General features: G+C 36.0%; 1 pseudogene across 1 annotated transcript; it reads right to left on the reverse strand.

Annotated features, from left to right (window-relative positions):
• Positions 1–16,343: 16,343 nt before the first annotated feature.
• On the reverse strand, positions 16,344–52,297 carry LOC148940447 (uncharacterized; annotated as a pseudogene). The gene is made up of 5 exons (XR_016143345.1): positions 51,931–52,297; positions 49,291–49,406; positions 47,453–47,626; positions 38,833–39,000; positions 16,344–20,554 (listed from the first exon to the last, which is right to left on the reverse strand). The product of XR_016143345.1 is annotated as an uncharacterized LOC148940447 (transcript).
• Positions 52,298–67,422: the final 15,125 nt, after the last annotated feature.

Here is a 67,422-nt window from a genome sequence, read left to right on the forward strand (position 1 = left end):
AAAAAGGTATTACTAAGCTTCCATTTTAACCCTTTTCTGATTTCCAAGTCTAGAAATTTGCCTACTTGGCAGGTTATACCTATTGAAATTTTGACAGAACAACATATTACCTTAATTTTCAGTCATCGGTTTCTTTTTCTCTGGTTTTAATTCTAAAAATGGAATTCCTATTATTTGAGTAGAATATTAAGCCTTATCAATGTTTTTTTTCTAAATTTAGGAAATATATTTGCTGATCTTTGAAACCTCATTAATTTGGATTGAGTAAAGTTGTGAAGCTGAAAATAGTTTTCTTGTACTTAAATAAATCAGAAGATCTGTTTTGCAAGGTTTCATTGTCAGATCACAAAGATTTTGAAAGGTCATCAAAGGTCACTGCTCTCTAGAGGGGAAGGAGTGGAGGCAGGTACTTCAAAATACCTTCCTATGACATACTTTAGTCTACCTGTCCCTGAGGTAAAATGTTGTTTTGTTGAAATTTCAAATGGTATAGACCATAGACCTGTCAAGCAGACAAATTTCTAAGACTTAGAAATCATAAGATCGTTAATGTGGAAGCTTGGTAATACCTTTCTAAAGTATGGTTTTGGCCTTGGATTCATAACTGAAAGTTTTATTTTCCTAACCTAACCCCTTTTCAAGATAGCAAAAGGTGTAAACAATTTACTTACATTTCTGTCAGTTAGCAGTGTAAAACCTCTTAAGAAAACTGAAAGATAAATTCTCCCCTTGAATATTCCTGAAGAGAAATAGAAGCTTTAGCCTTAAGGAACAAAGGTAGATTAGCCTCCTCCCTATAATGCCAATACTAATTTCATGTTCTGTATCATAAAGAAAATAATTTTTACATTTCACATAAATTATCAACTCCTTTTTTTTTGTTGGGGTGGGGGGACACGCGGTGTCTATATCCAGAGAGTCATGGGGCATGGGATATATAATATTTGTTTCTCCACATTATTGGGGGGTGGCTGCCCCCCCCCCCCACAAAACCCCTGATTCTGAATTTCCTGTTTTTTTTTCAGAATGGCATGATTCAGTGCTACTTGTTTGCTTCAAAGTTCTATTTAACTTTGATAGTAACTTCACTTTGAAGCTTTATCCTTTTTATCATTTCACTCTGTGCAATTTACTGGTGTTTCAATACATGCTCTTCTACTAAACAACTGTGTATCTTAGCTAGATATATTTGAAATCTACCTTCCTTTCATAGTAAGTAAATTTGTTCCCTATGAAATAGAATTGAAAAGCATCAGGGTTAAGCATTTCAATCCACCTGTTCATTTTAAAAAGGAATAGTGCCAGTTGCAGCCATATTTATCATTTCTGGTGCTTGTACCCTATTTTGGTTTTGTTGTGGGAGAGGGGTTATTTGATTGATGTGAATGAGTTAAAAGTCATTCTAAATTACCCAGTTGATTTTGTAAGATAAAAGATTACCACAATTGAGTGTTTGATTCACTCATCTATCTAATTGAATGCTGATGGGTTCTGATGAAGTTGTGTTACCTTTATCTTACAATATTACTTATAAATCAAAAGAGGAGAATTTGAAAGTATCTTTTTCTTCTTTACATTAGTTACTTCAGAGCAAATTAAGATCCATCTTGATCTGTGAATTATTCCAAGAAATTGCTCTAAAAATTGCTCCATTTTTTCTAAAAAAGTTCTTTCATATTCTTTGTATAATTTGGGCAAAGATGTGAATTGGTTTTGAAAAATTACGTTTTTAGTATCTAAATCAAAAAAGAAAACCAAAGGGAAGTGTTTGTACCCATCCCAAATTTTCTTGAATTGGCTGTGCTGTAATTTTCTAATTTTATGAAGCTTTTCTTATCTACCCACCCAACCTCCTGTGCTTTATTGAGATTATATTCTTTGGTGTTGATCATACTATTTTGACGACCACTGGATGGGGAAGATTGCTAATGAATTGTCCTGTCAGTGCCACAAAGCTTAAAGTCTCTTTATTACAAAAACAAAAAAAAATCTCAGGAGCAATGTGCCGAGAAATCCTTAGGGGGCATTTGCCCTTCTTGCCCCCTAGTTACGCCACTGCATTCACCTATTACAGTAGTTTGAAATCCTACAAATTTGACTTTGTTTATCTTGTATCTTGGTTTATCTTCCAAGTAATGGTGGATGGAGTTCTCATATTATCAAAGCGTTAAATGGGGAAGAGCTGCAACATTTTCACTTTTCAGGAATAAATGAGTGGAATAAAGAATTTGTCTTTGCATAAGAGGGTTTTATCTAGATTATGCCGATTCTCCATTACGGACAGAGATCTGGGACATGAGAACGCTGCCCAGTTAGAAAGCGTTCAGCTAGGTTATTTTAAGAGATTGTACGGTTGCATAAATGACCCATACCCAGTTTCTTAAAGGAGACCTTGGACTATGGTCTCTTAAAAGTTATAGGACAGTCCAAATGACAAAATTTTGGCTAAGGGTTGTAAAGTTACCCAGTGATAGGTTACTGAAGGCTTCAAATCCCTGTCATAAAAATCCCCTTTCAAGGGAATGAAAAAAATTATATTTCTGAAAAACCCAGAGGTATCCACACTTATTACCCTTCACCCTTTTGGTTGTCACTGAACTTGCACTGTCGGTGAGCAGAGCAAGAACACTACTAAAATCAATAGTCAATGATAAAGTAAGAGTTTTCACAATAATTAGTGGCCATCACTTCCTACCCTTCAATGCAGAATATGTTCCTGGTCAAAAACTAGTTTTCCTCCCCCTACAGAGGATTCAAGCTTGCAGTTCTATTTTTAATTAACTGATTAGGGATACAAAGGCTACTTGAGAGATTTTGGGAAGTGATAAGCCCTGAGGATTGTCAAAAATCTGACCGCTCATCAGCCCTTGTTACAACTATCATTCTAATAGTGGAATTATATTTCAGGTTTCCTTTAACAAGCTTCCAAGTGATAAGGATCTGAGAAAGGAGTGGCTTGTGAAGATTCAAAGAGATGAAGGTACCTTGTTCCAAATCTCAGATGCCTACAGTAGAGTATGTTCTAGACATTTCAACACTGAGGACTTCTATGCTGGTTTTGCATTTGGAAGAAGAGAACTCACTTCCGTATATGAAAGGGGCTGTGCTCTCCTCAACGCCACGCTCTTTACGCTAATGTTTGACATTGTCACAACTCTTTTTTAAACAATAAAAACTTTAGCGTAAAGAGCGAGGCGTTGAGGAGAGCACAGCCCCTTTCATATACGGAAGCGAGGGTTTGGGGGGTGGCAGCCCCCCAACTACACTTCCTAATCCCTGCACGTTTTAAGGTTCGAACTTGTGACTCAGCCTCTTTAACTCTTTAGAAAACGTAGTCTTTTTCAAATAATTTGTGCACGTTTTTGTACAGTTTATTACTTATTATTGCATGACTAACTGTTAGCTGATCTTTTCAGGATTTAATGTCGGGGGGCGGCCCCCTCTCAAACCCCCCGCTTTTGAAGATTCCTGTGTTAAGGCTTTTAATTCCTGAATACTCAAATCAAAAGCACAGTAAGATTTTCTTTTTTCAACTTTTCTTCAAGCATGTGGGTATACGGCATGTTATCAAAGCAGTGGAAACTTACCTCTAACCTGAAGTCTGACTTTGATGTTCTTCTTGAGACGCCTTTTGAGCCGAAGGATTTAATGGATTGGATTTAAAGAAGAAACTGAGTTTCTTTTTTAAACTTTAAATTCAGTATAAAAAAAATTTTATTTCACAGGGACTCCAAAACTGATCTTCTGCCTGACAGTCAGAAACAGCAACTATTGTATCACAGATACCCTAGTTATGTCGTTTTAGTCTCTTGTATCTATTTTTGCCGCAAGCAAATACCCACAAAACTTGATATTTGGTTTTTGAAAAATAGGGGAGAATTAGATTGAGCTGAAATTTTGAGGATAAGCTCCCAGGCCCCAGCAAAGCTTATCCTCTAAATTTCAACCCGATTGGACAACGTTAAAGGGGGGTTGTGGTGGGAAAAATTAACATGGGCTCTTATAGGAAAATGAGGTTTTTCGTAAATATAATTCAGGGGATAATTCTTTCGGTCTGAAAATATCAAAAGGCCCTAACAGGTCGAATTCCGCTTCAAATGAGTCCTCATTCACCCGGATCCGTTGCCAACTGTGGCCTGTAGGCGTGGCTGATAAAAAAAAGAGAAATGAACTTTAAGTGGCTATATTTGTTTTTTGGAAAACAGGGGAAGGAGTAATCAGACTGTGCTGAAATTTCGAGGATAAGCTCCCGAGCCCTAGGACTGCTCAACCTTTAAATTTCAGCCTAATCGGACAAAGCTAAAGGGGGGCTGTGGCTTGAGGGTTAAAACTTCTAGCCCACTTTTACCCATGAAGATAAAGTCTGGAGGGGGTGAAATTTTGCACGTTTCTTAGTTGGAGCTTGGGCTACAAAATGCGATCCCTACTGTCTCTCTGCGACCGCTAGGACCTGAAATCGCTTAACATTGTGGTGGGTCTCCTCTTTAGAGGCACAAGTGTTCCTCCTTGATTTTCAAGGTAGAAATAAATAAAGCAAAATCTGAGAGTTCAAGCCTCAGAGATGAGGATAGAGATTTCGTACATGGTGTACCAACCAAAAAAGAAACCAAAGTACTTGGAACAGTTTTCAACAACAGTTGGAAGAAAACGCAGAAATTAAATTGGAATGAAATTAGAAGCATTGTAAAAAAGGCAATTTCTTATGGAAACAACTGAAGTCTAACTATACACCAGAAGGCTCTGTATGTAATTATTTCTGTATGCCCTATAATTTGGTATTATGCAACAGTTTCTCGACCAAATAAAACAACATTAAGGGAAATAACAAGAATAATTTATCAATTTGTATGGAAAATAAAGTACCCAACCAAATTAAAGACAACGGGTTTGACTAGTGGCCGAATTTTTGATGAAAGACAAGTTTTAGTTAGGTTTCTTTTATATATATATATATATAGGTTAAAAAAAGAATGCTTATATTTGCAGGAACTCATAATCACATAAATCAAAGGAACTCTGAATCACAAAAATCAAAGGAACTCAAAATACATTACTTCGACATTTCCGAAGTGTTGCTTCTGCAACATGGACCGTTACTCAAACTTGAGCGTCAACCAATCAGCGTCACGAAACTCAACTCAAACGTGTTCGCAAAGAAAATTTTTTCCGTAACTGGTGCCTGTGAGGGGTTCTCTTTCGTGGTTTCTGGATACGTCGAAAAGGTTTATCACATTAATCAAAGGACCTCAAATTACAGAAGATCAGACAAGTTTTCCAGATAATGCTGGAAATAGAAATCAGTCAGAGTTTTGACTTCATTTTCCCAAAAAATATTATCAAAAGGTATCCTTTATATTATTATAAAATTTTTTGTCAATAATACAAAGGCACAACATGATAGTCCAGTAATGCCAAGTTGCCCTTGGATCTGATAACAATAGTGGTGGTCTTTTCTTAAGCATGTGAGGTATGGGCATTCAGCCAAAAACTGTTCCTCAGTTTTGTCTCAAAGACTATATGGGCACTTGACTTCAATAATGCCATGTGGGTCTCTTTCACATGGGTCAAACACACGTCTATCAGGAGACGTGGCAAGCCAGTACTCAGCTGGTATCACAATCCCACAGTCCATAACCACAACGTCCCTTCCTCTTTTTTTCATAGTTTTTTTGTACATTCGAACAGCAGTTGCTTCATGCATCCTGCCCCACTTTACAGCTGGGTTTCTATCCAAATTTCTATCTGCAAATACGAAACTGATTTTTTGCTCCAAGGAGTGACCCTTTTCACCACCAAACCGAATTTGCTGGAGGTAAGTCGAAACTTACATGCACGGAACCACGTTTCACTTTCAGCCTGTGCGAGAATTTTTTTCAATATCTTTGGCTTCTGATGCTGACACTCTTAAGGAGTCTATCACTTGCTGCTGTTTTGGATCAGGATTTGTCAACATGTAACTACCTGTACGCCCATACACAGGAAAATCAGGAAACTCAGCAGCCTTGAACAACGCACTGGTTATAACACTGAGATTGGTTATAATATTACAAGTAGTATCATCTACATGTAAATGGTTGGTCAATGTTGAGAGTACTGGGCAATCCAATAATCTATTCTGACCAAGGTTGGTCTGGAAATATTCTCCTCTTTCAATGGCGTCTTTCAAAAGATCTGTAAGAAAATAGTTTTTTAAAGGTCTACTTAACACAAAAATACAAGTTTTAGCATGCCTTGGACTTCAAACTTAAAGTGCTTGCATCAATCTGGAAATGAGAGAGCCAGCAGCGTAGCCGGGATTTCGTTTGGGGGGGGGGGTGTGTCAGTCTACATAATATAGTAGTCAAGAAAGCAAAAAATGGCATTAATTGGAGTGACGGATCCAGGATTTACGATGAAAGGAGGGGGGGAAGAAGTAAACAGTACTTCCTTGTCTTGAGCAATTTTAATTATAGGCAAGGTCATCCTAATTCCTTTGGACCTTAGGAAGGGACGACGAAAATGTGCGGACTAAGTCAAATCTGTGCAGAAAATTTTGAGGTTTGAAGTGGTAAATATATCTATTTTGGGCGAGAAGATGGTTTGAAAGCAATGGTTCCTATCGCAAAGCAGCGGAAATTTTAGAACTATGTATAACTAAAAAGTGTACTATTCCATATATTTACTTCTTTTAAACCTATCTTAGAAGATTAAATTATCTTGGAACTAGTGTTGTGCAAAGAATCTAAGTTTTAAGAAAATGTCTAGTAAGAAATGTCATTTTCTATTTTTTTTCTGCTCATAATGAAGTTGGTGAATAGTCAAGGATAGAAAAGTATTTTCTGGCATGAAGCACTACATTTTTGGACTTACCACTAAAGCGTGCATTTTTTTTTTCTATGAACAAGTAATTACTCTTTGGCTCCTTAATGCCTCCCGCCTACAGGACCTAATCTTCTGTACCAACCATACTATTTTGATGACCATTGGATGGTGAAGATTGCTAATGAATTGTCCTGTCAGTGCCAAAAAGCTTAATTTTTGTGTTAAAAATGCATTTTCAAGTCTCTATTACAAAACCAATAAAAGAAAAATTCCTCTGGTGCAATGTACCAACCCATCCTTAGTTACGCAACTGATGATAAGTTCCAGGGTTTTCGAAAAGTCTGGAATAAGCAATTTAAGGCATTACAAGAACACCATTGCCCCCTTTGGACTGGGAAAATTTCCAATTTTATGGCATTTATGACAAACTTTACCAGATTTCAGAGGGAGGGTGATCCCCCCCCTATCCCCCTATCCCCATCCCCCCCTAATATCTGCTTCGGCCTGCTTTAAGCACAAAAGCAATGTAAAACCATGAGTAAACATGTACAACAACCTCTTTGGCGTTTTGTAAACTTGTTATCTGGTGTATTAGTACTTGGCATTTGTCATGGTAGTCCTGAAGCAAAACTTCTGAAGATGCAAGTCACAACAGCAACTCACAGCATGCTTCACGCATGGAACAGGTCAGCTACTGCATTCCCCAGTTCAAAGCCCAGAAAGCTGCCCAAAGGAAGAGCAGAGAAATACAAAGAAAAAGGTTTTTCTCATCATCAAAATGTTCACATGAGAGCCATCTCAGGATCCTAAGTCCAGGTACAGCTTACATTTGAAGATATAATTTTTGAACATAAGTTATTGTTTCTGAGAGTAAAATAAAATTGCTTTAGTGAATCAGATTTACCTTTATAAAAAGCCATTAACAAAAAAAAACAAAGATTATGTAACAGAAACTCTGTCCTACCTGAAAATGAAGACACAGTTGGGCTAAGGGAAAACCTAAGTTACACAACTTGTAATCTCAGACTGAGACAATCATCTTTACTGACCCATGGGTCATACAGCTGAATTGTGTTTTGAGTTGACGGTCATCCTTCTTAAACTTGGCAAATGTCAATGTCCATCACTGTCCACTGTTCCATCAATGTGATGTCCATCACATCACTGTTCCATCAATGTCCCTTTTGTGGCTCAAGATCCCGCTTTCTCATGTAATTCCACTGTTGAGGCATCTTGATGCAGCTCAGGGAGGCGGGGATTTCTTTTACTTCAGACTGAGCATCAAGCTGATAATTTTCAAGAGCAACACCTGGTGCTTGCAAAAACACTTCCAGCAATGCCTGAACAAGCACTGTTGATAATCTGACTGTCACATGAAAGATAGACTTTGATTGAATGTGGCTTGTCCCTCTTTTTAAAACTGCGATAGCAACTCCCTTTTATCACTAACCCTTTATTTCCAAAAAGTCCTTCCACTTCTAAAATATGCACGGTTTACAGGTTAATATATTGCTCCACCAAAAAGCTGTAGCTTCTCTTGAGTTGCTAGCTGGCTGAATTTGAAGCTTGGTAATAATCTTCAATAAGATTATATGAGATAAGTGGGACAACATCAAGATCTCTGCACTACTGGCCCTAAAAAATATGAGAAACTTAGAATTGACAAATTTTGTTCTGATATTTTCTTCAAATAGACATAGGTCTAGGCCTAACCAGTTAAACTGAGGAGATTTGAGCATGGTTTTTGGGTATGAAATGACTTTATAAAGTTCTGAGTGTGTTGGAAGAGTAAAACTACTATGGGCTGCTTTAAATCAGTGGTTGAGGGGGGGGGGGCACCACCACCCTACTAATAAAAAAAAAACTGAATTGGACAGGGATTTAAAAAATTTGGAAAATTAAGGGGGGCCCGGCCCCTGACCCCCCCTAAACATGCCACTACTTTAAATTATGTTTTTAGGAACTCTGGGATGCTTTTGTGTGACAGACATACAGCAAACTTTTTTTGGAGATCTGAGATCAGACACCAGAGGCCAGAGTGCTAAAAATACAAATTTATACTCTTGTGTTTGGTGTAGCCTGAGGAAAAGTTAGAAAAAATGCAGCTATCCTGCTGCTGAAGGAAAAGTAGAAGAAAAACAGATTAGGATCAAGGTCCATTTTAAGGAGAGGAAGAGGACTATTACCATGTGCTGAATTGCTGGGAATGGACTTAAATCTCCCTGATAGCTGACCAAAACCAGGGCCAGAACTAGGGGGCAAAGGGGGCAGCTGCCCTTGGCGCTGAGTTGTGGGGGCACCAAAGGTGTCCCTTGCAACCCTCCGAAGTTAATTAATGTATCCAAAAAACATATTTTGATTCTGTTCTAGGGACAGAAACTGAGGGAGAGGGATCCTGAGCTCCTCAAAACCTCAAATGGCAACCTTCTCAGCTAGGTCAACTCATAAATTCTCAGTCACAACACAAACATAACTGAATTTTTCATTAATATGTGCTCACTCTGCAAAACTCACTTGTACTTTTCATTGGATCCAATATGTTCATGGAATAAAAATCAATTCTGGTAATCGATTAATCAAATTTAATTTCACATTGAATTCATTAAATAAAATTAACTCAATTAATTGAATAATTAATTTGAATTCAGTTTCAAAATCAATTCCAAATAGCTTATATTCAAAGGGGCAGGGGCATCACCAAGGAGAGGGGCATAATATTTATTTTAAAATTATTTGCTTTCCTACAAAGAAATCTGAGATGCAAATGAAAAAAAATACCCATTTTAGTAGAAAGTTAGAAAATTTTCCAGTACTTTGCACCAGAAAATACCATTTCAGACCATCCAATTATTTTATCTGCTGGCAAATAAGCAAGAAAACAAACTGACAATATCCTTGAACTAAATTTATAAAATTTGATCCTTTGCAGCAAACTATTAGTTAATGATTATTATATTTGGATTCAGCATGAAATTCTAAATGGAGATGTAGGTCTATTTCTTAGCTATCTCAATATTCCATGAATGGAAAAATTTACCAAAATGTTACAACACGATGCCTGTGCAGTTGGAACACAAAATATTAACCTGGCTGGACAGAGAGGAATTTCTAGAAGGGCACTGACCCCAAAACCATCCAATTATCATCACCTTTGTAGCAGAATCTAGCCTAAGTTTTCTTGGTACTGATTCACAATGTTAATTTCTAAGGGTCAAATTTTTCTAAAAAACTGGAAAGTCAACCTAGATTCTCAGGTCATAAACATATTGGTATTATTGTAGAGACTATGGCAAATCTTTCTGTGTCACTTCTGTTAAGTTTTTTGCCTTTTTTGGCACCTAAATAATTGTTTGTAATTTTCAAGTTGGAGTCCATGATTGGCTGGGCAAAGATATAGCTTATTACAGACTAAACCTACCCAAGCTAAAGAAAAATCAATCCAGAATGCAGATGATGTACAGCCTTTCTATTAACAAGATTATCAACAAAATTAACTCACCAGTGCCTTCTGAATTTCAGGAAATTCGATGATAAGTTCCATGTTTGCACAACAAACCTGCCAACAATATGGCCGATTTTCGCGCAGCGTTGCAATTCAGGCGGAAAAACGAATAAGGTCTAAACCATTTGTTCGGAAGAACAAATTTTAGCACCGGTCGTGCAATAGGCTATAGCCAGGGGGGATTGCGCCAATCAGTACCTTATGATGCATATATATATATATATATATATATATATATATATATATATATATATATATATATATATATATATATATATATATATATATATATATATATATATATATATATATATATATATATATATATATATATTTATATATATATATATATATATATATATATATATATATATATATATATATATATATATATATATATATATATATATATATATATATATATATATATATATATATATATATATATATATATATATATAATAATAATAATAAATAATTTGAGATTGTTTAACCAGTGATCAGAAGGAGTTGGTATGTTTGTGACAAACCTCAACTGGAAAAGATTCTTATCATTATCTTTTTGGTTTTAATCTGTTGTTTTAAATTTGTATGTAATTGTTTTGGTTATATTCCTCAAAAGCCAGGTTTTCCTACTTGGCTGTGGAGTTAATCACAAGATTAGTCTAAGCTCTAAATCTTACTTTATCAAAAGTTTGCAAATAAGCCTTTTTTTTGTAAAATTAACTTTTATTAAGGCCAGTGAGGTTAAGCTCTTAAATTACTTTTTGTTATGGAGGACTGGAGAAGCCTATGTTGGGTACTTATTTTGTATTAGCCTATGTTAAAGTATTGGTATCTGAGGCAAATGAAAATAGTAGCACAGCTGGGTAGATGAAACTATCAGGAACTACCTCTTTGTTTGCAGTATGAAAATCAAACACTGAAATTGTAAGAGTTTCAGTCAATTTCTTTTCAATTAAACAATTGTTCCAGATACAGCCTTACAGTCATTATTCCAAAAAGTGTGAGCCACAACTCTTTCATGGGACCATAAACTACTTATCCCTTGGTATTCTAGGCTATACAAATAACTTGGCTGGAAGTATGATAGCAGTGTAGGTTTACAGCTCTTCCAAAGGAATCTTGCCTTGGGGTCATTATAACAACAAATGTGAGCCACAACTCTTTAGTGAGACCAAAGGACTATGTATCCCTAGCTATTCTAGGTTATACAGATAACTTGGCAGTAAATATGGTACAAGTGTAGCATTAGAGTTGTCTTAAAAGAAACATGCCTTATGGTCATTGTTGCAACAAGCATAAGCCACAACTCTTTGACAGGAACATGGACTAAGCTATATATCTGTTGCTATTCTAGGCTAAACAAATAACTTAGCAGTAAATATGTTATCGCTGTAGTTGTAAAGCTTCTAAAGGGAAAGTGTTAGATAAATTGAACTAGTAGCCTATATTTTATCTAGGGCCTACTAAATACATTATGGGTGGGCTATGATTCTAGTTTTTATATTTAGAAAATCATTCTTTATATATAAAAAGAAATAAAAAAGAATATTTTAATCTCGTTTTTTATGTAGAATACATGTATACATTAATAGTAGATAACTTAAGATTTTTTAACTAGTCATCAGAAAGAGTTGAATGGTGGGTTATAGAAATCAACTGGAAAGGAATTGTATTGTTATCTTTTTGATTGTAATCTATTGTTTTTTACATTTGCATGTAGTTGTAAACTTGATATTTTTTCAATTTTTAATTTCAAGTTATATAATTTGTGTGTGTTTTTTTTTGTTGCAGTCAAATACTGGAAAGGGGGCATATCTATTTGGCCTCTATACTTGAGAGCAAAATTGACCTGTGTGTAGAACAGTCAAACTATTTGTTAATTTCACCTAACAAATAGTACCAACTGGTACTTAAACAAACACCATAAATCAGATGCATCTGCCAAAAAAAATGTTGTTGAATTTGAGGGTTTTTGTAAATTAATATTTTGTTCTATCAAAAAGTCACTTTATAATAGTCTACTTACTCACTCATGCTGTCATACAGGCTAAATCCCTGTTGCTTAAAAAGGATTGTATATTCACAGAAAAGTTTACAGTTGAATAAATTTTAAAATTATAGATTGGATTTGGTTTTTGTATGGTTTATTTTTCCTTTACTTTTGTATTACGTTCAGTTTAACCTGTCAAATTAATTCAAAAAAATTAATTTAGTACATGTTACTATTGTCTTGATCCAAGGTCACAGTTACACTTTTTTGCTCAAGTGTTTTTTTTTTCGTTTTTTTTACTGCATGCCTGTTCTAAAATAGCTTATGTTTCATACATTGTAATTTCAATTTCTTGCCATGACTATCCCTCTGAAAATCTTTTCCATAGTATTCTGTGAAATCTTGGCTATGATGATTGTCATCAGGATTATTGTAACCACCGGTTCAGCATAGGCACCATACTAAGTTTCCTCATTTAGTTTAATGAGGATTTATTCTCTTTCAGATGCTGACATGTCTGGAGACAAATTTATTGTGAGCCAGTCAAACTACTCAGCCTATGGTATCAGTGAAGAGCAGTTTCTCAGTATTTTTTATCATGGTTCTGAAGAAAGTCCAGGAGGTACCAGTACGCTTAGACTGTGGTGCAACTCAAAGGACCCTGATCAGCAAGCAAGAGACAATCAAGCAAAACTTGCCTTATTTGAAATATTGGCAACTGATGCCATTAAGGCAAAATTAAAAAGTAAATTAATAAAAGAAAATGGTGTGGGCAAAAGTGGCAAACAATCTGAGACTGAGGGGATTTGAAGTTATGGAAGGGGAGGAGGGGACAAATAAAGTATGGGCACAAGCTCGGTTCCTGGAGCACATCTATAAATGGTATATTGATTCCTGCAAAACACAGGATCAGAATATAAAAAGCCTCCAAGGTTTTTGAAGAGATGGATAAATTATGGGGGGACAAACACAATATCAATCCCCCCAAAATATATGATTCTATTGTGAGTCCTAATGTTGAACTTGGAACTTCTAGTACTGGGAGTGATAATCAACCTACAACATTGCAAAATTTGAGCACCAGTGTGAGTGAAAATGATGTTACAGGAAAAGAAGCTCAACCTGGAACATCACAAAATTTGAACACCAGTATCATAAGTGAAAGCAATGTTACAGGAAATGAAGCAACTTGTAGTTCGAAAAAAAAGAAAACAAAACCACCAAATTGATGAATTTTTAAAAGAGATGAGACTGTTCAGGCAGTCTCTTGAAAATACACAGATTAAAAAAGAGCAGGAAAGACAGAGAAGACATGAGGAAAAAATGAAAAAAAAGATGAACTCATTAAAACAAAAAGACGAAAAAAAAAGAAAGAGAGAGAGAGAGGAGTGAAGGTGAATAAAGTTTCTATTTTGCCTTCTAAATCGTTTAACTGTTTATTTTTCTTTTGGTTGTTTATATTTTTATAGTTTTGATGTTTTCTTGTGTTTATATCTGAAACTTGTTTTATAGTATTTCTTAGTATATTTATTTTATGACAATGCACCTTGATTTTGTTCAATTTCAAGTATTCCTAAAACAATAAGAATGCTCTTCTTTTAAGTTTGAATTGTTGGGAAAGCAGGCTTGAGCATGCAGCACTTTTGACCAATTCTTCCTCAAATATCATGATTTGTACAATATTTTTCATATTTGGCTTAAGTAAAATCTTGTGCACTTGCAATTTACCAGGTGAACTAAAGAGTCCATCATATAGTCAGCAATGCCAGCCTTTGCCTTCCAATTTCAACTAAGATTGTTGAGATTTTTGTTACTTTTGAGGTTTTACAACTTTTATTGATCAAATAATTGTTTATCACAGTACAATAACATTATAAATGCATAAAACTATCCTATCATATCAATATAATTTAGTTGTTTTGCTTGACCATCATTTGTATGTAAAACATCAGACGAGTTTGTAGGAGGATGTTCTTCCTCTAAATCCTGTAAATTTCGCTCTTCTTCATTTTCAATTACATTGTCACTTTGCCATACACAAAAGTTGTGCAAGCAACATGCAGTTACGACTATACTAATTGCTCAAGGTACCTTACTGTGTATAAATCTCAATCTTCGCCAAATATTGAGTAGATAACCAAATGCGTTTTTAATTACTACCCTAGTTTTTGAGAGCTTCTTATTAAATCTTTGTCTTTTTTCATCAATAAGTTCGGTTTCTTTTAATGCTGGTATTAACCTTGTAAGTGCATGGAATGCACTATCACCAATAATGTGATAATCAGCACTAGTAAATAGAGTTAAATTTGCCTGGGATGCTTGGTGGTAGAGACCCGAATTTCTCAGTACTCTACTATCATGTGCACTACCAGGAAACCCCACATGAATGAATGAACATTCTCTATTCAGAAGACATACGGCAAGAAGCACAATAGAATGAAACATTTTTCTATTTAGATATGTAGCTTGTTGCTCAGATGGTGCTACTATTCTTATATGGCAGCCGTGAATGGCACCAAGGACTCCCGGGAAACCACTGCAATCAGCAAATTTTCTAGTTACTGTATTTAGACTTAATGTATTTGGCCATTTAATGAACTGGTCTGATTTTCTCTCTATATGAGAACAAACCCTCCCAACAACAGCCCAGACACATTTTATTGAGCGATTAAATTTATCTCCAATCTGTCTGAGGGTACAAGCTTGGTTAGCCATATACCACAGAGTAATATATAGCATTTCACGTTTCTGAATAGGCACATTACTACCACAATAGTCTGATTCAGGCAGATAAATAAAGTCTAGTAGCTTTTCGAATAAATCTGGGTTCATTCTAAAGTGCTTTTTAAAGTCTGTATCTGAATGCTTTGCGATCACGTCTTTGATGTAATTTTCTTGCCTCAAATGAATTTCACGGTTTAAGCTAGAAAAAGCAGCCACTGTCACCTGTGAGTACTCTTCCATGACTACATCTGAGTGAAACATTTAAGAGGAAGAAAGAAGCTCTTCTAGAACACATCTCATCACTGAGTCAGTTGTACCTGCCATTTTGCCTGTAAGGAGCGTTTTGTAAGTTTTAATAACTTTTCAGTAAGTTTTAATTGTAAGTAAGAGAAATTACTTAAATAGCACTGTTTTCACCGGAAAAAGTTCTTTTCACGTAAAATAACGCCCCCCCCTTCCAGGAAAATTAATCCCAAACAATTCCATTCTAAAGAAAAATTCCACTCAGAAAATTTCTTGTGGACGATCTTGGGTGAGAAATTGTTCTTAGCTAACTTTCATTTGAAAAAGACTAATTTGTGATTGTTTGAACATCATACCGGTAATCCCCTCTCAGTGGAAAAGGTTTCTATACCCCCCCCCCCCTAGTAGAGTGCCTCCCGCAGTAAGTTCCCTCTGGAAAATATATCCCATGGAAATTCTCCAAAAGCATAATGTTTTCCCCAAAAGCGTAGTTACTTTACTTTTCAACAATGCTAAACAAAATGAATGTCTCAAAATTTTGAAAATTATAATCGATCGACTTCGAGGGAAAAAGAGGGGGAGAGGGGGGTAATTTGCCCTCCAATCCTTTTGATCACTTAAAAAAGGCATTAGAACTTTTTCTTTCCGTTCAAATAAGTCCTTTCCTGGTATTCTATGACTATTTTTTCGATACGACCACCTCTGGGAAAAAGAAACAAAGAAACACGCATTCTTGATTCTTTTTCTGGCAAAAATACAAAATTCCATAGTTTTCTAGATGGGAACTTTGAAACTTCTACAAGAGGGTTCTCGGATACGCTGAATTTGATGGTGTAATTCTCTTTAGATTAGTTGACTTCTAAGGGGTGTTTTCTCTCTTTTCGACAATCAGGCAAAACTAAAGTTAATGTATCTTACATATATGGCATCGCATAACAGCCCAAATCTTTTGCTATATCTTTTAATATCATTGTTTTTTTAGAGTTTCGGTTTAGAGTTCGCATGCTTATTATTATTACCCCCCCCCCCCAAGGGTGATCGTATTGACCCAGTTATCCTAGAAGATTCAGAGAGGGCTCATTTGATGGGAAAAAAAAGTTCTAGTACCCTTTTTAAGTGACCAACAATATCGTCGGGCAGCTAGCCACTCTCCCACACCAATTATTTCCCAAATTTTTCTGATCAAAATTTTGAAATAGCGATTTTGTCGAATATAGACGAAAAATCCAATAACTAGATCTTTGAGGATGACTTGATCTCCCACAGCCCAAAAATATCTTGATCAGAATTTTCGTTTGAATTTCCCGCCCAATATCGTGTTCCGCGAATTGTTAGCTAACAATTTCGGTTAGCTAACAATTCTGTTTCCGCCGTCCAAACTAATTTTTGTTAGCTAACATTGTTAGCTGACAACTGGACGGCGGAAAACCCCTTTTTTCTAGCATGAAAACGGACGAAATTTCCGCAAGGATTACCGCAATGTGTAAACAAACCCTGTATGTTGAATAGCTGACATTCCGCGTTAATATTATCAATACAACCACAGTAAATATTGAAACCTCTCACCTTAAGCAAAATAAGTCTCCTGTATTCCAACAAGTAAATATGTAAGGAAAAGCGCAAAACATAATTCATTAAGAAGTAATGAAAGCCATTATAATGAAATAACCAGATTATAAATCATACAGGGTGAACCATCCTGCTTCAGACAACTAGATATCAGTGCCTCAGATTTTGATTTTTAAGCTCCCAACAGAAGATTCTAACTAAGCTACTGAAAAAGAAGTGCTGTTAACCTTCGGAGGCAAACTATTCTAAATTCTAAAATTACTCCAAATAATCCTCATCCCCATAGTTCACTGAGATCGATTGTTTAAATTGGCAATGCAATTCCTTTGAAAATTTTAATTTCTAATACTTTTTTTGCAGTTTTATAACATTTGTAGTTCCCGTGGAACATTCCACTCTTTCCAATCACGTAAACTTTCAAATTTGGCCATATCAATTACCTTCCTAGCATTGTTTACCATCAATTTCCCATGTACATTCTCTGATTCTTTGGGTAAGAAAATTCAGTATATGTTATTCATATGTGAAGTACTACTAGATTTTGCCCAGGCCTTTGAAATTTTGAATCAACTAACATGTTTTTTTTTGTATGGCTATTTACGCACTCCAAAACACGCTTTTTCAAAATGATATACTAATCTTTTTCTTCAGAAACACAGGTTTGAATCACTGTCGTGCCTATTATAGTTTGAAAGGGGGTCAGACGCCGAAGAAAGTATACTTGAGAATGCCGCAACCTTTGTCATAAGTTGGAAGAGGCTTAAAGTATTACTGAGACATATATTCTTAATGAGAATACCTAGAGATAACAACTACTTGTAAAGCCTAAAAAAATATCCCAGATAGAAATCAGGCTTAGAATTGCTCCAAGTTGATATAGTAGCACATCAGTAGCACAAGCAGGCAACTCCACGACAGACTGTAAATACTAAAAATCTTTCAGCTCTTGTTGTTACTTCACACTTTCCGAAATGTTTTTATAGATGTCATGTGTAAATTGCAAGACGTTAGATAGAATTTTTTTTTGCAAGCAGCAGACGATCGAAGAGGAAACGAATGGCAGACCCAACCAAATTTGAAAAGCCAGGGTAATTGATCCATAATTAAACTAGCCACGCCCTCTATTAATTAACCTTATATTGGCGTTATCAGAAGAAAAGCCAATTACATTTGAGTAAAGAATACATTTCGCACTACGTTTCTAATTCACACCTCTTGAAGCGTAAGCTTCAAAAGAACAAACAAATCTTCTTTTAGTTTGTCTCAGTCGAAGTAAAATGACGACAGATAGCCATTAAAATCGAGTTCTAGTTCTGTCACATCTATCATCTACTAAAACTGAGAATTTCACTGTCTATGGAGGGCAAATGACTTTCCTAGAAATAGTCGCTACCATGATTAGTCACAAGGTCAAGCAGTTACAGTTGTATTCACAAGCAGCAGTAGCAGCAGCACCAGACGCAGAATTAGTAGTTTTAGTAAGCTCAAAAATTTCAACTTATTATCATCCGCCGTTCCTGGGATATTTCTGATACGTCCTTTTGACAACCTGTGTGCATATGTGTTCTGAGATAGTTCAACATCCCAATACCCATTCCCAGACAGTTTTATCCCAGTATCCTTAACCATTCCAAATGTTGCAGACAAGCCTTACTCACCGTCCTGGATACATATCATTGCTTTTGACTTATTAATTTTAAGAAAACCAAAGTTTTTCTGATGTAAGTAAAGAGCAAAGTTGAAAATTAAAACGATCAAAACTACTGCTTCGCAGTTTATCCAAGATATTTTTTAAAAGTTATTTCAAACCAATTGGCTCGTGATTTTCCTCATATTTGTAGAATCCCGAAAAAAAAAACAGTTCAAAAAACACACAACCAGCCAAACAAAGCAGGAAGAAAAGCAAGAAAAACCTTAAATAGCCCGCACAAAATAAATGAATAGTTCTTAAAGCTCTCAATAGTATTTTACCAGCCATGAAATCAACACGTTTCACAACACTATTTTAACTCAATAAAAAAACACAAGAAAGCTAAGGTCTCAGTATAACGCTAGTTTTTAAGAATCCTTCAAATATAGGGAAATCCTCTTGGACATAGAGAAATGCCCATACTTAATGAACCTATATACCAACTAAAACTGTTTTGATCAATTCTTGGACCGTGTAATGCAAAACTTAATTTTTTTTGCGTTAAGATCTCCTTGGTACAGTAGGGCCTCGTAGTTTTATGTTTTAAGTGGTTCTCACTACAGTGATTCAAGAAAACATATTAAATACACTAATTCGAGTACATTAAAAAACATGTTCTCAGCAGATTCATCTACGTTAAGGAACATGCAATACTTTTTTTATTTTACATAGAACTGAAATTTATACTTTTGGTTAGTTTCAAAGTAAACCGAAAGTAGTCAACAAAACACAAAATAAACACTGAAAATGTATAAAATAGACTCGTACAACTAATCCTTGAGCTTTTTCACCATAAAATAAATTACAGCTTGAAGTAAAAGGTTCCTCACATATAGATATCATATTCCATCGGTTTTTAACACGTATAAATTTTCTTGGAGGTTGAAGTAAATGTTCCTTACATTTATGACATTCGAAAGGTTTTTCTCTAAAATAAAATTAATTATGATAAGCGTGAGTGGATTTTGAATGGAATGCTTCCTCATGTTTAACGCATTAGTAAGATTTTTCTCCAACATGAGTGTTTTGATGTATAGACAAACTGGAACTTGAAACAAAACTTTTCTTACATCTATCACATTGGAAAGGTTTTTCTCCAGTATGAGTTCTTTGATGAGCTGATAGTGCGCATTTCTGACTGAATGCTTTCTCACATATATCACATTAGAAAGGTTTTTCTCCAGTATGAGTTCTTCGATTTGTATTTAAATCGAAACTTGAAACAAAACTTTTCTTACGTATATCACATTGGAAAGGTTTTTCTTCAGTGTGAGTTCTTTGATGTGTATTTAAATTGAAACTTGAACTAAAACTTTCTTACATATGTCACATTCCAAAGGTTTTTCTCCAGTATGAGATCTTCGATGAACTGATAGTGTGTATTTCTGACTGAATGCTTTCTCACATACATCGCATTTGAAAGGTTTTTCTCCAGTATGAGTTCTTTGATGAGCTGATAGTGTGCATTTCTGACTGAATGCTTTCTCACATATATCACATTTAAAAGGTTTTTCTCCAGTATGAGCTCTTTGATGTGTATTTAAATGGGAACTTTTATTAAAACATTTCTTACATACATCACACTCGAAAGGTTTTTCTCCAGTATGAGTTATTCGATGAGCTGATAGTGTGCATTTCTGACAGAATACTTTCTCACATGTATCGCATTTGAAAGGTTTTTCTCCAGTATGGGTTCTTTGATGTTTATTTAAATCAGAACTAGAAGTAAAACATTTCTTACATACATCACACTCGAAAGGTTTTTCTCCAGTATGAGTTCTTCGATGAAGTGATAGGGAATATTTATGGCTGAATGTTTTCTCACATACATCACACTTGAAAGATTTTTCTTCACCATGAAAATTCTCATGTTTTGCTACATTATCTTCAGCAAATACACTAATGTTACTTAATATCTCACGTTGATAATTCAAATTCATTGCTGTTTTTTGACATATTCTCGTCAGACCAGGCAGGCTAGATGTTCCGCATTCCACATGATTCCACATTATATCGTTGTCAAAGAACGCTGCAACAGGGAGAACTAAAACAATGTAAAATCTACCCAAATTAATCACCCCGCTTTTAACATTTTTTCCTTCACACAAATATATAAATTAATTTCAATGGCTCTTCTCTAGGTAGTTAGTTTATAACAGTAAACATGAAATGCTACTCTAATTCCGCTACGAATTCTTTATTCCTTTGATACTGGATAAGGAGCCGAAGTATTTTCGTAATTGTTCTTTACGCTAAATTTTGACTTTAGTTCTAATTTTCCAAGAATTACTCTTGAAACCCAAAACTAATGTTGTAAAATTACCGTAAAATAAAAACTTGGTAAGTAAAATTGGTAAAATAAGGTAAAATTGGTAAAAATAAGGTAAATTTGTTAAAATAAGGTACTCCCTAGGAAATACAGGGTAAAATTAGCGTTTTAGAGATGTCCTGTAGCTATAAGACTAGTGGAGCATTTATTTTTAAGCATTACTTACAGCTTTTAATGAAATTTTTTAACTATTCTGATTTTCCTGGGCTTAAAAAAGGTAATGCCCCTTTATCCAGAGTTTCATCAATTTAATTAACTGTCTAGTTTAACCCTTCGGTAATCGTGTGTCTAGGGTAATACCTCAGCAATTGGACATTGCCTGATTCCGGACATCCATTTTCTAAAAAATAAATAAATAAATATATCAAATTTACCATTATTTGGGAGTATAAGCATATTAGTTATTTCTTTAGATTTAAACTAAGAAATGTTACCCTAACAGCTTTGTATATTAAAACAGCCGTATTCAGCCACATTTTTCGTATCATATACATGTTATTTGTTATTTATTTATAAAAGTACCGAACAGCATTAAAAAAGAGGTTCGTAACACTTAGATGATTTGTATTAACTATACACTGAACCATAATAAGAAGAAAATTGAGTCAATTTCACAGTAATTAAGACTGTCTTTAACAGGATTTGATTGCAAATCTAGCTCGTCTCCTTCAGACTTAGATTCTGATTCAGGTGACCGTGCCTGTTCAGAAGCCCCTTCTTTCCAAAAGAAAGTCTTGAATATGGCCATTAGGATTATATATCAATTTCGACTTCCACCCTCCCAATGTTTCTTCCTTATAGCTAATTCTGCATTTATCTGAAAATTCTTTCAAAACAACTGCTGAAACAGAAGGGTCGTTAAACTAGAATAAGAATTCCTTTTAGACATTGCAGTCAGTAACAACTCATTCAGTAGTAATTGGAAGAAAAGCAGGCTAGATCTTAGAAAAAGGCACTGGAACTTTCAATTTCCAATTGACAGAGCCCCCTCCAAAGCTTATTCGACCACCTCTTCCACATGAAGTGTCTCTGGGAAAAAATAAATAAATGAATATTAATACATTGAACCCTTATGGGTCTTTACTATAGGTAATGCAATACGATTGCCCCTGACTTAAACAGGAGACTAGAAATTTCAATTTCCCCTCTAATGAAAATCTGGAATTATACAAGGGGAAAATAGTGGTGAATTTTCCGCGGGCTAGGGGGAATATTCCGTGGGGATATTTTCCTGGGAGGGGGGGGAGGAGAGGTAAATGCCGGCTCCCGAGGAAAAGACGACATGAATACAAGATTTTTCTGGGGTTTTCTCTGGAATAAAAATGAGGATATTGATTCTGCTTTGGCCCTCCATATTGTTGAAAATCTAGATCATGTAGTTTTGATGAGGCAACTTGAATATTTGAAGTAAATGGCTTCCCACGTTCTTTTAGGAAGGCAATAGAAATTATAAAAATCCATAAATAGAGACCTTGTTTTAAATAGAGATACTGGAGATATTCCTATAAAACCAATTTACAATAACTTAAAATTAAAGGATTCAATTAACATTCTTCTTCAGTTTAAATTAAAATCATCTGACTACACTTTAAATGAAAATTAGGTCAATAGACAAGCTAAGTCAATCAACAAGAGAATTCTTGTCTAATCTAATTGGTGAATAGTTTTTCATTTATTCTGGCTTGTTTTTTGGTTTGTTTGATTCAGTCTTTCTTCTGCTCAGTTAGTGCTAATTCAAAAGGTTAGTTTTCCTTCCTTTTTTGAGCACTTAAGACGGCTGCGCGGAAATCCCTGACAAAATATCTGCCTCCATAATTTTCGTTTTTTTTTTCCGCTGGCTGACATGACCCTCATTTTTCTCGGCTATTTAATTTTATTATTTTTCTTTGTCATATGTCAATCCTGCTTGTAACCCTTTCTGTCTTTAACAATTCACAGACCTAATGTAATTTTATTTCAGCAAATATTCCACCATTTTAAAATAATAGTTACATCTTAGATGTCCTATAATACACTTTATCGTTCTGATAACAAGAGAAATAAGTCAGACAAACGGCCTTTTAAACCGAGGAACACAAAAGAAAATTATATTCAATCATTTTTTCTGCCAGCCTCTTTGCACTTATCTGCTCTATAAATTGCAAGGCGTCGTAAAATGTCAGTAAAGTATGTAATTTATCGGTAAAATATATAGAATACCGGTAAAACAGGTAAAATACGTAAATTACGTAACATACCAATTTTACGGGAGTCTGTAAAATGACGGTAAAATAGGTAAAATACCCGATTTTACCGTGAACAATTTTACCAGTTACAACATTACTCAAGACCTATTGACCTTGAATAAAAAGCACTTTTAAAGCAATAAAGTAATTTCAAAATCTCAAGGTTAAACATCATGGACTATGTTAACTTTTTATTATTGCCAATTAACGCAGTTTATTCACATAGAATAATTATATTGAATTGTAATAATTTCTGGTATTTTTGTTTTGCTAAATAGTATTTTAAATAATGCTATACAATATCAAAACAATTTGTCAAGGGTGGTCAAAACAATCGAAGATTTATCTTAAAAGCAAATAAAAAAATTATAGTGCTTGCTATAAAGTCAAATTTTCCAAATTGTTTTGCTTTTTTCAATTGTCCTAGTTGTACATAGAAGATGACCTAGTGTACCTCCTTCCCTCTTCTTACTACCACATATGTTTGAGCTTTTTCGGGGAAAAGTCAAGGCAATTTCCAGTGATCAAAAAGAAAAAACATAATTTATGCTAGTTGCCAGAAAGAAAAATTGAAACAAGTCACAGAGAATTCCATCCATCTACAACATACTATCTCCAAAATATAGATTTTGCTAAATTCAACAATCCTGACGTTTAACAATTTGTCCTCCCTGTCTTTCAAATCCTAAGGCTCCATTAAATGTAGCCATAAAAAAAACTACAGAATGAGGTTAAGTCACTGGCGAAGACAACCAAACGTTAAGTATCGGAACTCTGTCAGAAATCCAGTTCTAATAATGCCCAGGTTGCACTCCAGTTTCGATATCAAAAGAACAATAATTTATGAACAATAACTGTTTTTATTAAAATCACATCTACGACATTAAGGCTCATTGCTCCCTAGTCTTAGCCTCAATGCACCAGATTTTCCCTGATTTGCACCTAACTGCACCCTAATCTTATAGCACCTTCTTCAGCTCTTAGTGTTAAATTAAAATCAATGGAAACTAAAGCGTTTTCTTTTTTGGAAAAAAAAATTATATGACTACATAGTGGTTTATTCAAATATCAGTAAATAAAAGGCAAATATACCAGAAAAGGCATGTAACTTTTAATACTCACACTACTTGTACGTATAACTAAATCCTTGCACTAGAAGCAAAAGAGATATCTCATATTTTTTTAAATTAGAACAATTAAAATTTAGAAAATTGCAAGAGAGTATTGAGATCCAAAAGTTAGCAAAAACTTCCAAATAAAATTAAATTTGCCGTTTTGTTCATGGACATCATTGGGATATTGAAAATTAGATAGGCCTATCCTAATAATTGAAACAATACGCGATTCTTATAAACCAAGTATAAATCTTAGAACACCCTTTCCCAGTTTGGACATATAAATATACAGAATAATCTAAGGATACATGAATCATACCTTTGCCCCTGTTGATGTTCGACACCAGGTTAAGATGGTCAGAATGAGGGTTACAATCTGCATATATACCAGAAGAAATATCAAAAAGATTGGCTTCACGCTTCATTGATAGTATAAGATTGATAACATATTGAGAGAAATATGGTAATAATAAGCATAACAAACGCAACTGGGGAATACGGATTCAATTGGTAAAACTCTTCTAGCATTAGATTATGCAGATGATTTAAGCTTTCTACATGAAAATTTTATCAGAATGAATGAGTTTTTAGAGGTTTTCCGAGTTTAAGGTGCTATAATAGTTTTAAAAATTAATGTTGAGAAGACAAAGTCACTAAGACAAGGAATAATTGAAGGTGGAAAGGTGATGTTGGAAAACGAAAAGATCGTTCAAGTTGGCAGCTTCACTTACCTATGTACTATTATTTGTCAAGACGGGGTGCAGTGAAGATGTTAAAAGTAGAATAGTCAAGGTCAAAGGTATTTTTTCATAGTTGAAAATAGTTTGGAAGATTAGAAAGTCTGGCCACCAAGACTCTAATATTAAAAACTACAGTGATGACATTGGTCAGATATGATTCTGAAGCGTGGAAACTTAAAAAAACGGAAGAGTACATGCTAGATGTTTTCAAGAGAAATTGCCCACGAATTGATTTGGCCATCCAACTAACTGACCGTAAATCAAACAGTAAGTTGTACATAAAATTTTGGTCAATGTCTCTATCTAGGGTTACAATCAGAGAGAGGTTGAGATGGTTAGGACTAGACCCCGGCGCCACGCCGGTGAGGGAAGACCGGCGGCGGCGGGAACAAAAAAGGGAAGTCGCGCCACGCCGCCGGTAATATGTCGGTGGCGTGCCGCCGGTAAGATGTCGGCGGTGCACCGCCGGTAAGATCAATGTTGACCGCAAACATTAATGTTTTCTTCAGTCTTTCTCAAATCCTAGCTTAAATTTACAACAGATTCGAGCCTATTCATGAGTTCAAAGATTCACAAGTCGCTGGCTGGAAACTGGTCTTCTTCGTTATTCATCAAGAGAAGTAGAAACCTGGTAGAAATAAAATGACTGTGTGAATTCTTAACATAAATAATTATCAAAATTAGTAGTTTTTTTCATCGAGCATTACTGCATACAAAACTTCAAATACCGTATCACAAAATTCGTCAGTTATCTGGGTAAAAACTTTGAAAATAACTTTGAACTTAGAAGCTTAATTTTTTCATAATGCCCTTTGCCTATACCTGTTTTGTCACCTTTAAAACAGTTGAAATGGGCGACTTTGATATTGATTGTTTTTTTTTTGCTCTTCTGGATTCCTAAAAAGCCTTCTTGTATTAAAAAGTGGTTTTTAATAACAATTTAAAAAAAAAATGCATTTTAAAGTTTTTTTGCTTCTTTATAGAATATATGTCATGTAGGCTAAGGCTGAACTGCTGCTTTTTTATTGCTTTTGGCTGCTCTTTTGGATAGTATTCATTTTTCTTTTGGGGATTCATTCCAAATTATAAATTTACAAATACCTAATATCAGTCAAATTATAAACTGCATCTAAAAGGAATAAATTTATCAACTTGAAAAATACATGATGAACACTTCACATGAGAACACTTCAATTACAATGAAACAAAAAACACTCAATGGTTTATTCGGTATGAAGAAAAATGAAGTGCCAGCTCATTTCTTAGGTAAAAAATGAAAAGCTCATTCATTTTAAATGTAATTAAATGAAATAATAAGCAGACTGAAGTAGCTCCAGGAAGATGTTGAGATTTTGTTCCTAGTTTGTCACTTTTAATCCAAGCAAAATGTTGGACACTTAGTATCAGTTATTGAGTTTGAGCTTTGATTTCCAAATGCTCACAAGAATTACCAATTTAAGAAAGACGCAACAATAAGTCACCTGTGGTCAAAATACTCAAAGACTCCTCTTTGATCCCCGCCCAGGCTCAAAGCTTCTGCTATGGTCAGTTCCATGGAAATCTCCAAAGAATTTCTTTTTAGAATAGCTTTCAAGCGTAGTTGGGGTATTTAGCCTTTTTTGCTATTCTTCAAAGCTTAGAAAAAAGTGTTATATATAATATTCCAAATGTTACATTTGTTATATTTGTGCATATTTTTGGTAATCATTTGCGGGGTGATCGAATTTTTGAAACCACTGTAGATACGTAAGAACGTTGCAACATTTAGTACCCTGAGGTCATGAGACTGTCAAAGACTCATCCTTGAACCTCCCAAATTGAAAGCTTTTATTATAACCTGGCCTTTTAATGCAACTTGGGCACTGGACCAAGGGCGCCATTGTCACTCGAGCGCAACGTTAGGTGTGATATCGATATCACTCTCGACACACCAATTCGTTATAGTATGAATCTGCCGGGTACTTATGAATGAATGTTTTCAAAGTTAACCCGTTTCACCAATAATTAAAAAAAACGGGTTGCACGCATATGTCCCTTTCCCTTTGGACGATAAAACCATGCAAGTGCTGTATCAAGTGTAGCTCACGAAAATCTTGTTAATTTTTGTCAACTTTTCAACTTTTTGGCATCCCTGCTTTCAATAAAAGAAATCAAGGTACTATCACTTAAATATAATAACTCCCTATGCCCCTCCCCCCTCTGGATACCAGCTTGATGGGATACCGTCTCTGCTTTAAATAAAAAAAAATTAACTTATTGGCACCCCTGCTTTAAAAAAAAGCGAGGTATTGTCATTTAAATATGATAGCTCAATACCCCCCCCCTGGATACCACCTTGATAGGATGCCGTCTCTGCTTTAAATTAAAAAAAAACTTTTTAGGATCCCTGCTTTCGATTCAAAAATTTCGAGATATTATCATTTAAACGTAATACCTCCCTACCCCCACTCTGGATACCCCCTTGATAGAATGCCGTCTCAGCTTTCACTAGAAGAAAAATTTACTTAATAATTAACAAGGTTGCTATATGGTTCAAACAAACTCGCAAAATAACGTTAAACAGTTTAGTGTTCCTTGAAAAAAAATTGAGGGTATGAGTAAAGGGGTACAAAGACGACAACAAAAATGTCGAAATTATTCAGATATACCTCAAATTATTGGAAAACTGAGTCATAGATTTGCCGTGGCGTTTTAATGATCCAAAGAATCTAATTTAAAAGGGAGCACACACAAAAGCCAAATTAGGCCAGTAGCCTATAAGAAATTGCAAAATACCCAAGACAATGAACAAGTCCTAATGGGGGGGGGGCTGGGTCGATCAAAATATTTCAATGGTTTCCCAGGGAATTTGATATCATTTTCTTCTGTCTCCACTTTAAATGAAGAAAATAATTATCTTTTTGGCATCCCTGCTTCCAATAAAAAAAAAATGATGTATTATCATTTAAAAATGATACCCCCTATTCCCCCCTATAAGCAATAATTTACAATTTATTTATGAATCATATTTTGGGGTAACTTCTGGTCCAACCTTTAATTCCCCAACCTTGTACATAGCTTAGTCTATAGCTAAATTTTGTCTCAATAGAAGGTTGTTTTTTTTTTTGGGGGGGGGGGGGTTAAAATGTTTCAGAAAGAAGATTGTATTTCCTATCAAACGTTCAACAATTGAGTATTAAACATTAAGAAAATCTTATCTAAAAAAAGCAAAAATAAAAAAAAAAATCTGCCAACTTACAATTCAGCTGTAGAAACAATCTGTCGGGTGTCAATTTCAAAATCCAGTTAAAGACTGAAGCTGTATAGTAGTGAATGCGTTCTATAATTCTATTCAACTTGAAAATAAAATTCTAAACTACGAATGATGTAAGAAATAACGATTGGGAAACTGCATTCGAAATGATTTAAACTCATTTCATAAAGTCAATACTTTGTTTGGTCAACATTTGAAGAACTGTATATATCGCAATATTTGCAATTGCATATTGTATCTGTCTGGTTTTTATGCGCAGTAAGAAAACAGACGAAAATTAACGAACAAGAGAGTAGTGAAGAATTATGGTATGCAAAGTAGTATTTGGCAGGGAAAGTCACTGGTGATAAATCGCTAGGGGTGGCACCGTGATTGAGTGATTTTCGGGGATTCGGGGAACCAAATTATTTTTTCGGGGTGACGCATAGATTTTGGGGGAAATTCCCGAAAATTCGGGGATAGTATAAGCCCTGCTTGGTTTCTAATCAGGAAAATCGAAATACTAAACCACACGAGAAGGAAAAGCTCCGACTTTGCGGTTGACGCAATAAAGAATTGCCGCAAAATTAATTTAAAGTCGACCAAACGCCACCGCCTTCACCGGCGGAGGCGCGCCTTCGGCGCGCCGGTGGCGTTACGACCGTTCGGCGGCGTTCGACCGGGCGTCTCGTCGGCGGCGTTCGGTCGATCCGCCGGCGCGGCGTCGGGGACTAGTTAGGACACGTTCTGAGGATAGAGGATGATAGATTGCCCAATGTCATCTTAGTCGGACAATGGTCAAGGGTGAAACGAAAAGCATGTCGTCCCCAAATGGGGTTGAAGTATGTTGTTAGTAAAGATTTTAGGGGAATGGGACCTTCTTGGCAGGATGTAAAGAGGGGGGCTTTAAATATTCAAATAGAGAAGCGTGCGTACCTAAGTTGGCCCCAGGTGGCTTAATGGTGCAGTGAGTTGTTAATAGTAGTAGCATCTATATGACAGTATTTTGATACTGTATTAGTATTTGAAGAGGCATGTTCTGCTTAAACAAAAATTACAGTGAAATAACATCAAAGCACTTCTAAGAAAAATAAGAGTTCCAAATAAAACTAAGTTTGTCGTTTTGTTCATGGATTATATTGGGATATAAAATTAAATGGTTTACCAATTGAAACCGTCCGGGACTCTTATTGACTAAGTATCTTTCTTCAAAGACAGCAATTTATTTGAACGCATTAAAAACATATCCTTCACGCTCCGCCATAATTTCTAGGGAAGTGTTCTCATTTTGTATATTTAAATGAGAAGAATCTCAGTATATATGAAGCATGCCTACGTCATTAACGATGTTCGACTCGGGTTTAAGATGGTGAGAATTAGATTTACAATTAACAGATATGCAAGGAGAAATGACAAAAAGATCGGCTTTACGTTTCACGAACAATATAGGATTAATAAATGTATGACAAGATAAAGATAGTATATCATCTTTTGAAAAGGCATGTTCCGTTTCTACAAAATTACAATAAAAGTCACATGAAAACGCATTTAAGAAAAATAAGTCTTTTGTTTATACACCATTGAGATGCAATAAAATTTCTATATGGAACATTCGTAGATGAGTTACGGTTTGAAAATGATGCGATTTTATAAATTAAGGAACTTTGCAAGGATAAAAGGAATTTCCCAGAGATAATAGATTTGCAAGGATAAGGAATTTTGCCAATTACCAAAAGTATTCTTAGAATTGTTTTTCGTCAAGGTTGAAGCAAAAGCTGCTACCTATTAGAGAGCAAATCCTTGCTCAAATTAAGAGCAGTAAGACTATTTTTGAGAAAAAAAACTGTCTAAAGAGGAAAACTGTACATCTTAATAGTACAGTTTTACAGCGTAGAGAATTTCAAAAAAGAGTTGAAAACCCTGAAAATTGGCACCAAAGGGGAATGGAAAGAGCAGGATTGAAATAAACATAGTCGAAGATATTTACGATAGGTTTTTAGTCACTTGCATAAAAAACCTCAAAAGACACTATTTTTGCCTGCGTATTATTGATGCGTATTTTTGCATAACAAGTGTCCCACTGATATACAAAAATACTTCAAAACCCTAAAGCGGATGTTAAAATCTCCTGGCTTGGATACTCCTCTCCCCTCTGAACCCTTTTGGAAAGTGAAAACTAAAATATTAAATGAAACAAACACCCAATTAAAAATAAATAATTTTATGAACTATTCTTTCCTTAGTAGCTTTTAATCCGGTCCAATTTTTCGGTTACACTTCAGTTATACCATATATGTTCAAAACATTGGAAGAAAGTTTAAATAAGACAGACAGTCAGAGCATTTTAACTGGTTTTTCTTTAAAGACCCAGTTTAGGAACTAGAAATGTCAGGTCCCAAATATGCAAGTCTCCAAAACCCCTAAAGATATAAATATACTTCTATACTTCCGCAAGTTCGATCAGTAGACTAATATTTCTTGGTCTACTGACTTGGGCATCATCCACTAAAAGCATATTTCAGCTTCTGCCTTATTTTACCAAGCAGTTGAAAATTCAATATTTTATCTGGCCACGGAAATATGTAAGTAAATTATAAGCTGTTACAGTATGAACTGGTCCTTCAAAGATCCAGTTTAGGCAAAAAAAACGTCCTTCCGCATTTGCAACCAGTAGACCCATACATTCCAGTCTACTAACTTCAAGATCTTCCGCTTAAGATATATTTCAGTGAACACCAGATTTTCCCGAGGAGTTTGAAGTATAGAATTTTATCGCGACATGCAAATAAGCGAGAATATAAATATAAAAAAGGTATAACACTGGTATAAAAGGATTAATTAATGTTACGTCTGTCCGTTCATCAAGTCATAACTATTATATTACTAAGAATTTTTCTTGAGCAGGAATTTAAACTTGCTCTAACAATTGAAACAATTATCCTTGTTTCAGCGATCTTCGACAATATTCGAACAAGAGATTTTCAAATCTGAGCTAAAAAATGATAGAAAAATTGTTGTCCTGGATTAAAACAAGATAACCGAAAAAGAGTATAAAAACAATTTAGCCAAAAACTAAATAAGGAACATAAACCTTTAAATATAAACTGTTTTTAAGTAGTTGTTTTCAACAACAACTCAAGAGCTCATTCAAAAACTTTTAAACGCAAATACTTCATAACATTCCTCTAGACTGTTACACAATAAAATGTCACAAGGCACCATTAACGGGACTTTTTGTGATAATGATAGCATGGACAAGAGAGAATGGGAAACATATGAAGTTCATCTAAAACCCTTAACTGGACTTTGAAATTCCGTATAGAGCACTCACTCTCCAAGCAGCCTCAGTAAGCAACAATTGAATGATTTATAGACAAATATACCAAGCAAATATATATATATATATATATATATATATATATATATATATATATATATATATATATATATATATATATATATATATATGCTCAAGCTGATTCAATGGATCCCATTTATTCTTATTTTTAGTAGTAATTTTTTTGCGAGAATTCGGAAAAGGGGCATGAAACGCTGATGAGTCTTCTTTCTGTAATTTTTCATAGCTATGGAACAGTAAAATACTGCAGAGCGTTGAAATGTATGATTAGAACAATGGGTACCAAGAATTCTCCTCTCCCCCTCCCCTACTGCTAAATGCTTTGTTGAATTTTGTTTTATCATTGATTAATTCTAGACAATATCCTAATTTGTGTTGAAAAAATCAGCTTAATCATTGTTGAAATTTTGGTTGGTTATTTACATTAGCTTGTCAACTTTAGCAGCATAGTGATTCTTAAATACTGAAAACGAATTTTGAGAATTTCCGTACTAGAGACATACAGTTCTTTCTTTCAACGACAAGAAAACTATTTTTCTTCTAATTAATTAAAAAAGACTTTTTCAACAAAATAAGTTTTAAAAGAAAAGTGAAGAACTCCATTAAACCAAAATGAACAAAAATAGAATCAAATAATCTACCAAGAATACAACTATCAAAAATCAATATCAATAAATAAATGAAGACCAAAACAAACAGAAATTAAAATAAATAGGAGTAGAACTCAAAACGAGCAGAAATTACTGTGAGTAGGGTTCTAAACCCCAAGTTTTCTAATATAATTTGTACTTTACTGAAAAAATTCAAATGAATTTACTGAAAAAAATCTTTATTGTCAGTTTAATTTACATATGCTGATATTTATTCCTTAAAATCTTAATTGATTTATGATTTCTTGAAGTTAGAAAAGTAAAAACATTTAAAAGAGTTTTTTCAATAAAGTCTTCTTCAATTTTTAGTTTTTTTCAGGGAGAAAGACTGAGCCTTTTCTACATATAAATACCCCCTGGGCATAGCTTACAACCCTTGTCCCTAATCGCTGGGGATTGTTTCAAACCCAAGGCTTGTTATATGATATTTAGACCATTTTGAATAGAATAGCTATCTCAAAATTTCTATTAGATACATTTCGGGACAATACGACGGGTGTGTGTGTGTGTGTGTGTGGGGGGGGGGTATCTCCCCTAAAATCAATTTGAAACTTAAAAAGAACACTAGAGCGTCTGATTACAAATCCAATGAGCCCCCTCCAAATTCTATATGACCATGCTTTCTATAAAAACTTTTTATATCCCCAAGGCATAACTTACAACCCTTACCCTGAGGACTGGGGGTTTTGTTATTCTCAAAGACATAATTTCCAGACCGTTCTGATACACCGAACAAAATGGGTATCTAAAAAATTTGATTAGAAGTGTTTGGGAAATTATTGGCGTTGGGGGGGGGGGGGGGTTGTCCTTCGATCACTTTCTACTAAGAAGGAACGGCACAAGTCTTCTCAATTTCCAATCAAATGAGCCCTTTTTGAAGCTTCTACGACAAAACTTTCTATAAAAACCTTATATACCCCAAGGACATAACTTACTACCCTTGTCCTGAGGGCTATGGGGGGAGGATTGTCATCCTCAAAGATATTATTTCCACCTTTCAACTACGTTAAACAAAATGGCCATATCAAAATGTTGATCAGAAATGTCTGGGGAATGATGGGCGGGGGGGGGGGTTCTCTCTCCGAATGCTTTCGACTATAAAAAAAGGCAATAGCCCTTTCAATTTCCAATCGAATGAGCCCTTTTTGAATTTTTTACGACAACGCTTTCTATAAAAACATTACATGTCCCCAGGGCATAACTTACATCCTTAGTCCTGAGGGCTGTGGGGGGTGTCATCCTCAAAGACCTAATTTCCAGAACTTTCAACAACGTTCAACAAAATGGCTATCTCAAAATTATTATTGGTGCTTGGGAAATGGTGGCCGTGAGAGGGGGATTAGTCACCCTCCAATCCCTTCCGACTATTAAAAAGGACAGTAGCCCTCTTTATTTTAAGTTGAATGAGCCCCTTTTGAAGTTTCTACGACAACACTATCTATAAAAAACCTCTTATGCTCAAAGGGCATAACTTACAACCTTTGCCCTGGGGGCTCAGGGCGGTTTGTTATCCTCAAATACATAATTTCCAGAACTTTCAACTACGTTGAAAAAATAGCTATCTCAAAACATTGATTGAATGTGTTTGGGGAAATAGTGGGCGTGAGAGGGGGGGGTAGTTGCTCTCCATTCACTTTCGACTATTAAAAGGGCACTAGCAATTTCAATTTCCAATTAAATGAGCCCTTTTTGAGGTTTCTACGACAACACTTTCTATAAAAACCTAATATACCCCCGGGGCATAAATTACAACCCTTGCCCTGAGGGCTCTGACGGGGGTTATCATCTTCAAAGACCTAATTTCTAGAACGTTCAACTACGATGAACAGAATGGTTATCTCAAAATGTTGATTGGTTGTGTTTAGGGAAATGCGGGCATGAGAGGGGGTTAGTTGCCCTTCAATCATTTTCGACTATTAAAAAGGGCACTAGCCCTTTCAATTTCCAATCGAATGAGCCCTACAACATCGTTTTCTACAACCATCGCAACAACGCTTTCTACAAGTTTCTACAACATCGTTTTCTACAAGTTTCTGCAACATCGCTTTCTATAAAAACCTTATATGCCCCCAGGGCATAACTTACACCCCTGGCCCGGGGGGCTGTGTGGGGGGATAGGGGTTGTCATCCTCAAAGACATAATTTTCGGAACTTTCGATTACGCTGAAAAAAATGGCTATCTCAAAATTTCTATTGTGTATGTGTTGGAGGAAATGGTGGGTGTGAGCGGGGGTTAGTTGCCCTCCAATCAATTTCATCTATTAAAAGGGCACTAGCCATTTCAATTTCCAATTGAATGAGTCCTTTTTGAAGTTTCTACGACAATGCTTTCTATAATAACCTAATATACCCCCAGATCATAACTTACAACCCGGGCCCTGACGGCTGTAGGGGGGGGGGGTATCACTCTAAAAGACCTAATTTCCAAAAAATAAAACTACGTTGAACAAAATGAGTATCTAAAACATTTGATTGGATGTGTGGGGGGAAAAGGTGGGCGTGAGAGGGGGGTTAGTTGCCCTCCAATAAATTTCGACAATTAAAAAGGGCACTCGCCCTTTGAATTTCCAATCGAATGAGCCCCTTTTTAAGTTTCTACGACAAAGCTTTCAATAAATCCGGATATGCCCCCAGGGCATAACTTAAAACCTTAGCCCTGAGGGTTCTGGGGGTAGGGGGAGGGTTGTCATCCTCAAATACCTAGGGCGTAGAAAAAACAAAGACCTTGTCATCCTCAATGTCCCCAGGGCGTAACTTATAACACTTGCCCTGAAGATTGTGGGGGGAGTGTCCTGCTCAAAGACATAATTTCCAGAACTTTCAACTACGTTGAATAAAATGCCCTTCTCAAAATTTCTGATTGGATATGTTTAGGGAAATGTTGGGCGTGAGAGGGGGGTTAGTTGCCCTCCAATCACTTTCGACTATTTAAAAGGGCATTAGCCCTTTGAATTTCAAATTGAATGAGCCCTTTTTCAATTTTCTACGAAAAAGCTTTCAGCAAAAACCTTATATGCCCCCAGGGCATAACTTACAACCTTAGCTTTGAGGGCTCTGGGAAAGTGTCATCCTCAAGGACCTAATTTCCAGAACTTTCAACTACGTTGAACAAAATGGCTATCTGAAAATTTTGATTGGACGTGTTTTGGGAAATGGTGAGCGTGAGAGGGGGTTAGATGCCCTCCAATCACTTTCGACTATTGAAAAGGGCACTAGCCCTCTCAATTTCGAATTGTATGAGCCCCTTTTAAAGTTTCTACGACAACGCTATCTATATAAACTTTGTATGCCCCCAGGCATATCTTACAACCTTTGCCCTGGGGGCCCTCGGGGGTTTGTCATCCTCAAATACATAATTTCCAGAACTTTCAATTACATTGAACAAACTGGTTATTTCAAAACTTTGATGCTGTGGGAGGGGGAGGCGGGTCATCCTCAAAGACATAATTTTCGGAACTTTCGATTACGTTGAAAAAATGGCTATCTCAAAATTTCGAGTGTCTGTGTTGGGGGAAATGGTGGGCGGGCGAGGGGGGTTTGTTGCTCTCTATTCACTTTCGACTATAAAAAAGGGCACTAGTCCTTTCAATTTCCAATCAAATGAGCCCCTTTTAAAGTTTCTATGATAAAACTTTCTATAAAAACCTTATATGCCCCCAGGCTAAAACTAACAATCCTTGCCCTGAGGGTTGTGGGGGTGGGGGAGGGTCGTCATTCTCAAAGACCTAATTTCCAGAATTTTCAACTACGTTGAACAAACTGAATATCTAAAAATTTTGATTGGATGTGTTTGGGCAAATGGTGGGCGTGAGAGGGGGTTAGTTATTCTTCAATCACTTTCAACTATTCAAAAGGGCTCCTGTACTTTCAATTTCCAACCGAATGAGCCCCTAATAAAATTCTATGACAACTCTTTCTAAAAAAAAACCTCATAAGCCCCCCCCCCCCAACCCTTGACCTGAGGACTGTGGGGGTTGTAATCCTCAAAGACCTAATTCAAAGAACTTTCAACTATGTTGAAAAAATTGGCTCAAAATTTTGATTGTTTGTGTTTGGGGAAATAGTGGGTGTGGGGGGGGATTAGTTGCCCTCCAATTACTTTCGACTATTAAAAAGGGCACTAGCCATTTCAATTTCCTATCGAATAAGCCCTTTTTGAAGTTTCTACGACAATGCTTTCTATAAAAACCTTATATGCCCCCAGGGCATAACTTACAACCCTTGCCCCGAGGGCTGTGGGGGGGTTGTCATCCTTAAGGACCTAATTTGAAGAACTTTCAACTATGTTGAAAAAACTGGCTATCTCAAAATTTTGATTGTATGTGTTTGGGGAAATGGTGGGCGTGAGAGGGGGATTAGTTGCCCTCCAATTACTATCTACTATTAAAAAGGGCATTATCCATTTCAATTTCCAATCGAATAAGCCCTTTTTGAATTTTCTACGACAACGCTTTCTATAAAAACCTTATATGCCCCCATGACATAGCTTAAAACCCTTGCCCTGAGGGCGTTGGGGGGGGGGGTGTCTTCCTTAAAGACCTAATTTACAACACTTTCAAATACGTTGGACAAAATGGCCATCTAAACCTTATATTCCCCCATTAAAACCTAAGGTTTGCCAATTAAAACCTGATATGCCAACCACCTCTGAGGGCTCTGAGGCGGTTATCATGCTCAAAGACCTAATTTCCAGAACTTTCAACTACGTTGAACAAAATGGCTATCTCACAATTTTGATTGGATGTGTTTGGATAAATGGTGGGCGTGAGAGGGGCGATAGTTGCCCTCCAATCACAAACTATTAAAAAGATCACTAGCCATTTCGATTTCGAATCAAATTAGCCTTTTTTGGAGTTACTACGACAACGATTTCTATAAAAACCTTATATGCCCCCTGGGCATAACTTATAACCCTTGCCCTGAGGTCTGTGGGGGGGTTGTCATCCTCAAGGACCTAATTTTCAGAACTTTCAACTATGTTGAAAAAAGGGTTATCTTAAAATTTTGATTGGATGTGTGGGGGGAAAAGGTGGTGTTTAGAGGGGGGTTAGTTGCCCTCCAATCACTTTTGACTATTAAAAAGTGCACTAGCCCTTGGAATTTCCAATCGAATGAATCCTTTTTGAAGTTTCTACGATAAAGTAGTCAATAAAAACCTTATATGCCCCCAGGGCATAACTTACAACCCTTGCCCTGAAGGCTGTGTCCTCCTCGAAAACATAATTTGTATATGGAAATCAACTACGTTGAACAAAATGGCTATCTAAAAATTTTGATTGGATGTGTTTGGGGAAATGGTAGGCATGGAAGGGGTGTTAGCTGCCTTCCAATAACTTTCGACTATTAAAAAGGGCAGTAGCCAATCCAATTTCCAATCGAATCAGCCTTTTCAAAGTTTCTACGACAACTCCTTCGATACAAAGTGCCCTGGTATGTGAAAAAAAAATGCTTTGTGCCAACAGCGTTCTTTACTTAGGCAGCACTACTGCACTGCCTATGATTGATTGGTTCCTTTTGGGAAAAGGTGGGTGTTTAGAGGGGGGTTAGTTGCCCTCTAATCACTTTTGACTTTTAAAAAGGGCACTAGCCCTTTTTAATTTCCAATCGAGTGAGCCCTTTTTGAAGTTTACACGACAAAGCTTTCTATAAAATCTTTATATGCCGCCAGGGCATAACCTACAACCCTTGCCCTGAGGGCTGTAGGGGAGTGTCCTTCTCGAAAACCTAATTTCTATCTGGAAATCAACTACGTTGAAAAAAATGGCTATCTCAAAATTTTGATTGGATGCGTTTGGGAAAATTGTAGGAGTGGAAGGGGTGTTAGCTGCCTTCCAATCATTTTCGACTATTAAAAAGGACACTAGCCATTACAATTTCCAATCGAATGAGCCATTTCGATGTTTCTACAACAACTCTTTCGATACAAAACGCCCTGGTATGGAAAAAAATTATGTTTTGTGCCAACATTGTTCTTTACTTAGGCAGTACTACTATGCTGCCTATGATTGATTGGTTCCTTTTTTAGTAGTTTATAAGCTTATGTTCTGGGCGGATTTTCAGTTTTGTTGCACTCATTTTGTAGTTTGATTTGTTTCTGCATCTTCTCCTTATTTTTAATCCTGTAACTAACGCACATAGGTTAGCTTTGCTCAATACAACAAACTAAACACATTTTATATTTGGTATTAAATACAACAAAATCAATAACTATTATAATAACAGCATTATAATAATCGTTATTAGGCTTGCCTCAACTGGCAATAAAAAGACCAAGTGGCAGAGGTTTAAAACCCATGCCATCATTATTGTTGGTAACAAGGGCGCAGCTGGAATTTGGAGGTGGGGGGGGGGTATAAAGAATGCGTGGACAATATCGTCCAATGAGCCAGCAAATTTTGACACATAAGCTACATTAAACTAAACACACGCCCTTGACTGGTACCATTTATATTGTTCAATCTGTATGTAAGACTAGTAACAAATTTTCAAAATGTTGGATGAAAGTTTTGAGAAACATTTACATTTTCCAGTCTTCTAGCTTGTATACTATTCATAAAAGGCATATTTCAATTTCTACCATAATTTCCCAAGGAGTTGAAAATTCAATATTCTATCTTAGCACACAAATGTACAAGAAAATTCAAAAAATAAAACATACCACTGTCCCCGTTCATATTTGGCTCCCATTTCAAAGGTTGGTAATCAGGTTCAAGCTTTACAGATGCGTCTGAAAAAGTCTTCTCTTGGAAAACTTCTTCAGGTAACAAAAAAGGATCGGTACTTCCAAAGAGATTTTCTTCATAATTGGGTAATGCATCTTCAAACTCTACAGAAATTTTAAAGCAAATTTACTGAGAAAACTTTGAAAGATGATGGGTAAAAAGGCTAAAAAAGAAAATTGTTCCTTTTTAAAAGAAAACTTTCAGAAAAAAAAAGAAAATCTCAGAACTTTAATTTAGTCACACGCAAAATGTTTATAAACGATAAGAAAAAAAAATTCTTTCAAGATTCGCTGACTATATTTGGGCATATTTGGGAAAAAATTGTCCAATGTGCCGGCAAATTCTAACACATAAGCTACATTAAATTAAAACAAGGCCCTGACATAATGTTTAACATTTATGCTTTCTTTAAAATCCCTGCTGCAATTTCAGCCTCTTATTAATACTTGCCTCTCTTAAGATATATATTCTAATATTTTAGCATGCAAAAAAACACTAATAATTTTCTGTATTTTCTTTTAGTATCAAAATTGTAATAAAAATACTTAAAACAACACACTAACATGCAAAAAAAGCACACTAATAATTTTCTGTATTTTCTTTTAATATGAAAATTGCAATAAAAACACTTAAAACAACACACTATCTACTTAAACAAGAAAACCAAAATAAACAATTTCAGCGTTTTTCACTGTGCCACTATTTTCTAATAAGGGAAGAAACAGAGACAATTTTACATGATGAGAGAAGCAAGAAAAAAACAAACAATTTTTCTTACTACTAGTTACATATATGATTTTTCTATAAGAGTTAATTTCATGTGCAAAAATTCTGAACAAAACCCTAACATTTATCAGTTTAGGGATAGATGATACAAACATAAAGCAAAAGTAATAATAATTTATCACAAAGACAAAAGAATAGTTTTTGGGATCCCTCTAGCCCAGAGGACCTTTGCTGGAACAACTTTATCAGCAACACCAGCCTCCTGTCATGTACAATGCAGTACCCACTGTTGCATTGAATATGCTTTCATCCCTATGGTTGCTGGATACAGACGACCACGCAGTTGCCAAAGAGCCAGATGGTCTGATAGTCTACCTCATTTCCTAAGCAAGGCAAGAATAAGACCTGAATATGCACCCACAGCAGTTCAAGACTGGGTTTACTGGAGAACAATAATGTCTTCTCTCTCAACACTGGCGCAAATTCAGCATAACAATTAGGTCAAAGTAAGTCATGTATCTCAGAGGTATTTATCCACTTATCCACTAAGTTTCTGACAATGCATGGTAAACTAGATGGAAGCCTTACTTTTACCTATATTTGGTAATCTTCAGACAGAGAGGACTGCGTAATGATGAGTCTCAGCTGTTTCTTTTTAATACCGTGGATAGGTGGCAAAATGGGGTAGAAGAAACAAGGGATAAAAAATCTACTGTTCCCATCCATATTATTAGAAGATTTTTTCTTGTTTAAAACCAATTCATTTTTTAGGAGAGAGGGATAAACTGTTAACCACTATTTAAAATTTGTCACAGCTTTCTTGAGAGAAGATGATCTTATTCAAATGGCCATTTCAATTTCCAATCGAAAAAGCCCTTTTTTAAGTTTCTACGACAACACTTTCTATAAAAACCTTATATGCCCCCAGGGCATAAATCACAATCTTGCCCTGAGGGTTGTGGGGAGGGGGGTTGTCATCCTCAAAGACCTAATTTCCAGAACTTTCAACTATGTTGAAAAAACTGGCTATAAAAACCTTATATGCCCCAATGACAGAGCTTAAAACCCTTGCCTTGAGGGCTGTGTGTGAGTGTGTGAGTGTGTGTGTGGGGGGGGGGGGTCATCCTTAAAGACCTAATTTACAAAACGTTCAACTACGTTGGACAAAATGACCATCTAAAAATTTTAATTGGGGAAAAGATGGGCGTGAGAGGGGCATTAGTTGCCCTCCAATCCCTTTTGACTATTAAAAAGGGCACTAGCCCTTTGAATTTCCAATCGAATGCACCATTTTTCAAGTTTCTACGACAAAGCTTACAAATGAAACCTTATATGCCCCCAGGGCATAACTTATACCCGTTGACCTGAAGGCTCTGAGGCAGTTATCATCCCCAAAGACCTACTGTCCAGAACTTTCAACTACGTTGAACAAAATGGCTATTTCATCTCAAAATTTTTATTGTATGTGTTTGGATAAATGGTGGGCGTGAGAGGGGCGTTAGTTGCCCTCCAATCACAAACTATTAAAAAGAGCACTAGCCATTTCGATTTACAATCAAATTAGCCTTTTTTGAAGTTACTACGACAACGATTTCTATAAAAACCATATATGTCCCCCGGGCATAACTTATAAACCTTCCCCTGAGGGCTGTGTGTGGGGGAGGCGTATGAGGTTTTTATAGATAGCGTTGTCGTTAGTTGCTCTCCATTCACTTTCGACTATTACAAGGGCACTAGCAATTTCAATTTCACATCAAATAAGCCCTTTTTGAAGTTTCTACCACATCACATTCGGTAAAAAACTTATATACCCCCAAGGCATAAATTACGACCCTTGCCCTGAGGGCTCTGAGGGGGGTTATCATCCTCAAAGACCTAATTTCTAGAACTTTCAACCACGATGAACAGAATGGCTATCTCAAAATGCTGATTGGTTGTGTTTAGGGAAATGCAGGCGTGAGAGGGGGTTAGTTGTCCTTCAATCATTTTCGACTATTAAAAAGGGCACTAGCCCTTTCAATTTCCAATTGAATGAGCCCTACAACATCGTTTTCTACAACCATCGCAACAGTGCTTTCTACAAGTTTCTACAAAATCGTTTTCTAGTTTCCACAACATCGCTTTCTATAAAAACCTTATATGCCCCCAGGGCATAACTTACAACCCTTGCTCTGGGGGCTGTGTGGGGGGAGGGGTTTTCATCTTCAAAGACATAATTTCCGTAACTTTCAATTACGTTGAAAAAAATGGGAAAAATTTCAAAATTTCTATTGTATGTGTTTGGGGAAATGGTGGGTGTGAGCGGGGGTTAGTTGCCCTCCAATCAATTTCAACTATTAAAAGGGCACTAGATCTGTAAACTTTGGAAGTGGGTTTTTCTAGGTTGAAACCTATAATTAAAATTCTAAATATCTGTCAAACAGTCTATTTCCTAGTCAAATCCCATTTCCTCGATAACTAAATTAATTCTGAATATTTGCTGTAATTCCTAGAAATTGACAGATTAAAATAGAGCAGTTCTGTCAAATGTCCGGATGTGTATCTGCATATTGTGCTGAATATAAGTTACCAATTTAGATTATTTGAGTCAGTTCTAATTCTGTATCTGTCCTCGCCATATGTACATTCACTGTATTACATGTATAAATAAACATTTTACACTCTAAACATAAACTATGTGATGGTTAGAGATTCTAGACGTCCTCCACCAGTAGAACCCAGATAATAGGCCAACGCTACCATAAGACTCCAAAGAGAAGAAGTCACACTTTACAGAGAAGTAGACAATTCACAGAGAAGTGAACCCAGAAAGTTTACACCTTTTTGAAGTTTCAACGACAATGCTTTCTATAATAACCTGATATGCGCACAGGGCATAAATTACAACCCTTTCCCTGAGGGCTGTAGGGGGGGGGGGGTGTCATTCTCAAAAACCTAATTTCCAAAACTTTCAACTAGAATTTCAAAACTTTCAAAACTTTCAACCTTAGCCCTGAGGGCTATGGGAGAGTGTCATCCTCAAGGACCTAATTTCCAGAACTTTCAACTACGTTGAACAAAATGGCTATCTGAAAATTTTGATTGGACGTGTCTGGGGATATGGTGAGCGTGAAAGGGGGTTAGTCAAATCACTTTCGACTATTGAAAAGGGCACTAGTGCTCTCAATTTCCAATTGAATGACCCCCTTTTGAAGTTTCTACGACAACGCTATCCATAAAAACCTGCCCGCAGGGCATAACTTAGAACCTTTGCCCAGGGGGCCCTTTGGGGTTTGTCATCCTCAAATACATAATTTCCAGATTTTTCAATTACATTGAACAAACTGGCTATCTCAAAACATTGATGCTGTGGGGGGGGGTATCATCCTCAAAGACATAATTTCCGGAATTTTCAATTACGTTAAAAAAAATGGCTATCTCAAAATTTCGAGTGTACGTGTTTAGGGAAATGGTGGGCGTGAGAAGGGGGTTAGTTGCTCTCCATTCACTTTTGACTGTAAAAAAGGGCACTAGCCCTTTCAATTTCCAATCAAATGAGCCCCTTTTAAAGTTTCTACAACAAAACTTTCTATAGAAACCTTATATGTCCCCAGGGTGCGACTTACAATCCTTGCCCTGAGTGTTGTAGGGGTTGGAGGAGGGTTATCATCCTCAAAGACCTAGTTTCCAGAACTTTCAACTACGTTGAACAAAATGAATATATAAAAATTTTGATTGGATGCGTTTGGGCAAATGGTGGCCGTGAGAGGGGGATTAGTTATTCTTCAATCACTTTCAACTATTCAAAAAGGCTCCTGCTCTTTCAATTTCCAACCGAATAAGCCCCTATTGAAAATTATATGACAAATCTTTCTATGGGCTGTTGGGGGGGGGGTTGTCATCCTCAAAAGACCTAATTCCCGGAACTTTCAATTACGTTGAAAAAAATGGTTATCTCAAAATTTCGATTGTATGTGTTTGGGGAAATGGTGGGCGTGAAAGGAGGGTTAGTTGCTCTCCATTCACTTTCGACTATAAAAAATGGCACCAGCCCTTTCAATTTTCAATCAAATGAGCCCCTTTTAAAGTTTCTACGACAAAACTTTCTATAACAACCTTATATGCCCCCAGGGCACAACTTACAATCCTTGCCCTGACAGTTGTAGGTGTGGGGGGAGGGTTGTCATCCTCAAAGACCTAATTTCCAGAACTTTCAACTACGTTGAACAAAATAAATATCTAAAAATTTTGATTATAGAATGAGGGAGGTTGTCATCCTCAAAGACCTGATTCCCAGAACTTTCAACTATGTTGAAAAAATTGGTACAAAATTTTGATTGTATGTGTTTGGGGAAATACTGGGCGTGATGGGGTTTAGTTGCCCTACAATTACTTTCGACTATTAAAAAGGGCACTAGCCATTTCAATGTCCAATCGAATAAGCCCTTTTTGAAGTTTCCACGACAACGCTTTCTATAAAAACCTTATATGCCCCAGGGCATATCTCACAACTCTTGCCCGAAAGGCTGTAGGGGGGGGGAGGGGTTGTCATCCTTAAAAAAGTAATTTCAAGAACTTTCAACTATGTTGAAAAAACTGACTATCTCAAAATTTTGATTGTATGTGTTTGGGGGAAATGGTGGGCGTGAGAGGGGGTTTAGTTGCCCTCCAATTACTATCTACTATTAAAAAGGGCATTATCCATTTCAATTTCCAATCGAATAAGCCCTTTTTGAAGTTTCTACGTCAACACTTTCTATAAAAACCTTATATGCTCCAATAATATAGCTTAAAACCCTTGCCCTGAGGGCGGTGTGGGGGGGGGTGTCATCCTTAAATACCTAATTTACAAAACTTTCAGCTACGTTGGACAAAACGGCGATCTACAACTTTTGATTGGATGCGTTTAGGGAAAAGGTGGGCGTGAGAGGGGGGTTAGTTACCCTCTAATCCCTTTTGACTATTAAAAAGGGCACTAGCCCTTTGAACTTCCAATCGAATGTGCCCTTTTTCAGGTTTCTACAACAAAGCTTTCAATTAAAACCTTATATTCGCCCAGGGAATAACTTATAACCCTTGCCCTGAGGGCTGTGGGGGGGGGGTCATCCTCCAAGACCTAATATTCAGAAAATTCAACTATGTTGAAAAAAGGGCTATCTTTAAATTTTGATTGGATGTGTTTGGGGAAAAGGTGGGCGTTGTCGTCCAATCACTTTTGACTATTAAAAAGGGCACTAGTCCTTTGAATTTCCAATCGAATGAGTCCTTTTTGAAGTTTCTACGCCAAAGCTTTCTATAAAAACCTTATACGCCCCCAGAGCATAACTTACAACCCTTGCCCTGAGGGCTGTGGGGAGGAGGGGGGGGGGGGTTGTCATCCTCAAAGACCTAATTTCCAGAACTTTCCAGAAGGGGTGTTAGCTGCCTTCCAATCACTTTCAACTATTAAAAGGGGACCTAGCCAATCCAATTTCCAATCGAATCAGCCTTTTCAATGTTTCTACAACAACTCTTTTGATACAAAGTGCCCTGGTATGGGAAAAAAAAATGTTGTGTGCCAACATTGTTCTATACTTGGGCAGTACTGCTGCACTGCCTATGATTGATTGGTTCCTTTTGGGAAAAGGTGGGTGTTTAGAGGAGGTTTAGTTGCCCTCCAATCACTTTTGACTTTTAAAAAGGGCACTATCCCTTTTAATTTCCAATCGAATGAATCCTTTTTGAAGTTTCTAAGACAAAGCTTTCTATAAAAACCTTATGTGCCCCCAGGACATAACTTACAACCTTTGCCCTGCGGGGTTGTGGGGGAGTGTCCTCCTCGAAAACATAATTTCTATCTGGAAATCAACCACATCGAACAAAAAAAGCTATCTCAAAATTTTGATTGGATGTGTTTGGGGAAATGGTAGGCGTGGAAGGAGAGTTAGCTGCCTTCCAATCACTTTCGACCATTAAAAAGGGCACTAGCCATTCCAATTTCTAATCAAATGAGACCTTTAGAAGTTTCTACGACAGCTCCATCGATACAAAGTGCCCTGGTATGGAAAAAAATGCTTTGTGCCAACACTGTTCTTTACTTAGGCAATGCTACTGCGCTGCCTATGATTGATTGGTACCTTTTGTGAAAAGGTAGGCGTTTAGAGGGGGATTACTTGCCCTCCAATCACTTTTGACTTTTAAAAAGGGCACTAGCCCGTTTTAATTTCCAATCGAGTGAGCCCTTTTTGAAGTTTCTACCACAAAGCTTTCTAAAAGAATCCTTATATGCCCCCAGGGCATAACTTACAACCCTTGCCTTGAGGGCTGTGGGGGAGTGTCCTCCTCGAAAACATAATTTCTATCTGGAAATCAACTATCCTGAACAAAATGGCTATCTCAAAACTTTAATTGGATGTGTTTGGAGAAACGGCGGGCATGGAAGGGGTGTTAACTGCCTTCCAATAACTTTCGACAATTAAAAAGGGCACTAGCCAATCCAATTTCCAATCGAATGAGCCCCTTCGAAGTTTCTACAACAATTCTTTCGATACAAAGTGCCCTGCTATGGGAAAAAAATTATGCTTTATGCCAACATTGTTCTTTACTTAGGCAGTACTACTATGCTGCCTATGATTGATTGGTTCCTTTTTTAGTAGTTTATAAGCTTATGTTCTGGGCAGATTTTCAGTTTTGTTGCACTCATTTTGTAGTTTGATTTGTTTCTGCATCTTCTTATTATTTTTAATCCTGTAATTAACGCACTAAGATTAGTTTTGCTCAAAACGACAAACTAAACACATTTTATATTTTGTATTAAATTCAAAAAAATCAATAACTATTATAATAACAAAATTATAATAATCGTTATTAGACTTGCCTCAACTGGCAATAAAAAGACAAGTGGCAGAGGTTTAAAACCCATGCCATCATTATTGTTGGTAACAAGGGCGTTGGTACCATTTATATTGTTCAATATGTATGTAAGACAACAATAGACTGTAACAAATTTTCAAAATGTTGGATGAAAATTTAGAGAGATTTACATTTTCCAGTCTTCTAGCTTGTATACTATTCATAAAAGGCATATTTCAATTTCTACCATAATTTCCCAAGGAGTTGAAAATGCCATATTCTATCTCGGCACACAAATGTACAAGAAAATTCAAAAAAGAAATCATACCACTGTCTGCATTCATATTTAGCTCCAATTTCAAAGGGTGGCAATCAGATTCAAGCTTGGCAAATGCGTCTATTGAGAAACTCTTCTCTTGCAAAACTCCTTCTTCAGGTAACAAAAAAGGATTATTACTTTCAAAGAGATTTTCGTCATAATTGGGTAATGCATCTTTAAATCCTAAAGAAATTTAAAAGCAAATTTACTGAGAAAACTTAGAACAATGATAAATGATGGGTAAAAAGGCTAAAAAAGAAATTGTTTCCTTTCTAAACGAAAAATTTCAGAAAGAAAGAAAAAAAAAAGTAAATCTCAGGACTTTAATTTAGTCACGCGTAAAATGTTTAGAAACGATAAGAAAAACAAATTCGTTCAAGATTGGCTGACTATATTTGGGCATATTTGGGAAAAAATTGTCCAATGTGCCGGCAAATTCTAACACATAAGCTACATTAAACTAAAACAAGGCCCTGGCTGGTACCATTTATATTGTTCAAGCTGTATGTAAGACAACAATATTCAAATCTTCAATATGTTGGATGAAAGTTTATAGAGAGATTTATATTTTACAGTCTTCTAGCTTGTATACTATTCATAAAAGGTATGTTTCAGTTTCTGCCATGTTTTCCCAACAAGTTGAAAATCAATATTCTAACTTAGCACACAAAGGTACAAAAAAATACAAAAAAAAAACATACCAATGTATGCATCCATATTTGGATCCAATTTCACAGGGTGGCAATCAGGTTCCAGCTTTGCAGATGCTTTGGTAGAAGAAGTCTTCTCTTGGAAAACTTCTTTTTTAGGTAACAAAAAAGGATCAGTACTTCCAAAGAGATTTGTATCATCATTGGGTAATGCATCTTTAAGCTCTAAAGAAATTTTAAAGCAAATTTACTTAGAAAACTCAGAATAATAATAAATGATGGGTAAAAAGGTTCAAAAAGAAAATTTCAGAATTTCAATTTAGTCACGAGTAAAATGTTTCGAAAATTTATGTTAAATAGCTATAAGTGAAGCAAAAACTAACTAATGACAATGATAAACAAAACAAATAAAACAAAAGTGAAAAGACAAATATGCACCAAAACCTCATATGCTTAGCCTTTATAGAATCAGAAAGATTTAGGGCTATATCCAGGAGGAATATTTGTCAAACACTCAAAAAGCTATTTGGGTGGCTGCTTCAGTTTAGCTATTTCAAGATCATGGCAAGAAAAAAAAAATTTGTGTTTAGAACCCCTGTCCCCTTTTTAAAAAATTAAAAAGGTGATCCCAAATCTACGAAAATTGTAAAGCAGAGTTTAATGTATTAAACAAATGGCCTAAAGCAGGAGGACAAATCTGGCACTTTTTTTTAATTTCATTTGAAAAAAAAAATGAAAAAAAGTAGAGCAAGAATCTTGCTCTGATGGTCTGATAGTCTACCTCATTTCCTAAGCAAGGCAAGAATAAGACCTGAATATGCACCCACAGCAGTTCAAGACTGGGTTTACTGGAGAACAATAATGTCTGCTCTCTCAACACTGGCGCAAATTCAGCATAACTATTAGGTCAAAGTAAGTAATGTAGTTCAGAGGTATCTATCCACTTATCCACTAAGTTTCTGACAATGCATTGTAAACTAGATGGCAGCCTTAGTGTTACCTATATTTGGTAATCTTCGGACAGAGGACTGGGTAATGATGAGTCTCAGCTGTTTCTTTTTAATAACGTGGATAGCTGGCCAAATGGGGTGGAGGAAATAAGGGAGAAAAAAATTTACTGTCCCCATCCATATTATTGGTAGTTTTTTTTCTTTAAAATCAACTAATTTTTTAGGGAGAGAGGAATAATCTGTAACCACCATTTACAATTTGTCACAGCTTTCTTGAGAGAAGATGATCTGTGCAAATTCACTAATAATAATAGTGCAAATTCAACATGAGAATTAAGTCAAAGTAAGTCACGTACCCCAGAGGTGTTTATCCTGTTATCTAGATTAAGATATTGCAAGAGGGAAGTCTTGGAGACTCTCTTACTTAGAAAATTTAGGGCAATACATGGTAAATTAGGTCAAATGCCTTACTTTTACATATTTTTGGTTATTGTATCTAACAACAGAGGGGTTTATTAATGATGAGTCTCAGCTGATTGTTTTAAATACTATTAAGAAGGTAGACAAAATAAGGGATAAAAGAATTTACTATTCCCATCCACATTATTAGTAGGTTTTTCCTTGCTAAAAGCTAATCCATTTTTTAGGGAAAGAAGGATAGGCCTAATCTTATTTAAATTAAATCAAGGATATAAAAAGGCATGATTAGTGTGACATTGGTTTGAAAAAGATTGTTGGAATTTTTAATTAATAACAGACACATTTTACAGTTTGTTTGTCCTATTTGACAAACAATTTGATAATCAAACTGACTTTGATCAATCAATAAGATTGTTCTAATTTTTTTTAAGAAAAATAGTACAAAATAAGAACAACAAAAAAGCACCAAATTAGCACAAATAAGCATTAAATTAGTGGAATCCCCATAATACTAATTACCTTGCTTAACAGTAGTGACACCAAAGAGGACATGTATTTCCATGTTTCATCAGTTGAAAATACAGTCAGCTCCCCTTCACAAACTTCAGCAATATATCTTCAAAAAAACACAAAATCTAGAAAATAGATAAGTGATACAAGAAAAGGAATATAGATCAGACACACATCAGAACTATAGACCAATTTGTTGTCATTTCTAAATTTAAATTGCCCAAATGCAATAAAGATAGGGAAAATCAGCCTAAGCCTCTAAGATAGTTGTATGGCAAATTGACTTTTGTTGGTCTTTCTGCAAACAATCCAGTGTAAATCTTCAGTTCCTATAAAAGTAGACAGCTTTCAAATTAAAAGGTAAAGTGGAAATCTTGAATGGGTCTCATAATACTATGTAATACTTATGGCTTATGACACTTTTTAAAACACCTCACTTATTCAGTTGTTCTAATTGGACCAATGTTTTTAATTCTAGTGGCTGTATTTAGAATATTTTGGTAAATTATGGCCCCTTAGAGAAAAATCAGCCTAAGTCTCTAATCTTGGAGAGTCCCAATTGGAATTTGCAAATATAGGCTGGTGGGGGAGGGAGTCAGCCACCCCCCCCCCAAGGAAATGGCAAGACTATACAAACATTTTGTACTTTATGAACTGGCTCACTGAGCATTTTGTCTTTGGGCTTATGAATAAAAAATTGCTTTTCATCATCAAAAACAAAAAAAAAACAGAATATAAGAACAAAATAACTCACATAGTTGAGTTGTATAAGATTAAACAAAAAAATTTTTTGTTAAAATTAGCTTACTAACATTTTCTGGTGTAAAAAAAAGTTATCTAGATAGGTTACAACTTTAGGATTTTTTTGTCCTTCCAAGTACCCTATACATATTTTTCTTCAGTCATTTTTGAATTAGATAATGACAACACCAAGACAGAAAAGCCATTATAGAAACCTAACAAAAACAAGAATCCTCACTAATTTCACATGACATACATCTGCATATACCAGAACTACATCGAAAATTCATTTCACTTAAATACATAGATCTGCATGCTGCTCAGGGGCAGATCCAGGGGGAGGGGGGGTCCCAAGAATTTGTGTGGTATCCTTGTTTTGTTGTTTTTTTTGACCTTTACCAAAATAAAATTGTCGTTTTGGTCAATTATTGGCACCCTTGTCACCCCCCCCCCCAGATTTTGGTCTGGGGCCAACTTTGATGCTGCACTTATGTACTAATTAGCTATTATTTAATGTGCATTTTCTTTTCAGCTCTAATTATAATTAATAACTATAGTTCTTCCTCTCCAAAAACCAAAATAAAAACCCTACAAAACTAAGATTTTTATTTATGGGATGATAAATACTTTTATCTTGATTTTCCATGTAGTTTATGGTGAAATCATAGGATACTGAGGTTTCAAGGGGAAAATCCACCTCCACATCAAGATTAATTAATAAAAGATATGGTGTATGCAAATTTCAGGTAAATATCACATTTTCTGTAAGTGTAATAGCCTACATGTCATCTTGCTGACATTGCTGCCACAGATACACATACTCCCAATTCCCAGTGAAAGAAAGATTACACGCAAAATTAATGTAAAATACTTTTTATCAAAATTTAGTTAGACTATGTAATTTTAGCCTATAGTAAATTTTTAGCCTACAGGGTAAACTTCTAGACAATCTACCTTTTGATATTTTTCAACGTGGTTAGGTTAGGAAAATAAAACTTTCAGTAATTAATCCAAGGCCAAAAACATACTCCAGGAAGGTATTGTCAAGCTACTAGGCCTATGTTAACCCTATTCTGATTTCTAAGTCCTAGAAATGTGTCTACAAAAATGATTTTTACAGGGGAGGTGGGGTTTACAAAATAAACTTAAAAATTGCTTCAAAACTGGTTTAGGCCTATATTCATTTTTCTAATGTTTTTACAAGTTCAGACAAACACTTATTTTTTGGGGAGGACTCCACCCTTTGACTATTGGAAAAAATTAGTTTATAAGCTTATATAGAATGGTACTATCCAATCTCCTCATAATAAAAACATTTTAGTCATCTAGTTGGAAAATTTAACCCATCTGTATAGGAAAAATCTAAATTTGCCAACTAGTTGACAAATAACTTCTCCCCAGCAAAACTTTCATTTCCCAACTAGTTGACTAATAACTTATCCGCAGCAAAACTTAAATTTGCCAACTAGTTGACTAATAAATGTTGCACCAGCAAAACTTTCCTTTTCCAACTAGTTGACTAATAACTTCTCCTCAGCAAAACCTTCATTTTCCAACTAATTGACTAATAACTTCTCCCCAGCAACATTTAAATTTGCCAACTAGTTGACAGTAAATGTTGCCCCAGCAAACCTTTCCTTTTCCAACTAGTTGACTAATAACTTCCCCCATGCATACTCTTTCTCCTTCTCTCTCTCTTTCACTATTTCTGCAACACTTTTCTCTTTTCAAAGTATGTGTCTTCCTATTAGTTGCTTATATTGTATTTATTTTTTTTTTATTTAGACAAAGTATTTATTTGTATTTATTTTTTTTTTATTTTTACAAGAATAAAATTATATTTTACAGTTTATTGCTGTAATTCTTAGCAATATAAAACTATATAATGTGGTAGAATTAAATATTTACGTTTGGTGACTTGAGAACATTGTCGACTTCTTATAGCAACACATTATTTATTTTGTTTGTTCTCAGTGGTTGCATTTCCATTTCCTCCTTGTAAAATTGGTTTACAGCACAGATGAGATTCAAGTGTGTCAAAACTTTCCTTTTCCAACTAGTTGACTAATAACTTCTCCCCAGCAAAATTTAATTTTGCCAACTAGCTGACTAATAACTTCTCCCCAGCAAAACTTAATTTTGCCATCTAGCTGGAAAGAAATATTGCCCCAGAAAACAATTCATTTTCCAACTAGTTGAATAATAATAGTTAGAATTTATTCTGAATAGCATCAAATATGTTAATAATAAAGGGTTTTTTCAAATTTAATTATCATTATTGTTACTATTCAGTTACAACTTCTGCCTCTCTCCCTATCTCCCTCTTAATGGGAGATGTAATTTGAGTTATATATTGGGCTTTGAAGCCAGAGATTTTTTTTTTTTATTAATTCCCAGGATAATTAGTCTTATAATACCTGGTCCCAAAAGTCAGATTGAATTTGTCAAAGCTTGGAGGTTTATTCCTCCTGTCTGTTAAAGAAAACGGATGCATATTTGAAGTTTTGTTAATTTCTATCTTGCATTTAATGGACATAAATTGTGCATGTTCCTTCATTGATCTGTCTTTGTTCCTTTACTGGAGGAATATTTTTGCCTCATTTTTAATTTTTCGGTAAAATTCCACTTTAGCTACTTTTGACTATCTTGGAAAAGGGTTATGTTAGGAAAATGAAACTTTCAGGGATGGGTCTATTGGCTAGAATATGTCCTGGGAAGGTATTTTGAAGTACCTACCTCTACCCCTTCTCCCTCTAGAGGGTCCTGACCTTTGATGACCTTTAAAATCTGTGTGTTATAAAAGTGAAAACTTGCAAAATAGATTATCTGCTTAAATGAAGTACAGCACGAATTTTTTCATCTTCATAACTTTGATCAAACCTAATTTATAATGTTATAAAGATATGTAAATACATTTCCTAAATTTTTGAAAAAAAAACAACATAAATTTGCCAGCTAGTCAACTAATAACTTCTCCCCAGCAAAACTTTAATTTTCCAACTAGTTGACTACTAACTTTGCCCCAGAAAAATTTAATTTTGCCAACTAGTTGACTAATAACTTCTCCCCAGCAAAACTTAATTTGGTAAAATTCTACTTTAGCTACTTTTGGCTATCTTGGGAAGGGGTTAGGTTGGGAAAATGAGACTTTCAGGGATGGGTCTACAGGCTAAAGTATGTCCTGAGAAGGTATTTTGAAGTATTTATCTCCTCTCCTTCTCCCTCTAGAGGATCCTAAAATTTGCCTACATGACAGGTCTATACCTATTGAAATTTTTGACAAAACAACATTTTATCTTAATTTTCAGTTGTAAGATTCTTTTTCTCTGGCTTTAGTTCTGAAAATACAATTCTGTTATTTGAGTAGTATTTTAATCCATTTTAATGTTAATTTTCAAAATTTAGGAAATGTATTTGCATATCTTTAAAACTCTATAAATCAGGATTGAGCAAAGTTGTGAAGCTGAAAACAATTTTGTTGGACTTCATTTTAAGCAGAAGATCTACATTACAAGGTTTCACTTCTATAACTCACAGATTTTGAAAGGTCATCAAAGGTCAGGGCCCTCTTTAGGGAGAAGAAGTGGAGCTGGTTATTTTAAAATACCTTCACTTTATATACTTCGGCCTGAAGATCTATCCCTGAAAGTTTCATTTTCCTAACCAAACTCCTTTCCAAGACAGCCAAAAGTAGCTAAGGTAGAATTTTACCCTTTTGGCTATCTTGGAAAGGAGTTGGGTTAGTAAAATGAAACTTTCAGGGATGGATGTACATGCTAAGGTTTGTCCCAGGAAGGTACTTTGAAGTCCCCACCTCCCCTCATCCCCCCCTCTATATAATGGTAAATTACTGCACATTACTAGTTGTTTTTAAATCATATTTCATCCTAGGCCTATATTACTATCATAAATATGAATCACTGCTTACCTTACACAACTTCTGCTTTTAACCTTGTTCATTAAAATATATTCCAAAATCCTATTTAAATCCTAAGCCATTTAATTTTCAACCCATGCTGACTTTCTTTATGGTATATGAAACCAGGTTTGTTGTGATGTCACACTTGCCTTATCAGACACCCTTACCCTTAAGGGTAGTAGGCAAATGCCAAACAACTCTGTTGATAAGACCATTTTAACTGTGTTAATTAGGGAAAGGATTTCACAAGAAGGATCAGTAAAAATAACCTAACCCTTTTTAGAGGACAAATTATGTCATGGGAAGATGTTTTTGAAATTCCCCTTCCACCCGAACTTAAAATTTTCTAAAATTCTACTTTAGAAGCTTTTAAAATATTTCTAAAGTACTAAAAGATAGAACCAACGATACTTTAAAGCCCAGCTCCCACTAGCGCCCAAGAACCCAAAACATTTACTTTAGCGCCCAAGAACCCATAGCGCCCACAGCTCCCAATTTGAAAGATAAATACAAGCATACTCAAGTATTAAATTATAAAAACAAATACTGTTATTTTACCTTTAGTGCTACGAATTCTTCTTTCTTCTGTAAATAGCGGTTTAAAAAATTATACTAACAACTTTGTAAATCACAGATATTGTTGACATGCATAAAAGAATTCTACTAAAGATTGGAGTCAGCAAAGCAATGTGTCGGCAAAGGGTACTTGACATAGAGAGATCATATCAAGTTACAAGAGGGGAAATTTGGCTTCTGTCGGCAAACACATTTCGCAGAGACATATCAAGTTATAGGAGAGATCAACTTTGAGTTCTTCCTGGGCTTTCAGAAATATTTCAAATATGTCATTCATTTTTGTGTTCTGATAAATTAAAAATGCTTGTATTACATGCTTGTGGGCGTTGGCCGTGTTTGGGCTTATGATGCCCAATACAGTTCTTTTATCAAGTGAAAAATAATTCATATTTATATTTTTAGCCAAATAAATACTCAAATAATCAATTTATTGTCAATATAATTTTATTTTTAACTTGGGCGCCAGATTCAAAGGTAAATATAAACCTTTGCTGAAACCGGATCTAGCTTCCAGGATCAAAGCTTTGATACTTTAGCTCCTCAGCTTCCAGAGTCCAAGCGCCCAGGATCAAAAAAGAGCTTTAGACTTTGGGCCTGGGAGCTAATTCTCAAAATTTAAACTCAATCTGATCCATCCGTCCCTATTTTCAAAAAACCAAATATCAGGTTTTGTGGGAATTTGCTTGCGTCAAAAAGAGATACTAGAAGCTAAAATAGTAATTCTGTTAGTGTCTCAATGGTACAATGGTCGCTGTTCCTGACTGTCAGGTGGGAGATCCGGGTTCGATTCCCTGTCAGAGAAAATCTTTTATATACTGAATTTAATGTTTAAAGAATAAAGTCTGCTTATTTTTTAAATCTAATACATTACTTGGATCTAAAAAAGATGGAAAGATGAAAAAAAATGTTTTTTATTTGATTTCTGATTGTTACGAAATATTGGTGAAACATCCGGCTCCCCCTCAGTCTAATTCTTTTGTGTATACCCGCACCATCTGTGATTTGCTAACTTTAGATATGATATTTGGCTTCTGTCGGCAAACACATTTCGCAGAGACATATCAAGTTACAGGAGAGATCAACTTTGGGTTCTTTCTGGGCGTTCAGAAATATTTCAGATATGTCATTCATTTTTGGGTTCTGATAAATTAAAAATGCTTGTATTACACGCATGCGGGTGTTTGCCTTGCATGGGCTTATGATGCCCTGTACAGTGTTTTTATCAAGTGAAAAATAATTCATGCTTATATTTTCAGCCAATTAAGTATTCAAATAATCAATTTATTGTCAGTATAATTTTATTTTTAACTTGGGCGCCAGATTCAAAGGTAAATAAACACCAGATCGCATGGGATTTTGCGAGTTTGCAAGTTCCTTGCACTTTTTCCTCTTCGCCTCCAGTAAAAATTGCTATTTAAAGAAAAAAGAAGAATTTGCTGTACCAAGGGTAAAATAACTTAATATTTGGTTGTATGAATTGATACTTGGGTGTGCTTGTATTTATCTTCCAAGTTGGGAGCTGTGGGCGCTATGGGTTCTTGGGCGCTAAAGTAAATGTTGCTTTGATCCTGGAAGCTAGATCCGGTTTCAGCAAAGGTTTATATTTACCTTTGAATCTGGCGCCCAAGTTAAAAATAAAATTATACTCACAATAAATTGATTATTTAAATACTAATTTGGCCGAAATTATAAGTATGAATTATTTTTCACTTGATAAAAACTCTATATAGGGCATCATAAGACCAAGTAAGGCCAACGCCAAAAGGCCCAAGCAAGCAAAGGTTTATATTTACCTTTGAATCTGGCGCCCAAGTTAAAAATAAAATTATACTGACAATAAAAATAAATCGAACAATCAAAAATAAATGTGGTCTGCTTCAAGGGGACAGCTCGTAGACCCCTCCTTCTCCCATTTCTGAGGGGGGGGGGGTAATTTTGGAGGGATAACCGAAAATGCACATAAACGAAACAAAAGCCTTATCTGCCTCACGGGGCCGGCTCAGTGGCCCCTCCTTCCCCCTTGTCTGAGGGCAGGGGAGGTGGGGGGTCAATTTTGGAGGGAAAATAAAAATTTATCAGAAACGAAAATACATCGGACTCTGCTTCAAGGGGAAGATGCAGTATCCCCTTCTTCCCCCATGTCTGTTGGCTCGGGAGGTGGGGGTAAATTTTTGAGGAAAGCCAACTATACTAATAAGTGAAAATAAACGTGATCTGCCTCAAGGGGAGGCTCAGAGGCCCCACCTGACCCCATTTCTGAGGTCTGGGGAGGGGGGTCAATTTTGGAGAGACAACAAAAATTCCCAGAATAGAAAATAAAGCATGCTCTGCCTCAAGGGGACGGCTCAGCTGCCCCTCCTTCCCCAATTTCTGAGGGCCGGGGAGGGGGGGTCAAATTTGGAGGGAAAATCAAAAATGCTTAGAGTAGAAAAGAAAGCGTGATCTGCCTCAAGGGGAAGGCTCAGCGGCCCCTCCTTCCCCAATTTCTGAGGTCAAGGGAGGGGGGTCAATTTTGGAGGGAAAACCAACAATACTCACACTCAAAAAGAAACGTGATCTGCCTCAAGGGGTAGGCTCAGCTGCCCCTCCGTCCCCCCTGTCGCAGGGCTAGGAAGGGGGGGTCAATTTTGGAGGGAAAACAAAAAATGCTCAGGCAAACTATTACAGTTATATTATCGAAGTTTTCGCCACTTCCCAGCAGATATCTGTTTTCAAACCATTTGGTTGCTATTATTAAAGAGAAACGTTAAAAGATCCATGCCTTTTTCTTTTCTTTTTTTTTGAGAATTTCGTAGGTGCCATGTCGATTTCTGTGGGCACCGTTTCGTCCCCCCCCCCTCTAAAGGAAAATTGCAAGCAATGCCCCTGACCTTGGCTACAACTAGAAGCATTCGAGACAAGAGTATAATTTTATTTGGCAACCGAGCGTCAATCCCCCCCCCCTGAAATCCTGGATATGCCTACTGTTTCTAAGTTGTAAATATAATAGAAAATTCATTTTTTTTTTTGTAGGGAATCTGCATAATTTTCTGCAATGATGTGAAAAAACTTTTTGAAGTTCCCCCCAGGACTTTTCTGAAATTACGCCCCTGGCCACAACCTTATTATTTAACTATTACCTGTAAATACTTTTTTAATAATTTTTTTTTACTGATTGAAAAGATATTAGAAATTTAGAAACTTTCTTTGATTAAGCTTTTGGTCGAATCTGAAACTAAAAGTTTGATTCTTGTTGACTACTTATATAATCATGTCCTATTCTAGGTTTCTTCACATGTCACTTCACCCCTACCTGTGAGCCCAAAAAAGGATTTAGGAATACAAGTAGAAAAACCAACTGTATCTCCTCCCATCCTGCCACGTAAGCAAGCTGTAGTATAGGTATATGGCTACGTTATTTTTTACATATTTTTTTAGGTCTTTCTATCTGTGCAGGAATCTTTGTTTGCAGTTTTGATCAATCATTTGACCAAGAAAAAATTAGCATTATAGGATCATCCTTATAAGTTATGATATTGAAAACAATTTGACTTTGAGTTCCGTTCTTTTGTTTTCATTCTCGAAATAAATAGCACAAAAATTTCAACCATAATTAGTATACATTTTGATGGTGGTTAATTCAACTACAAAAATCGTAAAAACCAGCAGTTAAGTCTGTGATAGACCGACTCAACGACTATATTTCTCTTGGAGGTTTATTCCCAGACTAAATTATACTTCATACTAAAACTTGACACAAACACTATGAATCGGCACTGACTCGCGGCGGCGTCAGCTGCCCAGGGAAATAACATGACTTCTGTTGTTAAGCGAGGGGCTGAGGGCTTCATATTTCGGTTACATCTATTACAAAGTCCAGCAGCATTACCTGGTTACTGCTTCCGTGGCCAAGATTCCCACCCAAGCGGAAGTCCCTCGCTCCTTCGCAAGCAGCAGGGCTGCTTCAAAGGTTGCTATATCCCCGGAATTACTGGAAATGGCTTCCTTTGTCTGCGAATTCTATCGACTACAAATTATATCAACTTTACGTCATATTTCCTAGGGGGCTGCTTATTTTACCTAATTTTCTTTTCTTTTCTAGGCTTCTAGCAGCATTCAAGGTAATTCTATCGGAAAACTTACAGCGAATACTGAGCCATCGCAGCAAAGACGAACACGTACAACCGGCCAAAAAAGTGCTTCACGTGTCACTTCACCTCTACCTGTGAGCCCAAAAAAGGTTTTAGGAATACAAGTAGCAAAACCAACTGTATCTCCTCCAATCCTGCCGCGTAATCAAGCTGTAGTGTCGGTATGTAGCTGCGTTATTTCTTATCTGTTCTTTTGTTTTCATTCTCGAAATAAATAGCCCAAGAATTTCAACCATAATTAGTATAGCCTACATTTGGATGGTGGCTTATTCAGCTTCAAAATTCGTGACAGAGGTCGGACATGCAAATCACGTCAGCAATACTAGAAAATCTAAACCAGGATTATCCTAAGAAACAACAATAATATTTATTCGTAAGCTTTTTCATTCATTCATTTATTTATTACCCACAACTACAAGAAAACAAGTAGTACAAGTGGAGTATAAACATATAGTGAAAAGAATAAAAAGTAAAAAGAACTTCAACAAAACAATAGCAATTAACTTATTCTGAGAAAAAAACTGAAAAAGACCATGGTCAGGGCCAATTTTATACACTGCTTCCGCAGAAAGCTTTTTGTGTAGGTCACCGAGCTTTTGAGTTACATCCGTAACATAAATTTTTTTTTAATAGATATCGATTTCTAGTCCATGGCGGCAGAGAAAGAAGAAATTTGCAAAATTTGAAGTTTGTAACTTTAATCTTTTTCAAATCCTTGCCCCAGTTTTTCAGTTTTTATCTGTTTGAGTTAGGTTCATATAAGTAGAGCAAGTAAGGAGTTAACTTATTTTTTCCCAGGGGCGGTCGTCTTCCGTATCACCGGCTCAGAACGAGGGCCGTAGCTAGGGGGGGGGGAGGTGTACCAGGTTTACCTATTCTACCGTAATTCTATCGATTCCCCTTAAAATTGATATTTTACCATTTTTACCATTATTAGCAATTTAAAACTTTTCTCCATTTTACTGGTATTTTACCTATGCTACTGACGTTTTGGGCGGCACCTTGCACTCATTACCCCAAAACCATCCAGAGAGCTGTCGAAAAAAGGTTTGGAGGAAAGCTTTTTATTTTTAATTTATTTATTATTTTTTTATCCTGGATGCGTAGGCTTGCGATTGACGGTTACATTGGTTATTAATATGCATCATGTTTGCGCAAGACGAGAAGCCTATATAGAAAATATCAAATAAAACGATCCATGCAGATTGTAGGTATTCTGTGGTCAGGTCAGCTCAGATTCAGTTGCATAAATTCAGAAAAATCCTAGGAGGGGCAAAATTCAAAATTTTTCGTCAATTGACGATGAAAACAAGGAAAATTTTCCAGTAAAAGGTTTAATATATATTTACAATTTTAAAAAGGTGGCAGATCCAGATCCAATTGGTACAGAGGAAAAAACCACCCATTGCATTTCCTGGCTGAGGGCAGAGAATCAGGGATTAGCACCGCCAGTATGGACGTTCGAGGCTGGAAACTGCAATCTTTACCTTTTTTTTTTACAATTGGTTCACCCTTTAAGAGTGTAATTAATCTTTCATGGTAATTCAAGAACATATCGTTCACATAATTTGCATACGCGATAAGTCTTTGAAGTGTTGATAGATCAAACTATTAACGCTCTGCCAAATGGTTGGCCATCGCTACAAATAGGGGTGGACCCTGAGAGTTTAGAGATCCAATTGTACAATTTACCTGCTTAATAGGGATTAATTTGCTGATAGACAATGACACATTTAGTTGCATTATATAATATATAATTAGAATTACCTATTTGGGATTAAGGCTTCAGCGGACAAATCTCTCCTGTAAAGGAAACTTTTTTCAATGTAATGTGACCTTTTGCCGCAGCGGGCGAAACTTCTCAAGCAATTTTGACCAATGAGCATAAAGTTCATCAAGCGTTTGGTAGCAATATCTCTCTGTTAGCATTAGAAAGCTTGTTCTTGCAGAGCAATTGTGAGTGAAATACCCCGTCACCACTGAAACTATTTTGCTAAACTTGACGCCTTCACTGTCCGACAGGTGTCTGAAGAGGGAAAGAAAATATTTAAAAACTTCAAACATAATTAATAGAAAAAACTGTTTTTTTTTATGAAAGTAAAGAGTGGAGTTTAAACTTGAGACGAACAAAAATTATCACCCCTCAATTCTTGACAGGCACTTTACGTAAAGCAAAAAGGCAAATTATTATTTAGAAATTATGCTGATGGCATGCAGTGTTAATTTTGCCTTGCACTTTGCTGGTTTTTAGACTATCATTTTAATTTCAAAAACATGTGGAAAACCTTTCATTGCATTTTGAAAGTTGTCAGAAGAGCGGAAATTTGGGTTGCAAATGACCCTCAGCCTACGTCGGTCATTGTACCGTGCGTCAAGTGGAACGTGAAAATAGCCAAATAATTCAACAGAAAAGTGGTTGAGTAGTCGCGAAGTTCTAAAGAAAATTGGAGTTGAATATCTGCTCCAGCACAATTAATCGGTAATTCAGGGAAAAACACAGGTATAAGGAAGGAGAAAGCATTTCTTTTCTTGTTAACTAAAGTTTTTTTTTCGACCCCAGTTTCCAGAAAAAATGTTAGTTTTATCTAATTTTGTGATATGTTTCTGGATAAAGAAATACGAAATTAAAAATTGAATGGTCAATCATATGTCTGATGATCTTTAACATTCTGTCCTCCTGGTTCCCAAATACGATGAAGAGCATAACTCTAGTGTTTGCTTTAACGTTTTATTATTTTTTACAGGAGTTCGACCAATATGGCATATCTATTGAAAGTGGGAAATGGAGCCGGGCCCTCGACCAAAAAGGAGATATTAGGGCAAGGGAGTGGACGTCTGTTATTAGGAATGGTTTGGCTGACAACGGCACGAAGTGTGTCATAGTTTTTAAAAGCATCCATAAGCGAGAGGGATATGCAACTGCTAGCGGTAGGTGCAAAATAAACTGTTGCTCTGCCTCCTATATTTTCAAAATTAGTAAAAGTCCCGTGTGAGACTATAGAGTTAAAAATTATTTAGACGTCTATGTCAAGTGAAAAGGTAAAACTGTCCACCCTAGAGGAGAAAATGCAAAAACTCTGTTAACTGGTGTTAATAGAATAGATAAGCAAAACGAACTTCAAATAGAGGGGGTTTACAAAACCTACGTAAAGGACAAAGCAGAAATCCTTACAAATAATTAAGAAATCATTCCACCCACAATAAAAGCATACACAAAAGCGTTGCATGAGGCCAATGTGAAAGCGCGGAAACAGTACGACATTTTCCAGTGGTTTTATATTCAATCAACCACCTAAAGCGAAGCCCTAAAACCGGCAAAATCAGAAAACTTGGTTCAGCATCTTTCTGGCTATGTCCAACAATTGTCCCGCCTCCCGTTTCGACTGCTATTATGCTGGGAAATACAACTAAGATTAGCGGCTTTGGAACTAAAAGAAAAAAAAAATTTAGTTCTCAACTTCGACGCGACTGGAAGTGTAGTTCGGAAAATTCCAGATATAGGTAAGCACATTTTACTGTAAAGCCTTGTTTCGCCAGAACAAGTAGTAGGGAATCCACCGGTATCCTATTTCGACTGCCTATTAAGCGACCACGATTATGAAGAAATGAGTTATGTTCTGGGATTTTACCTTAAAAAACTGAGACAAGTTGCAAGAATCCAAATACAAGTCACTGTTACCGATTTCTCTTGGGCAATAATTTACGGCCTACTCCTTGCATGTAACCAAATGAGTTTGCGAACTTATTTGGAGCACTGCTACAGAACTGCGACAAGAGAGGAAACACCACCCAGCTTCACATCAATCACCAGAATTATACTTTGTGGCGCTCACGTCGTGAAGTTCACAAGTGACTTCGTAAGAAGAACATATAACCAACGGGATATCAGCGAGTTCATCATATTCAGCAGTCAGGACATTACAGCAGAAAAACATCAAAAGAGTCAAGTATTGGTGGCGCAGACTCGCATACATTCTACAAGAGGAGACCATAACGGGAAAACTGAAGCGGTACATTAGGGATATTCAGGAGTTGCTAGAAGACAAAGAAGCCAAGTTGGAATCACCAAGTGATTTCTATGATCACAAAGATCTTCAGGAGAGAGAATCCAAGTTGGTCGATCTGGCTACTTTGCCCAAAGAAGGTGATAACAATTCGTTTAATAAATATATGTGGGACGACGACAGTAACGACTCAAATCATGACTACCAAGAATAAAAATGTAACACTGATAAAAAAGAGAGGAATGAATTCAAAAGCGATTACGTTTTCAAGAGGGCTAAGCAACTTATCGTAGATCTTTGTCCACTTTCTACAGCAGTTATGACAAAGCTCAAAGAAAAATTAGAAAAAGATCGATTAACTAACTCTTCTGTTGAAAACTACTTCAAGATTTTGAAACACCAGGTCCTCAAAGTAGCACTGCGACCCATCACTGTCGCATTATTTGTTGATAAAGCATTCGTCAATGTGAAAGATATCTGCACCATTAGAATAAATATGTACGATAAAAACCACGACGAGATAAAAAACATGGAAAACGAAATGAAGCGTAGGTCACTACCTAGCATTTCCCTTAACAATTCAACGGTGTTGAACTCATCAGCTGAATCAACTGGAAGTGTTGAAAAATTCCCTAGTCCGGATAAGACAGAAGAATCGTGGCACAAGAAAAGAAAAGTGGACACAGATAATTCCAAATTTTATAGGATGCCACCAGCCAAGAACATAAAAGTTGATGTAAAATATTTGATAAAAACAAATGAAAAAAATGAAGAAAAATTTTAAAGTTATAAGAACCCAAAAACTGAAATGGCAATCGATAACAGTTTCATCATAAGTGAGCAAAAGCGATACCATGCTTTTATGAAGGAATATAAAGTATTAAATTGAGAAGCAGTACTAATCATAGGAAGAGTACCCGTCAGTGGTGGACTTGAGAGCTTAAGGATTAAGGACGTCGGAACACTTGCCAAAAAAGCGCATCTAAACGACGCTATAATAGACTGTACCATCTCAATTAAGCTTCAAGAGCTAAGTCTTAACGATGTGATTAGTCTCTACTCGTATCCTGCAGCTGACAAAATATTAGACGGAAAAGACACAAATTTAAAGTCCCCGCAAAAGCAAATTTGGATTTTCCCAATCGTACGCCACAATCACTGGAGGCTTGTAATAATTGATAGGAAGTCAAAAGATGTAGTTTTGTTTGATCCAACAATATGCTCAATGAAAGAAGAAAAGGCAGCTTTCGAGAAATGGATGAGAAGCAAGAGATTGCTCGGACAGGGAGAAGAGTTGAATGAGCTATGCTATAAATTTCACCCACAGCAAGATGGCCACAGTTGCGGTGTAATGTGTATCACCTTTTCTGAGTTTATACTAGATGCATTCGAAAAGAGAGAAAGCTTTCCACTCCGTAAGATCCATGAGAAACAGAAAGACAACTACAATATAAGTCTCGATTTTGGTCTTCTAACGTTGCCGTTCAATAGACGAGTACATATTTTTGAATCGGTCTATAACTTTATTAATGCCAAGACTTTCCAGAACCATTGCCGTGTATGCAGTATGATTAACACAATTCCATACAAAAATGGGGGAAAACAGATAAAGTGGATTGGCTGCAACAGAAATAACTTTCATTGGTTCCATTTAAAATGCTATACAGATAAAATTGGCGAAATAACAGCAAGTGACAATGATAAACAGTTTAGGTGCAGTCTTTGCAAGCATAGCTTTGAGAAATAACGTATAAACACAAACTAAGAACACTTACTACACTTACCGACTATACCTACCTACTACCAACACCACTAAAATGTCTTCTGTATTGTAAAAAAGAATCGGATCCTTTGACAGTGTTTTGGTGTTCTTTTGACACAAATTCTCAAAATAGCCGATTTCCGCCGAGATAGAGAAAAAAATATAGCTCAAGTCTCATTCAAAACCGGCATACTGCTTTATTGCGCATACAGACCGAAAAAATGTGAATACACACTTTTCTTCAGTTTGAACGAGCAATTGGACTGGAGAAAACGTATAGTGTTCTATTGAGTTGTATTTTGTCTTTCATACCTTTCATTATATTTTATGCTCCGTCTTTTTCTTCATTTTGTGAACTGACGATTAATAAATTAATAATAATATTTTAATACAGGATATTTTAGTAGCTAATAAGAATCGTAATTTTCTGAGAAACTGCAGATCCAGAACCGTGACACATACGCAGAATCTTCATTGCTTAAATTATTTTAAGAAAAAAAAAAAAAAAAAAGGATTTACAACACGCTAATCACTTGTACTAAAAGATGTTTGTAAAAACTACGAATATGAGCGTTTATTCTATGCAATTACATGTTAATTGCACGTAAAACAACATTGTTCCAAATATTCCTATTATATTTAAACTTAAATTATACTAATAAAAAAGAAAAAAAAACACGATTCGGATATTCAGTATACGATTCGTTCTCACTGGTTTTCCTATTTATCTTCTAAACACAAACACGGTCATCAGGGTCGTATCTAGGATTTGTTTTCGAGGAGTTTAAAAAAAAATTACGGGGTGGCGAGAGAGTACAAAAAATATCCTTTTTTGAAATTAGCCCAACGGACTTCAGCAAAATAAATTCATATCTAATAAATTTCAATAAAAACAAATGTTACTACATTATAATCAATTAACAAACGTAAATGAAATGAACAATCCAAATAAGTAAATCCAATGACGGTAAATCATCAAGTCTGCAAGGAGAATTCTCTTTTTCAAAGATACCGGTTGAAAGTGGTATTCGAACCTCATTTAACCTTATGAATGAAATTCCAATGACGGTGAATAATCGAGTCTACAAAGACAACTCTCATTCCCAAACATGCCAGTTGATGCGATAAAGACAGCTACGAAATGGACTTATAAGGTATGGGTGAGTTTGCGCTTTGGTGCTTCTAAAGCATTCAAGTCGAAGTGCTTGTGATTATCACACGGAAATAATTGTTCAAAGAAGCTCACGATCTGAAGAAGCCTACGAACAAATATTGCATTCTTGACTCACCATAAATTTAATTACGTAATTTAATAATAATAATAATAAATTTATTATAAGCCAAAAAATAGGCAATAAAACACAGTATTATTAATTACACTCAAAAATAAAAATAAAATAAAATATAACATCTCCCCCCCCCCCCAAAAAAAAAAATGATTAAACAAAAAAAATGAAATAAATAAATAAATAACGAAAAGAAAATAATAATAATAATAAATAAATAATAATCAAGTTTCACTTATTGCTGTCAACGCTTCATTTACATATCTACATAACTGCATGATTGTCCTTTTTACAGTCGTCTTCAGGATCCCCGGGAACTCCAAGCTACCACCCTCAAAATACTTTCCCCTTAACAGAGAAAGTTGCTGGCACTCGGCGAGAACATGGGCCACATCTTCTATACTTCTATTACCTCTGGGGCAAGAGAAATCCGCATCGAAAAAGTATGCAATACGAATTAGCAATAGGGGAGGGGGGGGGGGTCTTTTGCATGAGCTTTGCATTGAGAGATCAGTAAAAAAAAAATTATTAAAAAAGTATTAACAGGTAATAGTTAAATAATAAAGTTGGCGCCAGGGGCGTAGTTATAGACCAATCCTAGAAGTGACTTCAAAAAGTTTTTCCACATCCTTGCGGAAAAGTGTGTAGATACACCACAAAAAAAAATGAATTTTCTACTATATTTACAACTAAGAAACAGTCGTATATACTGGCTTTCCGGGGGGGGGATTGACACTCGGTTGCCAAATAAAATTATACTCTTGTCTCGAATACTTCTAGTTGTAGCGAAGGCCAGGGGCATTGCTAGCAATTTTCCTTTAGAGGGGGGGGGGGCGACGAAACGGTGCCGACAGAAATCGACAGTGCACCTACGAAGTCCTCAAAAAAAAGAAAAAAGGCATGGATCTTTTAAAGTTTCTCTTTAATAATAGCAAGCAAATGATTTGAAAACAAAAATCTCTGCTGCGAAGTGGCGAAAACTTCGATAATATAACGGTAGTAGTTTGCCTGAGCATTTTTCGATCCTGAGGATTTTTGTTTTCCCTCCAAACTTGACCCCCCTCCCCAATCTTCAGAAATGGGGGACGGTGGGGCCACAGAGCCTTGCCCGTGAGGCAAATCACGTTGATTTTTGTTTATGATTATTTTTTGCTGTCCCTCCAAAATTGACCCCCCCCCCTCCCTTGCCCTCCTAAATCGGGAGTGGAGGGGGCTTAGAGCCTTCCCCGTGAGAAAGAACTCGCTTTTTTTTCGGTTCTGTTATTTTTTGTTGACCCTCCAAAATTGACCCCCCACCCCAGCCCGCAGAACATGGGGACGGGGGGGCCTATGTGCCTTCCCAGTGAGGCAGATCGTGGTTCATGTGGGTTATGTGTATTTTTTGTTTTCCCTCATATATTGACCCCCCCTCCCCTGCCCTCATAACTGGGGGTAGGAGGGACCTTTGACCCTTCGCCTTGCGGGAGATCATGATTTATTTTAGAGTCTGAGAATTTTTGATTGCCTTCCCAAATTGACCCCCCCCCCTTGCCCTCAGAAATGGGGGACGGTGGGGCCACTGAGCCTTCCTTTGAGGCAGATCACGCTGTATTTTCGATTCTGAGCATTTTGTTCTCCCTCCAAAATTGACCCCCCTCCCCTGCCCTCAGAAATGGGGGAAGGAAGGGCCTCTGAACCTTCTCCTTGAGGCAGATCCCATTTATTTTTGATTGTTCGATTTATT

Source organism: Artemia sp. Qi Xiang Cuo, chromosome 19, assembly GCF_049724085.1.
Source record: "Artemia sp. Qi Xiang Cuo chromosome 19, ASM4972408v1, whole genome shotgun sequence".
NCBI lineage: Eukaryota > Metazoa > Arthropoda > Branchiopoda > Anostraca > Artemiidae > Artemia > Artemia sp. Qi Xiang Cuo.